The following is a 60,948-nucleotide window of genomic DNA, read 5'->3' as shown; positions in this document are numbered from 1 at the left end:
AGGAACACAGTGCTGCCAGCTTTGGCTTCATGGGTAGCAACATGACCCTTTTTTGGCCACATGAGCTCTAGAAGTCTCATCATTTCTATTCCAGGGGTGAACAGAAATCCATTTGAAGGGCGGTTCTAAGTTACAGAAAGGCCAAATTCTTTCTCTCCTCTTCCCAGGTAGGATAGGGATGGACAGGGAGATCAAGCAGAAAGAGCTGTGTATTCCCTTCTGCTTTTCCTCTTGTGTGCAACTGGTCAGTCCACTGCCTACACTGACCCTAACAATGCCTAGTGAGAGAAAAATGGAAAGACAACCTTTATAGGGAATTTCCACTCAGAGAGAGGATGGTGACAATGCCTTACAGGTCAGGGTAGATGTGGGGCTGAGAGACACGGTATTTACACGTACAGAGGGATTATTGGTCAATAGGATGAGGACAGACAGCCATGCTTTTTTGGGGGCAAATGAGTTGTATGGAACCATGGCGGGGGGGAAGATCTTTGTGCAGATAGGATATTCCTCACAGCACTGTGTATGTGTGTGGTGGGGGGGACATGGGACGGGGGCTTACCCTGGGGATATTGAGTTCCCTTCACATCAGAACTGTACAAATCTCACTAAAATCTTTATCATTCTTTCCCAATAGTGACATGCAGTGGTGGCATAAAATAAAGGAGGTTACAATACAGGCAACATCTAACAACCTGTTATAACTTGTAAGAAGTACCAAATTTAAATGTAACAAGTTTCCACAGGTTTTTGAGGTGTTTGTTTCTGGTTTGGGTTTTTTTTAATTGGGCTGCATGTGCATGTATCTCTAGAGATGCTCTCAGTGTAAGATCCACTGGCTGACCCCAAGCTCTCAGGGATGGGTGTTAAGGGATGCTATAAGCGGCTGCCATCTCCAGCAGCTCCAGGACCCAGCGATTCCTCCTGCCTGGATGCTGGGGCCCAACCCCACGTGCCCAGAGACCCAAGGTTCTCCGTCCCGGGCCAGTGGACGTGGCTATTGTTTTTCCATTTGCCGGTTGAACCAGTACCAAGGCTGAGTGGGTACCCAAGAGACACACACGCACTGACAGGGCTAGCTACAGAGTGCTGCAGCCAAGGCACTGCCTTCCGCAGTACCCGCAGGTAACACTACCAGAACTCACATAACGCACAGCTACAGGCAGATAAGTCCCCTTCCACCTCTCCGGCCGCTCAGGATTGAATTTGACTAGTGAAGACACATACACAACACTCTCCAGGTTCAGAAGCGTGCCCACACCCACTCAAGGATTCCCTGAGTACCAGCACGGACCCCCTGCCCACCTGATACCCCCTGCCCAGACCCAGGGCCTCCTACTCGCCGGCTAGTGCGGCTCAGAGCTTGCTAGGGAATTGCAGAACCACAGCCCACGCAGCCCAGGCTGGGGGAGACGCACGCATTCTCCCCCCAGCACCCGCCGCCCCGGCAGCGACCCACGGTCCCACTCCAGCTGCCGGCGCTGAGCCCCTCACCCGCCCCGGTCCCCCCAGCAGCTACCCCCGGGACGCACACCCCCCCCCCACCGGTGCCGACCCCGGGGCTGGGCTGAGCCCCTCACCCGCCCCAGCGCCCGGCACCGCCGCCCGGGGTCCGGCACCCCGCTCTGAGCCCAGAGCCGGCACCGCGTCCCCTCGCAGGGGGCCCCCGGTCGCTGGCACCTCGTCCTTACAGCGCTGGCACACGCGGGGCAGGGGGCGAGACCGCAGGGACGGGCGGCGAAGGAAGGGCTCGAGGAGAACCGGGACGGACCGCGGTGGGCAGCGGCAGGGCTGGGTCAGGCGAGCGCGTACCCGCCATCGGCAACTGCTCACACACGACCCGCACCTTGTTAGACCCTCTCCTCCCTGGTCGCCCCCCTTCCCCTAAACTTTCCTCAACAAGGTCTGCACAGTCCCACAGCCCCCCCTCGAACATCCCAACTCCTCCTGTTCCTCTTGTTGCCCCCTTCTTAGCCGTTACAAAGCCCAGGGTGTCCCTCTCCAAAGCTGCGCCTGGAGTTTCTTAACGGCCCGTCGGTCTGTGGCTGAAGACTTTTGGTCTTTGCCATTGCCTCCATTATCCCTTTTCTATCAGATTTGTGTCTCTCTGTGTTTTTCTTTCTCTCTTCCCCTTTACTATCAATCACCTTTGCATTGAAAGGGTCCTTGACTGGATTACCTTAGTGAAGCAGATGCTTTCTCCTTCCACATATATTAGGTACAAGGCACTGAGGTGGATCATTAACTGGACCACTTAGGAGAAAGTTACAGGATCCCTTACAAGGTAATGTCACTTATTTCTCTTTTCCAACGTACAGCTACATATTCTCACTTTGTTAATATTACCTCCATAATAAATAACTGACAGTGGTGGTGTTTTGTATGATGCTGCTCTCTCAAACCTCCATTGCATTATATGCATGCAAACACAAGTCTACTATAAAATTTTCTGTTGCAAACACCACCAGCCAAAAATCATTAGCGGTGCCGCTGGCAGCATGTGCAATCTGATCTTAGCCAGGACTCCTAGCAAGGGCTTTCTGTACCTGGGCTGAAATAATTTTCCTCACTATGCATTTGGAAGAACTAGGAGGGCTGTAAATATCACTTGCACACAAATGCAGACGTATCAAATGCCACAGCAGGATTTTAAAGAATTGCTTGTCATTTTGGAAATAATGTCCTTCTCTGGCATGGAAGGGGGGCTCTGTTGAAATAGTTGGGATTTGGGGAACTGAGCCAAACTTAGACAGAAGGATTAGGAGCAGAAGGGACTGGATAGAAGAGTGAACCGAAAGGGCTGGGACAGGATAGAAGATGGGAACAGGAGGATGGGACATGGGCAGGAGCCAAGGCACAGGTTGTCAGGATAAACATCTGGGACCAGCTCAGGGACTGTAGGGTAGAAATAAATTAAGGGATGGAAACTGAATGACAGAGTGCAGGAGCAAAAGGGGTTGAACGGAACCAAAAGCGGACAAAGGCCAGCTGAAGGGTGGACAGACATCTCAAAAAAATTGTGTCTGACACTGCAGAATCTGAAGTTGGACATAGTGTTTGTACCTCTCAGTAATTCTAAGCTGCCTAGCAAATAGTTGCGAAACCCTCCATCTTTTTCTGATGGTGGGTCTGCATACTGTTGTTATCTTCTGTCCCCACTCATTCATTTGCTCACACACCATAGAGTTGTGTTGTGAGCCTAAAGATTGTGACCGTCTGGGAGGCCAGCATGATTTTCATCCTGTGATAAATAGAGCCCTGGAGTCCCTGAAATACCTCTAAGGGGTCTCTGTGAAGGGCATCTAAGAAAAAAACAGGTTTACATGGAAAATACTTAAGGGATTTGGAAATAGAGGTTTAAGAGACGTTTTAAAGTCACCATCTGTAGGATAAAAGTTTGGGGAATTTATTTTCAGTTTTAGGTTTTTAAAAGCCCAAGACAAACACAGCATTAAAGACACTTCATGTTTACAGAGGTACGTACTTGAAAGCTAGGAAATGCTTGCATGAAAGTTTCTGGTACAACCTGATTTCCCTTCCCCTTCTCCCTTTATTCCAGTGTTGTGACAATTTTTATTTACACGATGGTATATTTTTGCTAGTACAAGAACGTGTCCTCATTCAATGCACAGAAAAGGTAGTGCTCCAGAAATAGTCCTGGGTGATACAGTGAATGAGACTGTCATCTTCAGCTTATCATGGAAGTGTAATTCTTCCTCCATCAGCCAACGGTGGGACAAGCATCCTATTCAAAGCATTACCTAGAGACAGCCTTTGGAGTATTTTGTAAATGTGAAAGCATTGGAAACTACACACTGCTTTGTTATGAAATTACAACTGGGATCTTAATGGTACAGGGAGGCAGTTCATTCAAGTGTGCATGTGTCAATACGTGTGTGTGTGCACACAGGTGAATTCATCGTGCTGTGGGTGATGTTATATCTCTATAATAACATCTCCACTGAGTTTGCTGGCTTTTCTTCAAATGTGTAACTAATGGGGAGAGAAGGGAACTTCATATCGAAGAATGAAAGGAGTCAGCAGCTCAGAGAACTAGGATGGATGCTTTCCTATCAGAAAATAGTCAGGGTTGCTTCTATCTTGGGAAAACTGGGAAGTCTTATCGCTGCCCATTGTGGCAACGGTGGAAACTGCAGTGTGATGGATACATGGGTATTGTTAGATGCCTAAACCCTATTTACCCTGTTGCCATCTGATGCTTTGAGATCTGCAGTTACACAAATTGAGAATTCTTCGTATATTTTCTTCCCTCTTACTGTGTAACGTGAATACGAAAGCCAATGTTTCATTTCCCGTCTTCAGTGAAGTCACTCCTCTTTCCTAGCATAGGTGTGTCTAGCATTCTGCCAGATGAAGGGAGTAGTGGTTCAGACCTGCACCTTCCCTCAGACTAGGATAAAGAGTCTGAAGGCACTAAAGAATTTGGCCATTAGCGTTTGCTGCCATATCAGTTTGCTGCTCTGATGCCTGCAAGGATGTTAATAAACAGATAGGTTTGTTCCTGGTTTCTGGTAAGAGAACAAAACAGGAGAACTCCTGTTTCTGAGTGGTATGGCTAACAGCTTCAGGGCATAAGCTAATTCTGCTTTCCTCTCCTGTTTGGCAGTCTCATTTATAGATTTATGACTCTGAGTAAGTAGGGAGGTATGAAGTTGGCTGTAATTGGTACTGTGCATAAATGTAAATGACCATTTCAAATGTGGATGCTCTGCCAGCTATTACATTACTATTTTTTTTTTTTTATTTCCCTGGCTATTGCTCTTTTTAGACCATCGGGATTTGTTTTACACGTGGAATATTTTGGCTCCTGGGAGATGAATTCTACCTCAGGGCCTCAAGCCTGTGGGAGGTTATGTTGTACTTCCTAGGCTGCATGTTAAGGTGTTGATGCAGGATTTCAGAGGTCCATAGTTCACTGAAGTTACGGCAGGTATGAAGGACTGTTTGTTTTTCTTCTGGTCTTCATTTGCTATGGGCGAGTGTTACAAGAGGTCACATGAGCGAAGCATGGCTAGCTGTTCTCCTGGTTGCCCAGTGTCCCCTTCTAGTGAGCCAGGCAGTCAGCCACCATCTTCCGTGCTTACTGGGCAGGGTACAGTCCCAACAGGATTTTTGGAAAAGGGACATGAAAAGTATACTGACTTTGATACTGGCCTGCAAGCAAGTGAAAAAACTAGTAGCGTGAGAGGGAGGAGGTGCTCCATAACTGGGAAAAGTACCTGAATGTAGGAAGCAGGAGACAGGGGTAGCACAGGGGCCACGGAGGAGATAACTGGAAAGTTCAGGAGAAGATGGGGTGACTGGGAAACCCAGAAAGGAAGAAAGTGGATAAGAAGTTCTGCACGCGCTAGACGCAGATCTAGATACCCACTTGGGGTACCTTAGTTTTGGAGTGCTTACCTTAAGGGTCTCTGAGCTTGGCTTTCCTGAGAAAATGCTACATACCCATAATTTTGCGGCAGCTGCAGTGCTGAGCACATCAAATCCAGTGAAAGGGAGCTAAAGGGAGTCCAAAGGGTGGTAGCGTTACCCAATATACTGACCCACATTCAGGGGGTGCATAAGACATCCAAGGAACTGTTTGGCTTATTGAAGCTGAACTGCTGTGCCGCAGATTGAGAGGTGCCTGTAAGGGCAATGTCCCTCCAGCTTCTGGAGCAGGATGAGAGCCCAGAATCAGAATGTCCTGCTGTGCTAGAGTCAGCAACAGTTTTTCCCATGTATCTATGAAGGGTATTTGTGCACCATGGCATTAGTGACCGATATAGCCTGGGGGAGGATGTGGTCATCCTAAAATCTTGAGCCATAGCAACACGCCATACCTGAGCTTGGAGATGTGAACACAGCCACTACCTCAAAGAGAAGCTTAGTGGCACCTTTAGGCGGCACTGGTTTTGTGGTGTTGGCTTCAGACCTAGCAGCCAAATCACTCTGCAGAGAGCGTTACGGTACTGCTGTGTGGTTTTCTGGAGTGCTGCTTCGGGGTTCGCCTCTTGCCCCTCCCCGACATCTTTGGGTCTCCCTTGCCATTCTTCTCCAGCTTTGCAGATTGTGCACCATTGCAAGATGCTGGCCCAGCAAGATCTGCACGGAGGCTGAATGGTGGCAGCTGGCATCGCCGCTTAATATAGAAGTGAGGGGTGCGGCTGCACAGGCAGTGTGGTGCAGATCAGTTTGGGAACAGGCTGTGTGCTAAAAAGAGTTTAGTTGCACATTGCAAAGGCTTATGGGTTTAATACCGAGTCTGAGGTGCAGCGTAAGTACACAGAGGGAAATACAGTGACTTCTTAAGGGCTTTCAGGAGCGAGAACCGGGAGGTATAGAGCAGCCTTGTTGCCTACTCAGAGCTGGACTGTGGTAGGAGGTGAGCAGAGCTGGTAGACGTGGCTGGATGGGACTGCAGTTAGGGTGGAGGCACCTCAGCTATCTGTAACACTGCTAGCTCAGGTAACGTGAAGACCAGAGCTGTGGCGGCATGAAATGTCTGCGTGGGCTGAAAAATCGTCCTGCAAACCGTTGTGGAGCTCCACGCTGTCTCTGCTATGCTGCTTGAAGCTTGCTCGTTTAAACCCGGCACAGGATGAGCTCAGCCACAGCAGTGATTGCAATGTAGACATGCCCTGTCTCCTCTTGCAAACCTCAGGAGCTTTTCTGTCCCTCCCAAAAGCTGTTTTTAAAGGGTTTCTCAATAGTTAACCATATGAATGAATACATCATAATTATGATTCAAATAATCCTGTGAATGAATAATTCATTGTAACAACTGAAAAAAAGAATCTCAGCAAGAAGCATTTTACTATTACAAAGGTAAACATTGATTCATTTTTTTAAAAGAAAAGGTATATTCTCCAGCAAAGTATTTTTCATCTGGTTGCCATACCCTAATTACGTATAATATGAAAGAAAAACATGCTTCCTTGAGCAACAGCCATCTTCATATAAACGAAAAAAATATGCTTCCTTTTGCAACAGCCATCTTCAATGCTAATGAGTGAGAAAGGAAAAAGGATTAAGCGATATTTAAATCACATTCACCTCCTTCCTGAGGACAGAGCCAAACAAGGCAGCCATAGTCAGCCGGTCTAAATGGCCAGAGCCTGAAGTAACTGAATATTGCCAACTAGTTAGAGAGGAATTGGGAGGAGGGGTAAAGAGGGGAATGTTTTCTTCTAGATCTGTGCTGCTAAGAGATCGCGTAGGCTAAGCATGTGGCTCGCAGCCAGCAAAGGCAGCAGATACTACGATGATAAAAGCCTGGTTAAATAATATTTAGCACTGACAAAGGGCTTTCAAGGGAAAGACAGACTTTTGTCCTGGGAAGGACGGAAGCAGCCTCACCTGTTAGCCCCAATTTCGGAGGGAGAAATTACACTGTCAGGAGTTTCTCTATGCTTTCAGATGCCAAGCGTGACATGGATGGAGCAAAGCCACAGGTTTCTAAAGCCAAAAGAGCTGGCGGTCCGACTGCCTGCCAAACGCCGTTTTGGCTCCCAGGGAGACTGAGTGCTGACTGTGCGGTGGTAAGCAGAAGAATGAGCAAGCTCACCTGTTTGGTACCTGGGAGAAGGGGCAAACTCCATCCACCCCAAACGAGAGGAGAGAAGCTGTATTCACCCGTGTCTGTCTTTCCCCAGTTGCACCGTTCCCCGTGTGACAGGTTGTCTCTACCTGGGGACGGTCCGATGCCACTGTCGCGCTCGCATCATGGCAATGACATTCATAAGAGGAGGACAGCGAGCCACGGGCACGGAGCGCCCGGCTCAAGGTCAACCGCAGCCTGCGGCGGGGACAAGGAACGCCGCCGAGCTCCCCCGGGTCCCACGGCCGAGCTCGGAGCCCGAGGTGTTCGCCAGTCCCCGTCAGGGTTTTTGACTGAAGGGCCGTGGGGCAGGGGCAGGTTTTTAGGGTGAAGGGGTGGGGGCAAAGAAGGGCGAAGGCGGTGCCACCCCTGGAACAAGCTGTTGCGAAGCGCCTGGCCGGCAGAGCTGCAGCCGGCGGCGGCTTCCCCTCGGGGGTACACCCCCCCCCCCAAAAAAAAGAAAAAGCAAAAAAAAGCCGGACTCCGCTGGGCTGGGGCTGCTGCGCCCGCCGCGGCGGAGGAAGAGGAGGAGGAGGAGGAGGGGGCGAGCACCAGCCTCCGCGCCCGTCCACGGGTGCGTGCCCGTGTCTCGCTGCGTGGGTGCGTGCATCTGCCTGGATCCGAGCGTGTCCGTGCTGCCGCTGCCTCTGCCTGCTCCGGCTTTCTGTAGCCCGGCGCGTCTCCGCTCGTGGGTGCGTGTTTCTGCGCGCGTCCCTCCGCGTAACCGGGTGCGCGTGTGCTCGTACAACCCCCCCCTTTCCCCTCCCGCCCCCCCCCCCCCCGCCGTGGGTGTGGGTGTGGGTGTGGGTGTGCGCGGCGGGGAGGGCAGAGCCGGGCGCGCCGCGCAGCAGCGCGGTGCCCAGCCCGCCGGGCAGAACACACCGGCACCGGAGGAGGAGGAGGAGGAGGAGGAGGAAGAGCTGCACCGCACCGGGAGCCCCGCGGAGCCGCCGGGCGAGCGCGGCCGCACCGAGGCGCAACAGGCGGGGCGGGAGGGAGGGAGGGAAGGGTCGGGGGGGGGTCGGGGGGCGGCGGGCCGATGGCGGGAGGCGGCGGTGCCGCCCGCTGAAGGCGAGGGGCGAGGCGGCGGCGGGGAGCGGGGCAGAGCGGGCGGGATGCGGGCGGAGGAGCCGCTGGCGCTGGCGGCCCCGCGGGCGGGAGGAGGAGGAGGAGGAGGAGGAGGAGGAGGTGGTGGTGGTGGTGGAGGAGGCGGCGAGGCGGAGGCGGAGGTGCCGGGCGAGGAGCGGAGCGGCGGGAGCTGCTGCAGCAGCGAGCGGCTGGTGATCAACATCTCGGGGTTGCGGTTCGAGACGCAGCTGCGGACCCTCTCCATCTTCCCCGACACGCTCCTGGGGGACCCCAGCCGCCGGGTGCGCTACTTCGACCCGCTCCGCAACGAGTACTTCTTCGACCGCAACCGGCCCAGCTTCGACGCCATCCTCTACTACTACCAGTCCGGGGGGCGGCTTCGCCGGCCGGTCCACGTGCCCCTCGACATCTTCCTGGAGGAGATCCGCTTCTACCAGCTGGGCCAGGAGGCCATCGAGACCTTCCGCGAGGACGAGGGCTTCATTCAAGAGGAGGAGAAGCCCCTGCCCCAGCACCACTTCCAGCGCCAGGTCTGGCTGCTCTTCGAGTACCCCGAGAGCTCCGGGCCGGCCCGGGCCATCGCCATCGTCTCCGTGCTGGTCATCCTCATCTCCATCGTCATCTTCTGCCTGGAGACCCTGCCCGAGTTTCGCCAGGAGCCCAAGGGCGTCCAGCCCGGCTTCGGGGAGGCGGCACTGCCCGGAGATGAGGCGCTGCTGCTGCCGCCGCCACCACCACCACCGAGCGGGACTCCGCCACCCCTGCGCCCGGCCGCCGGCGCCGGCCCCTTCTTCACCGACCCTTTCTTCCTCATCGAGACCCTGTGCATCATCTGGTTCTCCTTTGAGCTCCTCGTCCGCTTCTTCGCCTGCCCCAGCAAGCCCGAGTTCTCCCGCAACATCATGAACATCATCGACATCGTGGCCATCATCCCCTACTTCATCACCCTGGGCACCGAGCTGGCCCAGCAGCAGCAGCAGAAGCAGCAGCCCGGCAGCAGCAGCAACAACGGGGGCCAGCAGCAAGCCATGTCCCTGGCCATCCTCAGAGTCATCCGCCTGGTCAGGGTCTTCAGGATCTTCAAGCTCTCCAGGCACTCCAAGGGGCTGCAGATCTTGGGGAAGACTCTCCAGGCCAGCATGAGGGAGCTGGGCCTCCTCATCTTCTTCCTCTTCATCGGGGTGATCCTCTTCTCCAGTGCTGTCTACTTTGCAGAGACTGATGATCCCGACTCCCTGTTCACCAGCATCCCTGATGCTTTTTGGTGGGCGGTGGTGTCCATGACCACCGTGGGCTATGGGGACATGTATCCCATGACAATCGGTGGCAAGATTGTGGGCTCCTTGTGTGCCATCGCGGGTGTGCTCACCATCGCCCTCCCTGTCCCCGTCATCGTGTCCAACTTCAACTACTTCTACCACCGAGAGACTGATCACGAAGAGCAGTGCCAGTACACCCACGTCACCTGTGGCCAGCAGCAGTCACCCTTCTCTGAGCCCAAGAAGGGGGACAGTAATCAGTCTCTCAGCAAATCTGAATTCCTGGAGGCAGAAGACCTGGAGTCCATGAAATATTCCAACTTCATTCCTCCCAACAACCAGGGTTATAAAGAGAAGAAAATGCTGACAGAGGTGTGATCGGTTTTGTTAGCCTGGGTCCAGACACAGAGCTGCAAGCTGCTGCTGCACAGCCGTCTTCCTACTAGCAGCTGGATCTTTTCAGCATTTACATGCCAGACTGTGAACTGTGATACCGTAAACAGAATGATTGTGATAATGGGCTCTTCTGTCCTGATTTGCTGTTTCTCATTACCGTGTGCAGGCGGAAATGTTCTTGCTTTATTCTGTGGAGTGCTAGCTGTCATCCCCCACTCCCTCGTGCATTTCTTTCTCTGTTTTTGAAGACTGCTTTAATCCAATGTTTGCTCTGAAACCTAGCCTTCCTACTCCACTAGCAGAGAAGCCCTTGCCACTACTTCGGCTGAAGGATTTGGCAGGGAGTAAACAGTTAAAGGGGCTACAAACATCTGGCTCGAGCTGTGCCCTTAGTTCTTGTGCCAGCGCAGTGCCCTTGGCTGGGGGATCGGTCACGCCTGCCATGCCATTGCCTTTGAATAATGGAAACGCTGTAGCCAGCATCACAGTGAGCTCTGCAGCTGTAGGGGAAAGTCAGCAGGCAGCCGCCTGCCTTCTTTGCAACTCTTGGCATGCTAAAGACCCTCTTGGTTTGTGTTTCAAAAAAGGTGCATAGGTCTAAAAGCTCTTTGCTACTTGCGACCATATACTGTTTACCAAAAACAGGCTTATAGAAATCAACAGGCTTGGTGAAGATGCTCTGTGTTTTGAGCTTGCTTCAGCCTTATTTATGCCAGTGCCCTGATGTTAATTGGCTTTTACAGTACCAACTTAATCTTCGTAGTGGTAAGTGCCTTCTGATGCAAGGCACATTTGAGTAAAATCGTTTGTTATCTCCACAGTTTATGTCCACACAATAGCATTTAATGAGATGTACTTTATGCTTCCGATACCCAGTTCTGTATTCAGGCACGTGAGAGCAATTGACTCCGCTGCGTTTTTATTGAAGCGTTTGTATAGCTGAGGGAAGTTTGCATGTTGGTATTTTGTTGACATTGCTGAAACACCCTGACCACAGACAGCTGCACTTGTGCTGTCTGAAGATTGCACTGATTTAGCAGGTCACAGGCATAAATTGCCCCAGGGTAAGTGTGTCAACATTTGAGATTTAGACTGGCACGGATACAAACTTCCCTAAGCCATCTGCACAAACCCAACAGCATACCCCAGGCCTTTCAAATGAGGGGAGGAACAGCTAGCCTTGAAGAGGTGCTTTTGCTGTATTACTGATCTAGCCGGTGGATAGAAGGCACAGCAATGTCTTTTGCATGCACTAGGTTTTACGAGAGCGACTCATGCTAGCAATGCAAAATGCATCGCTTGGCCTGCAGTACTGGGTTTGCCAAGGGACCAGAGATTTGCATCTTAAGACGCACATTTTGCTCCCCAGATCATTTCCCTTTTTTAATCAGCTCTGCCTTACATCTAACTTTAAAGTGTTTCAAATGCTGCCAGTGGATGAGAAGGGGAAATGGATGCTTTCAGATTCTATTGGCAAATTTTCCTGCAAGGAAAAGTCTTTCTTGTTTTAAATCTGAGTGTATATTCTGCATTCACGTGTGTATGTGTATGAAAGCAAAGGCAGCCATTAATGCCTTGCGTCATACTGTATGATATGCATATTAGAATGTACTACATATTGCATGTGACACATGTAATACATAAACCAGACATAATATCAAGATGCAAAATATATAGAATACATTTTATGTATATGTATATATTATGCTTTTCAACCATAAGGCTAAGAATGCTAAAGGCATACACTTTAATATAGTCACAACTGGCTACAGAGCTGGTTGTGAGATGGGATCTGTTTGCATCGTCGTCACCCTGCTTGTTTTTCTTTGTCTTGAGATCTGGCTTCATGCCTAGAGTGCTTTTATTGTGGCCTCTCCTCATCTGGGCCCTGATCATACGGTAGAAGTTGTTTGTGTAAATCCTAACTGCTGCATTTCTCCAGAGTCCCGTTGTCTTCTCAAAGGTTTTTAATGTGCAGGGATCTCCCTCGGGGTCAGCGCATAACCATTACATTAAAACCTCTGTTCTCTCTCTCGCTGAAATCGGTAGCAAAATGCCACTTGTCTCAGTTACTGCAGGTCAGTCTGGGAGACACAAGTGTGATGCGGTGAGGGCTCTATAGCTGAGAGGAGTTTGCCTGAGTACATAGGTGCCTAATTCCTCTTTGGTTCGTCGGGACCGAGGCAAATGTCTGTGACTGTCTGGGCCTTGGGAGCCATCCTGCATCCCTTGAAGCACGTAACCAGCCGGTGGGTAAGTAAGCCTGGCGAATAAGTGGGACTGAGGAAGGATCAGCGTGGTGGCATCTCTGCTGATACTGTGTAAAAAGTTGTCTTGGTCAGTGAGTTAATTCAGTAAAAAGCTGTTGTTGTTCTTAGTTGTGTTTCAGGGTCACTGTAATGAAATCTTTTCTGTGAGTGCAAGAGAGTGACTCTTCAAATTTTGTGTTGCCCTAGCAGATACCCTAGCAACTAGCAAGAGAACCTGCTATTTAAGAGGGATGTTTCAAGGCTGCTGCTGTCTCCTAGCAGAATGCCCATGTTTGGGGTTATTTTATGGCTGACTGTATCAGCTGATAAAAGTTTCCCCAAAGTAAGATATAAAAAACTCAGGTTAAGCACAAGTTCAGGAGGAGGCATGAGGCACGCTGAGCCTACGTCAGAAAATTTCCGTGCTTGTTTCTTCCCTTGGCCCTGACCCCGTTGCTCCTGCCAGGCAGGAGCCCTCCCTGCTCAGAACAGGTTGTTCTCCCGACCAGCATGACAGACGGCTGGGCAGGGAGACTCCGGCAAAAAAAACAGATGTGAGGCAAATTACTGGTAGCATAATCCCAGCGTGTCTTTTGTAAAGAGATTTCCTGCTCTCAGGTGAAATTCAGCAGTGAGTTTCTAGCTGGAGCGTTGCCTGCACACAGACACGTGCATGCATGCACATGCATACACCAAACACCCGTGTGGAGGAACCTTGTTGAAAACAGACAGCTTTGTGCGGTTTTTGCAATCCATGGTTTTTGGTTCTGAAAAGAAGGTGCAAATGAAAATGTGGAAGGCAGGAGTGGTGTTTGCTCCCTGGGTTTTCTGTGTTAGAGCTAAGAGAAATACAAAAAGCCAACAGAAGCTTGGAAGCTGTAACCTGGAACTTATGTTTAGGCATGTAAATCCTTCTCTAAGCATCTCCTGAAAAGCAAGGCAGTGAAGTCCCAGAGTCATCAATAATACTGTGTATTATAGAACTTCTGGAATTTGGCATTTTTATTAAGGAGCCTGCAGAATTTTTTCAAGTGACTGAAGTGACGTAGTGGCACACATGCCACTTTACAGAGGACTCGTGTCGCCAAATCACAGAGATGCTTTCGAAAATCTCACCTCGGATTCTTAGCTCTTAGCACTCACTCCTGGATGTTTGAAACACAAATCTGTCTGTCTGTCTGTCTAGCTATTTCCTTCGGAAGGCAGAGCGCATCCTCATGAAGCAAAGTAGGCACCTCCAGGGACTTGTTTCCATAACAACCTCCCAGACTTTCTCTCTACCCTGTGACTTTGGCTACAAGGAAAAGCACTCGTTGAATATTTTCAGTTCACAGATATTAGTACCTTACCTTTACAGCTGTTTTCTTTACTTACTGAAGATGATCCTATCACCTTATAACATGTACAACTGTCCTGTCCAACTCCAGACAGACAGTTATCATCGTTTGAAAGCAGAGAGTGCAAACCAGGAGATGGGAAGGGATTTTATCGGCATATCCTTGTGCACAGAGAAATGGGGAGTGCGTGAAGGGCAATCTGAGGACTCGCAGTCAAGGAGCTGAGGGGCAACTGGCCTGTGAATGTAGAGCCATCCTGGTGCCCGGTGACAAGGAATACAAGCTAAAGCATCACATTAAAAAAAGCAGAAACTCCTCTTTCAACAATCTCACTAGGAAATAGTTTTGCTGTGGAAGAGACTATTGCTCCTTCCAGAACCCTTGGCTGTTCCGTGCCAGTCGGTTGCCCAGATAATTTTCCCACAGGATGTTTTGCAGCAAAGCAGGACAGGGCAGAAATCATCTTGTTGGAGGTGGGGAGGGAAGGAAAGGAAAGGAAGAATTTTACTGAGGACACCTTTTTTTAATCTGCACTCATCAACCACACAAAAGACTGTAAGCGTGAACGGCATGGAGAGCTGTTTTGCGATATTTCAAAGTCTACATTTCTGGTGGATTCCTGCAGTTACCTCCAAGATGAAACTCCTATTCTGTTCCTGTTTGGAAAATGTTGCAATTTGGGATTTCTGAGCAATCTTCTGTTTCGGCCCTGTCCCTTTTGATCCAGCTTCCATGGATAAAAATTCACTGCTACGGCAGCTGTGGGGGTGAAGGTGACTGGACTTGATGTTCTTTCCTAGGCCCTCCCATTCAGTGTACAGAGATCCCTATGGAGATAAAGAAGAATGAGTATAAAGGAAATTCAGGGCAGCAAGACACAGGGTAAGGACTGAGATGTCTTCCATACTGTGATGGAAGGAATAGCATCAACCCTAAAAGCAAAGGAACAAACAGCTCCAGCATCTGCTGCTATAGCAGAAGTAGGTAAGATTTCTTTTTCTTCTGTGAAATTAATGACTAAGAGTTTCTTGCAATTAATGAGGAAGGTTTTCCTAATTAAGATTTGCAGCCTAAAGGGAGAATCTGGTTTTAGGTGAAGAAAGAAAGATAATTATAAACTGCAAAAATATAGTATGAGCCAGATCCTCACCATCTGCTGATTCAAGTTGGCAAAACTCCATTTAGTACAACTACCTTGGTTTAGATTAGGCTCTAACTTCAATCTTCTGCATCAAGTCAAAACATATGTAGTATTTGTTAAAATGCTTATTTTTGTTTGTTCTTTTCTTGAGGTCCTGTTTATATCAGGGAAAGATCTGCAGATTACAGCAGGAGTTAACTACAGCTTTCCCAAAAGCTCTCATCTGACTTGAGTCCAAGTAAGTCTACCAAAATCAGCAAAGTTAAGCTTCTCTTTAAGTTTATATTGACAAAAATAAGACCAATAGCATTTTTTTTTTTTTTTTCAATGGTGGAAATGTGCAGACAAATTCAGAGGGATGCTTAAGACTAAATGAGATTCTCCCCACAGCTGCAGCCCTGTAAGCACAAGATAGCTCTATTGACATTGCTGTAACCGAAAGCACAGTCTTCATCTTCGCTCTTTGGAGCTTGCACTCTAGACAAATCTGAAGACATTTGTAGCTGTATTATCAGCAGGTTCACAGTTGAATCCCTGACTTGCAGTCATCTGCTTTACACATGAAATTAAGGAGGGGAGCAGGTGCTTGCAGGATGAGAAGACTTAATCCTCTGATAAAACAAACCGGTGAATGCCGAGTGTCCTTAGCTGCCACCAAAGAGAGTCGGTGATGAAATTACCCACCAATTTGCAAGAAGGAGCTCTTCTTGTGCAGGGTCAGGTCCTAAGAAAGGCAAGACCCTAGTCAAGGAGATGAACCCAGAAGAATGTTTTTGGGGGAAAGCAGACAGGGACTGCAGTAACTTTGATTTCCAGTGTAGCTTATGCTGTTAGTACTTGTTAATTCTCTATGCCTTGCCTAATTGGCTGGGTTTTCACTTGCTCAGGGAAGTCTGTCTGGGCACTGTTGGCTGGCACAAGAGCTTGAATTTTTTTTTTTTTACGTTCCTAAAGTTTTACGTTCCTAAAGCGTAAACATTCATTGATAAACATTCACTGCAGGAAATATTCGTGTTGTCTGTAGTGGAAATTAAGAGGGGCTGAAGCAATAGATTGAACTTTCCTGTGTATAACTTTTTCTTAGTGAAAGAAAGGAAAGGATTTATAGGAGGGAAAGTGCTCATCAACTTCCATGGTCACCCTAAAATACTGAAGCCCTGTTGCCTATTCATTAGAGACAAGACTCAGGGGAACCTTTGTCTTCATACAAAATATCATTGAAAGTTCAGTAAGTCCTTCTTTGGCTTCACTTTCACTAAATGAATATGAAGATACTTACTCAGTGGTGTAAAGTTTTGGACCCTATGTCAAAAAGTGCTATAAATCACAAATTTATCCATTTAATTACCAAATTTAACAATTAAATTGCCAAGTTTAATTGGTATTGTAGCCACTGTTCGTTTAAAGAAAACAGGGGTCTTGATTCAGCTGTCTGCCCGAGGTTAAATAGAAGTATCCTTATGGATATGAACAGTGTGACTCCTGATTTAAGAAATGGTGAGAGAAGAATCAGGCCCAAAGAAGAGGGCTGTAAATGCAGATGTCTATAGAGTTGATCTCGTTAGGTGTTGTAGATACACATTGGTCCATTCACCTAAAAGGTTGTATACAATTTTACACCAACAGAAGATTTAGCTTTTAGAGTACATATTGGTTTATTCTCTTACATTCTCTGGAGAGAAATTAAATGGTATTTTACAAGAAAACTGGAACATTACCGTCTCCTCTTGCTGCTCGTTGATGCATCTGTTGTTTTCAATTAGCTTGATGGCATCCATTTTCAGGAAGCAGATGCTGCCCTCTTTTACATGGGTGCAATTCTGGAATAACTCCACTGACGTCAGTGAAGTGACTCCAAATTTATCCCTGGTGAAAGCAGAATTGGACCACAGTCTTTTTGTTTGCTTATCTGCTCGGGTGCTCTCCAGAAGGTGCATCATTACCATACCGTAAGGGGAAGGCGAGCACTTGTCTGCTGTGCCGTGCTCAGCAATTTGTGTCCTTGACATCACACTCACGAGCCTGGCTGGAGCAGAAGTCAGGCTGGTGTGGGGCGTGCGTGGTCACCAGATTCCCCATGTTGAATGGAGCAGTTGCTTGTCCTAGATTCTTGACTGCTTTCCCATCCCAGTTTCCATCAGCTTCCTCTTGCTTGGATATGTTTTCCAAGGAGATAGAGTTTTTTAAGCTAAAGAAATGTCTTAAGTAATATAATATTGCAAGTCTTAAGTACTATAATAACAGAAGGGTAGCAGAGGTAGACACAGAGACAAACTCTACCCCTCCTACAGTTTTTTGCTGTTATGGCTATGTGAAAATTGTTGCAGCCCTGGTAGGTTGGCTATACATCTGCTGGCTTCAGAGTCTCCATTTTCAGGGAATGCTAAGTTTAAACAAATTGGGCTACTCCTTTCCTGCTCTAACTCTGCTGATCTCAGTCATGCCTTCCCTGAAACTGGACAAAAAGCTTCATATAAAAGCCACTAGCATGCTATATGGAAAAATACTACTTGAGATGGGGCAGATGAGGGTGAATAGAAGGAAAAGAGTCAGTAAAGAACAGAATAAATAAGCAGTGTGAGACAAGAGGGAGTTTCTTAAAGGAGTTCCTCAAGGATTAGTCCTGGGATTGTTTAAAATATTAGCAATAATGCTGAGGCTATGAAATCTAGCAATGAAGCAACCTAAGCATCATCATCAAGACTGTGGATTAGGACACAGAACTAACTGACTGACTAATTGACTTAAAGAAATGGCAAGATCCTAAATAGCACAGAAATTAAAGTTACGATAGGGATTTTGGTGGCAAGCTTATCAGTTGGGGAAGACAGACAAAAAGAAAGCTTGGGGGTGCTAAGATCAGCCAGAGTGCTGGTGTCACTTACTGAGCCACCAGAGTAACGCAGCCATAAAAACTGCAGGCGCAAGTCTCTGAAAGTCTCAGAAGGAGCACGTTCAGGCCCACCTGGGAAATGTTAATCCTGTAAGGCCTCATCTGGAATGCTGTGTGCATTCTTGGTGACCTAAATTTGGTCAGGAAGGATGCACGGAAGAATAGCAAGAATGATCAGGTGAATGGAAACTGCTTTGCAAGAGGAAGCTGGAAGAGCCTGACTTTTCTAGGCCAGCAAAAGATTGACAAGACCTATAGTTACAAAAATACTGGGGGCAGAGTAGCCAAAAGAGGTAAGAGCTATTTAAGCTAAAAGGCAGTGTTGGTGTTTGAACAATAGAGCATAAACTGGCTATGAATAAATTTACCCTGGAAAGAAGGTGGTGATTTCTAATATAACAGACAAAGAAGGAGAAACGAAAGCTCGCTCATTCTAGGCTGAAAAGGAGAAGTGAAAGCAAAAAACAAATTTTTCTTTTTTTTCAGATGGACTTAAATTTATGAAAGGGGTAATATGGAAGTAGTTACATGTGATGAAATAGCACGAGTTCAGTGGCTTTGTCTACTAGAATCCTCTCCTACACCTGGGATGTATTTGAGATGCTGAATAGGTGAGAAATTGTAAGATCTTCCCTCATGTTTTGTGTCCTCCAGCTCATTTGCCATACTGCACCCATTTAACTACAAAATGCTAAATCCTGGTGATTTTATTATTTAATACATGAGGTGTGTGGGTAGGAGGGAGAACTAGGGGAGGAGCTGTGAGTCTTGGGAGATGCTTTTTCTCTATGGGACTGGGGGAAGAGAAAGAAGTCCTAGGGGTGGGGTAGGATGGAGCAGGGGATGCCAGATCACTCTAGGAGCTAGTCTGGAGACAGAGGGGAAGTTCATGCCCTTTAACAAGCCACCGATCTCTGTTCACTGCTCTTCCCCTTAACCTGGAACCTCTGCTGACCTTGTCTGGTCCTTTCTCCCTGTCCAGAGCTCTCCAGCTCTACGCTGACCTTCTTCCTTCCTGGGGTCTCTGGTAATTCCTCACTACCGTGAGGAATCATTGGAACAGTGCATTGTACCTAATTTTGAGAAAAGCCTTGAGCCAGCTCTGCTGCAGCTCAGCCAGGTTATCTGAGTTGGATGCAGATGCATGATCTTCAACAACATTTGTTGAATGGAAGGTCAGAGCAGTTGACAACAATGGCCACTCTGGCCTGAAGACGTTAGCAGAATAATTTCAGGCACTGTTCTGACAAAGACAGAATAAAGCTTCACGTTTCCTCTCTTACCTCTTTCAGTTCATTTCATCCTGTGGAAAAGTCACAAAATATCCCTTTAAGCTCAGGAGGTAGAATATATGTTGACCAAGGTGGGAGCTTCACCCACCCATCCATCTCCATGTCACAAAAGCGCCAAGAAGAATCCGTCCTTATACTTTGTCCTTGAGCCTTCTAGCTTCTTGCTGCTCTTTGTTCACTTGTGTGAGGAAACCATCATCTTGTGATGTGTATCTATATTTTAGCTAGCTAGTTCTACTCTTTAACTTTGAAATAGCTCTGCTTTTTCTCCTTTAAGTAGAAAAAAAGAAAAAGCAAAGCAAAGGAAATTTTACGAATAACCATGCACATTATGAAAGCATGTGAATGTGGACACCACTTGAGCTTTATCAATGACATTAGCAGGATGGTGCACACAAATCCAGTTGTCCATAAGTTGTCTTAAGGGCTTGTCCCAAGTGCTTGGCATAATTTCTTGAGTTACAGCAGTCAGCCAAATTAGAAAGGAATTAAAACAAATATAAAGTGAGCCAATGAGTTTCATTTGAACCATGAACACAGTGTCACATCTGGTTTCTGAGCTCAGTTCACTTTGAAATTGATGGAAGACACCACCATCAGCATGTTTATGTGCTTCTTAATTTACTGTTGTTATATCATGTGCACTGCCGTTGTGTATGAAGCATTGGTCTTGAGGCACATAACATATTAGTGGTGAAGATCCTACTGCAGCAATCACCACACAAACCCAGAGCAAAAAGCAGGGCAAAGGGATTATACAGGTAAAATTGTCCTCTTTGGAGCTCGAAGAACCTTCCGATGGTGAGAGAGCATCATTACATTTTGATTTTATAGTAGGAACAGAATAAGGCACAGTTAGCTGTGGAGAGTGGTGGGAAAGCAAGAGTCTAAATGAGCAGAACCCATGACTCTTTTAGTGCTACAGAACAAATCTTCTTCTTCTTGGCCCTGGCAACCGTGTCTTTTAGCAAGGAGGTGTTGACTTTGACAGGGAGTAGAGTTAAAGAGCACAGGAACAAAACCTACAAGTAAGTGATGTGGATTCATGAGGATACGTAAGAAGCATGGGAGATGCATTTATTGCGAATCTTCAAGCCAGTCTGATTTATTTATGCATAAATAGTATTTACATGGGTTCTTTTTTTTGGCCTTGCATTGCAAAGCTAGCAGCTCAAGAACACTCTATCCAGTGTGTAAAACACTAACATGCTCTTAACCTGTGACCAAGTTCTGACCCTATTTATTTGCCCTTTCCATGCTTCAGTTTTAAACCTTCCTCAGTCAACACCTGCATTCTTATAATGGGTTTATATTTTTAAGGGTAGTGCTGTCATTAAACAGTAAGGAGCTCTGTGCACAAGCTCCCTTGTCAGTGATGGAGGAACAGACCTGCTTTGTGTTTGAATCCCACTTCATCATCAGTACCTAAAATGGAAAGGTACAGAGTAGATATTTACCTATTGGTCCCATTTGGTGTCAGGCGGACAAATTTAGAACATCTACTTTATCACTATTTTTTCTTTAGATAAGTACCACGAATATATTGTATATTTCTTAAGCTCTGAATTATGCTCATATTTTAATGTATCGGAAATAGTACTGTCAGGTACATTCCTTTTAGTACTGTAGACTATGGGCTTTCATGCTTACAAAATAATACCCACAAAGCAATTGATCTTTGTAGTCTGCCCTTGGAGGTGGCACAGTGACTTTCAGAAACATTTTGGGGGTTATTCACTATTGCTTATCCATTTGTCTGTTATTTGATGATCTGTTACAGTTTTCTGCGATGGATTGCAAACATTTTTGTAGGACATATTTCCATCAAAAGATGCCTCTTCCTCAAAATGGGCAATATTTGTGAGAGGAGTTTCATTTCGGCTCATTTTGGTATTCTTTAGAAAATGCAGGTTTGGAAAATTTTGTAACGCGTGTGATCATTTTCTTAATGTTCTGAATGTTTCAGCTTTTTAATTTTTTTTTTTAAGGAAATGTATGTAAACAAGGTAAAATACAAAATTTTGCATTTATGTCTTTTTTTACTTTGATCTGTAGTGAGAGATATAATGTGGATTTGTTTTGGTGGGTTTTTTTGTTTGTTTTGGTTTTTTTTTTTTTGAAGGGAGGGGATTGTCCTTGGTTTAGGAGAGTGTATTTTTAAAAAACTTTTTTCCAAGCAGTGTAGTGGTAGCCATTGGTTGTTCCTGATTACTAGCAGTGTGGCTCCAGTGTCAGCTCCAATACTTCCTTGAATTCAGTTAGGTGATATTGAGATGCTCCAAAAGAGATGAAATGACAGACCAAATGGTATGGGTACTACAGCATGTATTAGTAGTGACAGAAGGGATGTTCCAGTGCTTTGACTATTGCTGAGGCAAGCCAGTCGTTCTTGAAAACCCGCACAAGTAAAAAAGTTGTTTAATGAGTCCAGACTGCTTTTACAATACAGTTTGACTTGCTAGAAGATGTCATTATGAATTCTGAGCTCCACCTGTTTCCACTCATCAGCTAATCTTTTAGGGTCTTTTTACTCATAGATTATGTACTAAGAAAAGAAAAAAGAAAAAATAAATTATTACTAATGATTTTCTGGGTGTATTGGGAAGAATGGAAGTAGAAGGTGCTATCTGCAGTGCACTGTAGCTCACCTCCTTACTTACCTTTTTTCGTTGGCTCTTTAAAAAAACCTGCGCAGATTTGTGAACTGCCATTAAGACTAAGCTACGTGTATTTCAGAGAAGATGAGTAGTGAGCTCTTCTTTGCATAGTAACCGTTAATCAACATTTCCATAGAAGTTCTCTGAATACATATTGATCAAGCCAGCTGCAGCTGTGATATAGCTGCGATGGGTTTTGGAGACCGATGCAGCTTTCCTCTCCATCCTCCATCCCCCAGTCATGTAACCTACATAGTAGAAAAAACACCCGCTGGTACTTCTAGCCCTGGCATTTCTGCTTATTAGTAAGTTGCATCAAAAGGTTGTATCAGGTTTTTTTGTTAAGAGGCCACTTAATAAGGAAGGTCTTGTAATTAAATATTGGACTTGGAGTCAAGGGGACAGTCCCCAGTACTGTCACATGGCCTTTGGATGTCCCACGTATCTCAGTGCCTTGATAAAATGGGACAGTATTACACCGTTTAGTTGCTCCTTTCCCCTAAACCATTTAGACAGGGAGATCTTTTTGAGTATGCCCCATCTCTCACCTAAGACCTATATGTCAGGCACAGTTGGGGACCCTGCTCCCTAAGGACACTGTGTTGTATTACTGTCATAACAGTAGTAACTAACACATGGACAGTGAGGATCAAACAAACACAGAAAATCATTTGGCCCTATGCATGAAACTCACGGAATATCCGAATGCTAACAAGTCCTGCTGTTACCTAGCTCTGTTGGCTTTGGGCCAATGCTTTGGCCATGCTGATCTGATTTCTGTTTTTCAGGCTCAGACACAAAATATTCAGTGCAACCCCCTTATTCGTGACTCTCTGTTCCCTTGCAGGCTGCCTTATAATTAAAAGCGTGCAAAATATTTCTATATCTGACAAAGCCCAGAGCTGACTTACTGCAAGGTAAATTGAAAGCCCGTTGAATGCACCATGGAGATAAGAGGCTGACATCTACTTTTCACAGCTAGTCCAAAACAAGTAAATTTATGCAGGTTTTTCTTTTTTCACCCCTTGAATTGCTATCAGGGACCAAGGTATTGAAGCAGCAGAAGAAAATATGCTGGAGATGGGAGGAGTTCACCATCTCTCTCATAGATTTGTATTAGCTCTCCAAGCACGAAGGTGATTTGGATGCTAGCAGCTCACTGGTACTGAGGAGTCAAATCTGCACTTTGAATCTGGCAAGATCATTTCTGTACAGATTTTCACTGGCATTGTTAAGAACTAATCCTCATAAATGCTTTTCTAGTTTTTGTTCCTTTATGGTCCTTCAGAGGAATACGAGGATACATAGAATAGCAATTATGGTTCCTCATGGTTTATATTTAGTCATATATTGGTGATTCAGAAGCAAGCATAGGCAAAAAGGCCCAGATGAATCCTCTTGCAAACTCCTTCCTGTCCTATAGCGTATTTAGGTGCCTGAGTCACTTACTTACATTTTTGGAGAGGGCCCATTGTCATGTCTTTGTGCCCACCATGATGCATGAAGAATTTTCTTGATGGCCAAAATATTTTAACACCCCTACTGATGCAGAGAGTTGGTTTCAGGCAAGCGGAGCCAAATTCTCAGCTGGTATTCATATATCAGCACATTTTTCTTCTGATGCCAACTAGGCAGGGTGGTACAGGGTGTTTTAGAAGTCTTTAGGTTTTCAGCTGGTCAATTTTCCATAGAGTTAGGAAATGAGACCTGTTATCTTGAAAATTCAGTGTCTTGAAGCATAACTAAAATTCCCATTGGAATGGTTTTGAATTTTGGCTATCCAGTCTGCAACAGCACCGTAACAGTCTAGGGGCAGACTGAGGCTCACAGGCACAATCTGGGCCTGGATCTGGTATGGATCCGACATTTCATTTTTCCCGTGCCTCGATTTCCCCAAATGTAGAAGGGAAATAAAGTCTTTCTCTCCTCAGCATGCAGTTGGGTGTTTATCAGTGATAAGGATCAATAGGAAAAATCAACGTATTCATTGGTAAACTCACTTTTCTCCAGAGAATGCAAATGACCCTTTTTCCTACAGGGAGTCACAAGCAGGTGGTGTGAGGCCGGGCTGGGAAGTTGGACTTAGGTTTGAAGCTGGGACAGCTGGTTACTGTGGGACCTTCAGTCAGCTTCTCTGTCAGCCTGTTTCTGATTTCACATGGCTGTAACTTCCATAAGGGGCATCATTATTTTCACAGCTGGAAACAGGATAAATGGGATGTTGACCCTCTTTACTTGCTTCAGTATCATTGCCTCTGTGAGTATTTCCCTGTGCCCCTACACCTCTTTCCATGCTTTCCAGCAATAATCATAAACCTGACTACTGGATCTGCAGGTGACCAGCCAGGCACTCAGAAGATATGATAAGTCTCACTCCCAGAAGTTTGGTAGAAGATAGCATTTAAAAAAAAAAACCCTGTTAAAGCCCAACTGCACCATGGCCATTGGGAATTTTTTCTAGTGATTTTAGTGAAACAGAGTTGGACCAATAGCAAGCGCATTTGAAAATCCTGGCTCTTGCTCTAAGCTGGATTAGTACTTGACAGTGAAAGAGTGACGGGAGCAAAGGATCCTTTGAACCCAAATCACCCACTTCTTAGGGACTGGAGAGCTGTAAATGAAGTTGCTGCTTGTATTTACTTTGCTGTTTTTGATCACACTCCTTGTCTCCCGGTGATTGTTGCCCTGGTGATCCCTTGAGTGTATGACCTGTGCCATGCCATCTCCATTCACACCTCCACATGTGGAGTCCACCAAAGCAATGCCTTCCCTCACCGTGCTTTCTTTTAACTCCATGACTTCATCAAAGCAGGGCAACTTTCCTATAAATTCATGTGGTTGCTTTCAGTTTATTCATGTTTTACCGTGCCAGGCTGGTGTCAGCTGCAAAGGCAAAATTATATATTGATGCGTATGTGGGGCCAGAGTTAAGCCTTGGGGAGGAACAGAAAGAGAGAGAAAGGAGAGCTGAGCCAGAGGGGCCCTGGAGACCCTCGGAAGGAGGGGAGAGGTAAGGAGTGGAGATGACTATTACCACTGCCTCAACCATGGCAGCAGTTTCCTTGTCCCCAAGCCGCTTTCCACACTTCTCATCAGCATCTGCAAGCCTGGCTTCCCAGGGCTCGGGTATAAGCCGAGCAGACGGCAGAACCATGGCTGTTTTGGTGTCCCCAGCAGGCCGTTGTCCTTAGCAACCGTTGTCTTTGCCTCTGCTTTAGACCCAGCTCTAATATTTTGTTGTGATTTTGTGTGCTGGTTCCCTGGGTATATCCATACTGCAAAAAAGCATTTAAAACAACGATGAAGGTAAAACAGATAAGGCTTTTGCAAGGGCTAGCAGCTGAAGTCAAAGCTGGTAAGGAAGTTTGGACTCAAGTAAAACTCAAGTTACTTCATCTTCTCTGCTACTTTAAGCTGAAATAATTGACTTTGGTGATCCTTTCCAAAAATTTTAATAAGGACAAGCATATCTTGTTGAATTTTAATTTAAAGTTGTTGACTCTGCAGTTGTCCCAGAATATTTTTCTTGAAGGCATGCTTTGTGAGTATAGGAAAAATCTAAACCCTGTGTCTTAGGATCCTCAAACACTGTTGAGAAGGCTTTGAAGTCTGGTGCACAGTCCAAATTTTAATGTCTGTGGTTTGGCTTCATCTTTGACCCATAAATGGGAGGGGGTCATGAAACTGTGCGGATGCTGTATGAATTGAGCTGGAGCATATGTGTGGAGTATGTCCATGCATGTGCATGTAAAGGCTTGAGCCCCCTTCAGTCCATGTTTGATAGCTGTAGGTTACTCAGCTTTGCGCTGATCTTCAGTAGAATGCAAATGATGTGGTAATTAGCAAAACTGTTAACTGAATTTGGTTTTGTACAGTACTTTGAACATATAAAGCGTGTTGTAAGCAGTAGCTGTTATTAATTAATTTCAGGCTTACCAAATACAATTTCTCAGCAGCAAAAGGAAGCAGTTGTTCTGGAGGTTGCTGTGTAGCTACTAGGCTAACCCTTTCGGGGGTTAAGCTTACTGTTGTTTATTCAAGCAAAATGCCCACAGAAAGCAGATGGTGATCTTTCTGAGCAAAGACACAGAGGATCAGCTGGTGTGCCGGCATGGGAGAATCTGCAGAGTTATGTTGAATTCTGAAAAGCCTGAAAATTCAAAGGGAAAAAACCCCCAAACACCTGTGATGTGAAAAAGTCTGCCTTACACTGACTGTTGGTGTCAGGAGACGCCACCGAAAGCCAGTGACGAGTTTGTGGGGTGACACAGTGCCATCCTGTGGGCCGTGGAGGTATCTGCCAAGGCAACGCTTGGATGGGCGACCTGCGCTGCGAAAGGGGGTTGGCAGCTTGTGGCAGAGGTGAGCTTGGCCATGAAGGCTCCTTTTGCATGAGGAGAGGTGCCCGCCTCGGCATTTGAAGTATTTAAGCGGTTTCTTTTGCTACTGGAGAGCTATCTCGGTAGGCAGTGCTGGGGTGTGCCATGAACCCGCCGCAACGTTCGTGAAGCTCTACACCCTGGCTGTGCAGAAGCAGGACTCACAGGGCAGAAACCTCCCCTGATAACAGAGATACAGCCTTTTTTTTTTAAAGCTGAGCATAGACTGGCTCTTTCAAGATGTGAGCGAGAGGGCAGCTTCTTTTTGTGCAGGATCCACGCTGGTAGGAGGACCCCCTGGCCACCAGGCAGCAGAGGTGGCTGGTTTAAGGTGTAGCGGGATGTTGTCCTTGCTGCTGAAGCTTTGTGGGACGTAGGATTAATGATGCAGAAGAGGAAGGATGAGCATTCCTTAGAGCAAGGAATGAGACCTCCTGCTCTTTGCTCCTTCCTTCTTTCCTGGGTGAAATCTTTCCCACCAGCAACTTGGCGGATCTGCCTTGTTTTGTCATTCTGCCAGCGGAGCTTGAAATCATAACGCTTTGCAAGGACCATGTAAACAGGCAGCTCTGGGAGCACCTGATGGCCAAATTGCTAATGCCTGCAGCTTTGGAGTTCTCTTTGGAGGCAGCTGCAATAGAGGAGAGCACAGAAACAAGGTGCCTGGTATCCTGGATGAGTGCCCTCACCCCTGAGCTGTTTTATGAAAGGAAGCAACGAACCCTCTCTGGCATTTCCCCTTCTGGTGTGATGGGAGAGAAGGTAGCGGTGGTCAGGGTGTTAGGTGTGGAGTACAGCCACTTGGCATGTGCAGAGCTGTACCTCTTGCTTAAGGTTTTAAGCAATACATATAGCAAGGTATGGGCTGGTGGTATGTGCTTGGGAGGCCTGAAGCACAAGACAGCCTGAGTGGCACTGTCATTTGCCATAGGCATGTGGAGAAATTCAGTGTTTTCTATGTTCTTGTGTCTCCGGAGTTTGTTGGCAGCTCAGGACAAGCACTTAGCCTTGCTACGTTGGATTTAGGCACGTAGAAGGGAATTGATGTGGGACCTGGCCACATGACCCATTTTCTGGAGCAAGTCAATATAGTCTTTGCACAATGTCATAAAAGACATTAAATCCAACAATGTCTTTTTAACTGTTAATGTCAGAATTAAATAGAACATTTGCCTGAAAGTTGAGATTCCTCAAGGGAGTTCCAGATGGCTCCTAGGGAGAGAAGTGTGAGCTGCATATGGCCAGCACTGTGTGGTTAAACGGGATTTAATTTGAAGAAGGATGATGGAGTATTGGGAATTTCCCTGAATATTTTCATTCACTCAGGCAGGCTAAAACTACCAATTTCACATGAGGCAGTGCTGCATCTTTTCACCTGAACTGTAACATCACCTGATTTTATGTCCACTGCATCAGTTTGCCTTTGCTGTAGCAGGACACTGGAAGGAGTTTGTAGCTTTATCCTCTCATTAGAAACTCAGTTGCTTGCTTCACAATTCTGTTGCTCTTTTTGGCTTCTCTGTTTTAAGATGGGTACTGTAAATACATTGGATCTGGTCTGTTTAATCACCTCTCCCTTATCCTTGGACAGTATAATAGCCTGGCTGCCACATGTGTCTTTTTATTATAACGGAAGCAAATAAAATTTGCTTCAGTGGAGTTACATCCACTTGAGGTAACTTTCCCTACATTTTTGCTATCCCCAGGGTTTTCAACTGTGACAGAGGCACTCAAAGCCTTAAATTATTCTCAGTTAACTTGCCAGTACTTGTTCCTATGTGTAGATCTCCCTCTTACTTTACACATGTAGTTTGGATGGGATTGCATCTATCATCACTGAGAAGGATTCAAGGATCTTGTATGGTAGAAGGAGGCAGCAGGTTTTTTTTAAATACGAAGATTATTGCATCTTTTCAAATCATAAATGTAGAAGGTGTCTGAAACGGGGTTGAAAAATTGCACAGGCGAGTTTAGATCCCATTCCAAAGCATAGTCCCTTTTTTCATGTCGCTGGTTTCAGAAAGCCTCACTGAAGAGTTAGGAGCTATTTACTATGAATTTAGGCATCAGTATCGGATTCTCAAAATTAAGGGCAATAAGGGATAGAGAAATGGGTCCCCAAAATTAATCCTTTGCAACCCCCTACACATATATGAGGCCCACCTTTTCAAAAATGGCAGCAATGTAGTAGGTTTTGTTTCTGGATGCCTGTACAAGACGTGCATTCTGCTTTCTGAAATCCAGCCCCTTCAGAGTGCCAAGCTGAGCATCCAATGTCACTGGCCACTTTCGAAATTCTTGGTTTAGTTTTGTACTTTATATTAAAATAGTATTTAAAAGTAAGTAAGCAATAACTGAGTAATGAGTAAGTCGTAGGCTGGCAAGGAGTACTTCAGTATTTCATTTATCTCATGCTTCAAGTTGCCTTACTTCGTATCAGTTCCTTTTAGATACTTTATTACTTTTACATTTACAGAATTATAGGCTTACAAAAATCCTCTTCAGTCCATCTGCCATTCTTCTGGCCCAGTCAAAAATCTTTCCTAGCGCTTTCTCTGTGTGAGCGATAGTCATCATTATTTTAATGGTGCTTTCAAACACTATTATAAACTTGGATCTGGACCCTGGTTTCACGTCAGCCCTTTACTGCTGTATTATACTAGCTAATCCCTTGCTTATTTGACAGATTTAAAATGGCAGTTTTGCTGTCCTGTGGCCAAACTGGTTTTTTTGCAATATTTTCAGTTATATCAGTTATACTTTCTGAGCTGTTTTCAGACATCTGCTTAATGCTGTAGTGTTTGATCCCTGCAGTTGCTTTGTTTATACAACATTTGATGAAAGGTGGTCCAGAAAAATTTAGATTTGGGCTTCTGGATTTGCAAGTACTTCAAGAAGATTTTTCATGCTAAACTCAAAAACCTGTTTATGTCATGTGTCTCTTTATTTACTGGGACCATTTCTATTGCCATTGATTTTAAGTTTTGCATAATCCTTGCTTTGGACAGGCAGATGACATTACATACCTTAACCATGCAATACTTCCAGTGCAAGAGGAGTCTTGTTTGCTGCTAAGGAGCTTTACTAAGTGGATTTATAAACCATAAAGGAGCAGGGATTTTCTCCCTGTAGATCAGGAAACAAGCTGTAAGGAAGTATATTTTACAATTTCTAAGCATTTGTTGGATTATTAATGTACACGATGCATAAAAGGAGATGCTAGATATCCAATATTGAATATGTAGACTCATCCTCTACTCTTTTCCAGTGGAACATCTCTACTGACTTTGGGGAAGATCCACATCGAATACATCAATATAAAACTAAGAGTAGAATCAGACCAACAAACCCCACTGTGACTGTTCACCCTGCAGGAAAATCCAGTGATTTGTCATAGGTTCAATTAAGGCAGTTGTTGCAGACATCTGTCTCTGCCTGTGAATTATTTGATGGGGTCTCTCTCTTATTAAACTCCAAGCAATCACTAGTATCCAGTTATTGTTGCTCTGAATTTTTGGAAAACTGTGAGCTAGCCTTCATATCTCTATCTTGTTCACTCTCTGTGATCCCTGGATTGAAAACTTCCCTCTCCAACATATAATTCTGCAGGAAAAAGCTTACATGAAAGAAAACTCGGTGAGGGAATTTTGCTTTGAAGATCAGCACAGATTTAGCTTGCAAATCAGAGATTTCTCACAGTTTTGATGAACTCAAAGCAAGCGGGCTTTACATTTTGTTGGTAGAGCTGGCTTTTTCTTAGAAAACTTTTTGAAAAACGAATGCATTTTACAAATTCTTACTTGTAAGATTTTACAGTTCCTTATATATCAATAGTCATTGCTTAAATACGTAGCTTCTGTGTGAGTGTGAATGTGCTTATATATATTTATATTTATATAACCATGCAATATTTTATGTACCACTGCCATTTACTCCTTTCTGAATCTAGATAGAGCTCTTGACAAATCTTGTTCAGTTTGCAGGCTTCTCCCTACAGGTCTCTCATATTTTTCCCACTTCTTTCTCCTCCTGTGGGCTTTGGCAATGTTGCAACCTACCTTCTGGCTCAGGGCTTTCTTACTGGTACACTCTTTTTATAACCTGGTCCTGCTCTTCTTTTTCTGGCTACTTGAGTCATTGTCAAGCAGTAGCAGGAGTTGCGGGAGCACGAGGACTAGAAAGTGTATGGTCTTCCTGGTGGAATAAGCTGCTTTCACGCTCCTGTACAGAGTGGGAAATGGAATTGTCTTGGTAGAAAAAACTGTGTAAAAATATAAATGGTACAAATTCTTTGCAATGCAGGGCTTGAGCTACTCATAGTGTTTAGGTAGACACAGGCTTAACTTCTTTAAGCTCATGGCTAGCCCTGTCAACTACTCACACAATTAAATTAAGTCTGGACCTCAGAGTTTTGTTTAGGACTCAGGAGTCCTAATTAATTTAAAATCACATCCTAACCATGTATCTGTGGTCAGTTGACCCTGGCTGGGTGCCAGGTGCCCACCAAAGCTGCTCTATCGCTCCCCTTCTCAGCTGGACAGGGGAGATAAAATACAACGAAAGGCTTGTGGGTCAAGATAAGGGCAGGGAGACATCACTCACCAGTTACCGTCACGGGCAAACCAGACTTGACTTGGGGAAATTAGTTTATTACAAATCAAATCAGAATAGGATAATGAGAAATAAAGACTAAATCTTAAAACACCTTCCCCCCAACCCTCCCTTCTTCCTGGGCACAACTTCACTCCCCATTTTCTCTACCTCCTCCCCCCCAGCAGTGCAGGGGGATGGGGAATGGGGGTTAAGGTCAGTTCATCACACGTTGTCTCTGCTGCTCCTTCCTCCTCAGAAGGAGGACTCCTCACTCTTCCCCTGCTCCAGCGTGGGGTCCCTCTCATGGGAGACAGTCCTTCATGAACTTCTCCAACATGAGTCCTTCCCACGGGCTGCAGTTCTTCATGAACTGCTCCAGCATGGGTCCCTTCCCTGGGCTGCAGTCCTTCAGGCACAGACTGCTCCAGCGTGGGTCCCCCGCGGGTTCACAAGTCCTGCCAGAAAACCTGCTCCAGTGTGGGCTCCTCTCTCCATGGGTCCACAGGTCCTGCCAGGAGCCTGCTCCAGTGCGGGCTTCCCATGGGGTCACAGCCTCCTTCGGGCACCCACCTGCTCTGGCGTGGGGTCCTCCCTGGGCTGCAGGTGGAGATCTGCTCCACCGTGGACCTCCCTGGGCTGCAGGGGGACAGCCTGCCTCACCATGGTCTTCCCCACGGGCTGCAGGGGAATCTCTGCTCCGGCGCCTGGAGCATCTCCTCCCCTCCTTCTTCACTGACCTGAGTGTCTGCAGGGTTGCTTTTCTCACATATTCTCACTCCTCTCTCTTGGCTGCAGAATGGGTAGGGGTTTTTTCCCCCCCTTCTTAAATATGTTATCCCAGTGGCGTTACCACCGTCGTTGATTGACTCAGCCTTGGCCAGCAGCAGGTCTGTCTTGGAGCCGGCTGGCATTGGCTCTGTCAGACATGGGGGAAGCTCCTACCAGCTTCTCACAGAAGCCACCCCTGTAGCACCCTCCCGCTACCAAAACCTTGCTGTGCAAACCCAATACAGTGTCATAGGAACACATAAGCCATCCTGTGTAAAGAAAAATGCAATAGGTAACTTTTAGGGGCATGTTAGACTAGCAGAGTTGAGGCTTTGCACTGTTGACATACACGGGGAAAAGAAACATAAGTATTGCTTGAGTTATGAGGAACTGTTTTGTGACTTTTCAGATTGTAACAGACCTTGACGAATTTAGGAAGGCCCAAGTGCCACATTTATTCCTGTCACTTCTGTCTTCCCTTTCTCTTTCCTTTGTTGTGGAGGACTGCAGATGTCTTTAATAACTTATGAATAGCCCTTTAGGTTTCATGTGTCACCAGCACAGATGGACCTAGATGCAGCTAGAATGGACTGCATCAAAGTGTGACAATGGAGAATTCTCTAAATGAAGAAAGGTCCTTGCAGCTCCAACACATTTTCCATTTGTTGCCTTAATAAATCGTTTCAGATCAGATTAAAAAAAAAAAAATTAAAAAAATTCCCTCACTTGCTCTGATTGACTTTCCCGACCTTGGCATGGAGGAAGAGGCTTATAAGCCAAATTGTTAATATAGATCTGTCTTAAAAGGACTTAAAATTAGACACCAAGAAACTGGCTACAGGAATTAACAAAGTCCCAGTTACAGTAAAGGTCAGACCTTGGGTCTCTGTCCTTGGAGCAGCACAGCACTGCAATGCATCCTATCAAACTTTGCAACCTTCCAATATGTGTATTTCATCTCATGCGAGAAGCGATGCATATAATTCCCAGCAGCTGTAAGGAAAATTCCCCCATAAATCAAATCCCCCCAACACGTGTCAAGGTAAGCAATGTAGCACGTTCCATTGTAGCCAGCTGCAGTTATATTGAAAAGATATCTCAAATTCAGTCCCTTCAAACATTCTCATTAAGAAATGAACCCTTAGGCTGACATGTCTTAACTGCGATCCGTGCAAAATAATACATTTGTTTCGGGCATTTTTTTAACACGTAACAATTTTTTTTTTCTTACTAGGCTGGATTCTGGATGCTGCAAGGCTGTTACGTCAGGATGCTGCAAAGGAGGTTGTTGCATCTTCTTACTGTAGAGTTGGTGAAGTTTCCCTGTGTGCGGGGAATACAACATTTATGGACAGGAAGCTGGTTTCCTTGCTTTCTGGTTTTCTTGTTGCTGTTGTTTTTAAACGGGTTAACACTCTTAGTTCCAGGAAACTGAAACTAGATGTAAACAAGGGTTGGAGGGAGGAAGTAGGGAGAATCCCATACAAGATTCAAATGTGTCTCATTTCTGGGAAAACTAAATAAAGCAGGATTCAGTTGCCAGTAGCTAAATAGCAACAATTTATGAGCTGTTCATCAAAAACCCCAGACAAGCACCGAGTCCTGTGGGAAGCTGGAAATTGTCACAGGGCACCTCCAAAAGGCTCCGTTGTTGAAACTTATTTTAAACCTTTTTTCAAGTGGAGGATCCAGTCCTGGTAAATGTGTAAGGTCAGCCCTTAGAACAGCAAATAGCTTTCTCCAGACGATCAAACAAGTGGCCAAAGTGTCCATTTGTCTGCCTGTCTTTTGGCCTTGGATTACTGTGCTATTTAAAACTGTGTTTTAATAACTCAGATAAATGGTAGATGTTCCACATAGCTCTACAAGTAGTAATCATCCTGTTCATGCATAATATCTGATATCTAAGGGATGGGCCCAAACTAGAGGTATTTCTCATTTACCTATGAAGCGTCTTGCTTTAGCGTATGTACAGTCAATTCTTGTGAACATGTGAGTCCACTGCCTGCTCTAAAGGAGGTGGTGACTTAGTTTCAGTGGCTGTAGAGAGCTTCACTGAAATAGCACTGTTTGTAGTCCTTCATGTGTTTTAGAAGGCACAATAGCCAGACAGTTCTGAAAATGTAATATAATTGTGTGCAGTGTTCCCAGAAAAATGCTCTGAATTCTTTTCCCATTGTACCATTGTGATAAAAACCTCTGTTGCTTTTCAAGCTCCACAAGTCCACGCTGTGCCGTGCTGAAACTGATAGAAAACCCAATTAGCACTGAAAAGTGAAGGGCAGAGAGGGATGCTCTGGCCTGCAATCCCCTCCTTTTGGCAGCAGCAAAGGTCAGTCCTGCAGCCAAGTGTCCATAACCAAATGTGGAACCACTCTGTGCGCGTTGCCAGCTCTCGGCACAGGAGAGTGGGAGAGTGGGTAGAAAGAATTGGCTCTGGGAAGGGAGAGACTGAGAGGAAGAGTGGTGTAAAGGATACCCTGAGCGTGACGACTGGGATTTTCAGAGGGTACTCTGATGGATGCTGGGCATCCAGCTTCCCTAGGACTCTTTATCAGTAACACCCTCTACATTTTCATGAACGGCTTTTAGCCTGTCTGGCAGTCGTCACAGTCAATGTGTGAGGGAAAAGAGGTAGAAGGCAGCTTTCTCTGATTCGGCAGCTTTCGGCACCTGTAACAGCCTAGGACTGTAGTACTGCCTTGTAGCTGCTGGCTGAGGGTCTGATCCTCTGATGAGCTGTGACTTCCCGACTACCTGTGACTCAAACAGGCTTATAGGACCGGGCTTACAGAAACCCTGAGGTGCCAGATCCAAAGATGCTTTCGGAGCAGATCTGCTCAGTAGGCCTGAGCGTGGATGTGAGCCCACAGTTCTTAGGAGGCAACATTCACTCCGCGTTCATATTGTTTGGGCGCAAACAATACAGAGACCTACTCTACGTCTCAGTGCAGCCCAGCATGCAGTGTGGGACATCTCTGAGTCACTGGGTATCCTGATGTGTGTGGCAAGGCCGTGTGACTGACCGTGGGTAGCCAGAGCTGCCATGGACCCTTTTTGCAAGGGCGGTTGTCTTCAGAGTCAACTTAAGTGCAGGCTGTGTTTAGAAAGGTGCGAATATGCTGCAGAAGTCTATGGGTACCCTTCAGATACATGGCACGCAAGTCAGAGACTTTAGACCATGCTGTGTGCCAGCACAAACAGCAGGGATGTTAGTTACAGGATTGCTTTTCTTTTGCCAGGAAACCTTGCTCCGATGCATTATTTCAAGGAAGGCAGTTGGGATTTGCAGGCCAGATCATGTGGTGAGATAAGTAATTCCAGCTTCCTTATTGGAGCTAAGCTGATTTATACAAGTCTGGTCCAACATTTCTGAGAAATTGTAGGGGTAGGGTTTTTTTGTTTGTTAGTTGCGCTGAAAACCTGAAGCCTTTCAAATAAAGGACATGAAGTAAACAGAATTTTTAGATGGAGCATGTGCTTCAGGCTGGCTGCTGGATTCAGACTTTGAGAATACAAGTTCTTTGTAGAGAATCCCACACACAGTGGGAGAAGAGGTTATTGGGCTTGAAAGTTGACCAAATAGATGGGACTCAACTGAGCTTTGAACAGCAATCATTGTCCTTATTGGTGATGCCATAATATGCGCTTGACTCAAACCCAACGTTGCACAGGCCAGAACCTGATGAAACCATGTAACTAGATATTTGTGATTGTTCCTACCAGTGTGATCCACTGTTAAATAGGCTAGACATACGAATAAATTCAATATTTTTTAAAGTGCAGTGTGTTTTTTATGTCAAAAAGACTGGTTGCACTCTTGGACTTTATTATGTTCATGTGAAATATTTGATGTGGAATTTATACAGCTGTGCAGCTTTCTCAGGACAGTTCACAACCACTTGCAGAAGTGCACCTTTTCTTCCTCAGAGGTAATTCCTGCGGTACTGCACTGAACACCTGCCACAGGGAAAGGTGCAAAGGTAACTTGGCATGTCCTCCTCCTAGTCCTGCAGGGGTGGTCCCTCCGTTCTGTGACAGAGCAGCCAAGGCTGCTCAAGCTTACATCAAATTGAAGTGATCTCATGGCTAGAGATCAGTATAGTGCTGGTGAGGGGGGGATGTGTGTCTCATCACACCTGCTGCTGCTGCCTCTGTCCCTCCCCTTCTCACCTCATGGCCCTACAGATATCAAAGGATGCATGCGTTTTAAAGGACTTTCTCCTTCTCTATATGATGTCTGGCTCCATTCCAGCCCTAGCCCAAGAAAAGATGTTTTTGAAGGTACCTCTGAGGTGCTTCTGCATCTCCCAGATTCTGGGTCTTGTTGGAAACCTCCGCAAAATCGAGCTGACTCAGGCACTTCTCTAAGTGTTGCTACCCCCCCGGAGAGAGCTAGCTTGCTTCATCAAGCTCACCGCATCTGGGAATGCTCAATGGTAATCTCCAAATTGCTCCTCACATCTTTACTTGCTCCTTGACTTGGCAGCCACAAAGGTAAGTCCGTGTCCATGGAATTTATCCACCAGGGAGGATTCTGTCTGCCTTACAATCACACTGAAAGAGAGTGATGAGATAACGGTCAAGGAGAACGCCAGACCCTGTTTCCCTCACTAGATGCAGTGGTCTGTATCTTGCTGAATGAAGCAAGGGCAGTGGTTCACACACAGCATTTGTTTTCTTCTAGCTTGACACTGTGACAGTGCTGTTACCAGTGAGTATATGTGCTCGTCTGCTCTCTGCCACTCATCCAAAGACCTGACTGTCTCTAATCACAGCCTCACACACCATTATATAAGGTCCTTAGCTGTCTTTCTAGTTCCTTGAGCCCTGGACTCTGCTTTCAAATTTGAGTTTACACTCATCTTTTGTTTGTCTTACAGAGCCTTTATTCTCTCAGCTGCCTTATTTTAAACCACAGTCTCAGCCTGACCCCACTTGCCTACTTGCTTCATTTCTTCCCCTTCTTTCAGTCCAGATGATTCTTGGCTCCTCTTTTGGAGGAAAGAAGAAAGTTACTGTCCAAAAAAACTCTACATTAAAGTGAACAGTACAGATGCCATTGAGGAACCAAAACGTGTCTTGGTTCCCATCATTACAGATACTATCACTGCAAGCCCTGCATCAGCAGTGGTCGAAACCTGCAGCAACATGTAGAAATGAGATTGCTCACAACTGCCAAAGCATTTTACAGGTGAATGTGTTATGTCCAGGTATGTTACAGGCAATAGTATCAGATAAATCATCTTCTGTTCAGCCAAAAAAATTAATTATAATTAATCAGATTTGGGTTACAATTCAGATCTAGTCATGTCCAATGATGCAAACCCCCTTATCTACCCATCACCACCACCTCTCCCCCTTTTCTGTTTATTAATTAAAACTCAAAATGCTCCTAGAAAAAAAAAAAATGTTTTTCCTACGAAAATGCCCATTTTATCCAGCAAGCAACAAATATCTGAAGTACTGCCAAGGGAGGAGCGGTTATCTCATCTTTCTCAGGCTGCGTGTAGACGGTAAGTCATCAGAACTGCAAATGGATGATGGAGATAAAAGCATTTCTAGTCAGGCTGTAAGCTTAGCCCTGACCTCCACTCTTGTAAATACTTACAGAATAAAAAAGTCACCCCATAGAAACACATAATTTTGCACAGAACCATACTGCACTGATGTGTGGTGATGCTGTATTATCAATGATTCACAATTTCCTGCACGCTTCACATTCATGCCTATGAGACCGTTAGCCATTTCTTCCCTGCATGCCAGCACCATCCCTAATGCTACATCCTTATCTATTAGGACAAGCTGTCTTTTAACAGGACAGCATGACATGCAACCTGGCTCATGGACACAATCTGATCTTTGCTACTCTAATGAGGGAAGCAGCCAGAAATCGAGGCTAGTGGTCTAGTTGCACAAAAAGAAGGGAAGGGAAGGGTACCTTTTCATTTTCAGTGATGCAGAGGGAAAAAGACATTATTATCTGGCTTCCTTCTGAAATGTGGGATTCAGAAAGTCCTGGTGGAAGATACAGCTACTCCAGGACTGGGTCTGTGAACCCCAGAAATCTGTCTTCCTACATTTCCTCAAACATGATGGTAAGTTCTGTGACACCCTCTTAGTGTGACTTACTGCAGTGTAACTAACTGCTGTATGGTGGATGAGCCAAGGAGTTTTTTGATCCAGTCGGGTTCAGGGTAAGTTTGGGAGGTTGTTTTTGGAGGAAGGATTGAAGAAGGCATAAGCTGTGCAAGGCTAACTGATCAGTTGAGCTACATCTGCCATAAAGGCCCATAGAGCCCACGGAGTATGCGATCATAACTGCATTCATGGGTAATATAGGTATAAAAGAAACAGCAGGAAGAAGGAGGAGCAGTGAGGAGTATAAATTTATTAATTTTGAGTACAGCATTTATATTTGCTGTCATAATTGGCCTATTATAATGATTTTCCTAGAAGTGAATTAGCGATCCCGGTAGAGAATACAATTTGGAGAGTCATTGAATTAGAAGAAATGAAATCAAAGACAGACTAGCATCTCTCCTATTAAATAACTGTGGCAGAAATTGTGTTGCAGACATACAGAATGAATACTGACAAATTGCCAGAACTGAGTGGTATTCACTCATGACTTTCAAGAGAAATAGTGGAATTACTTATGGCACTGCATAATCCATTTAGACTTCCATTGGTGCCTGAAGTCTGGAGAGTAGCAAGCACGGTGCCATTCTTTAAAAGTTTCCATACGGGTATCTAAGGAACTGTGGTCTGATAAATTTGACATTTGTACTAGGCAAATTAATAGACAACATAACAAAGAATTGAATCAATGAATGTCAGATAAATACAAAAAAATTCCTTGGGAAAAGTCAACACAGTTTCTGTTAAGAAAGGTTTTGCCTTAGAAAACTAATTTCTTTGAAGGGGTAAACAAGCACAATGATAATGGTAAGTCTATTTGGTTAGGTTAGATTTCCAGAAGGCTTTAGAGGGAACTGTACAGCCATGGGATGAGGGAAGAACCTGGCATCGTTAAAAATGGGAAACAGTGGCTAGAGTCGCTGGCCGGCTGATAGAATGGAGACAAGTCACTGTTGGATGGAGTCTGTCCTGAGACTTGTGCCGTTACACACTTTCATAAATGACCTGGAAGAGGGGGTGAGCAGTGAGGTGATCAGCTTTGCTGATGGTAAGAAGCTCTTCAGGGCAGTAAGGAAAAGGACTGACTGTAAAGAGTCGCAGAAGGACCTTACAAGACTGAGTGACTGTTCAATGAAAAGGCAGGTAAAATTCTGTGTAGGTAAATGTAGGATGATGGGTATGGGGAAAAAATAATCCTAGCTTCACAGTGATAGGCACCGAGTTGGTCCTTGCCAATCAGGAATGAGACTACGTGGTTATGATAGTCGTCTCCATCAAAAATCACCACAGCACTCAGTAGCAGTCTAAATAGCAAATCAAGAGTAAGGTTCTGCTGGGAGTTTGAGTACCATCTGCAGTCCTGGTACCCCATCTTCAGACTATGACTGGAAAATGTTTGGAGAAGGCAAGGAGGATCATCAATGTAAGCAACAGCTCTGTTTGGGGAGTGAGTGAGTGGGCTGGCACTCTTCCACCTGGAAAAGGGACTATGGGTAGTGGGAAAAGTATGACAGAGGTCTAATTATGAATGGCATGAAGAGCTTGAGTAGGGATTAAGAGTTACCCCCCCCTTATTCTGGGGTAATTAGGCTTGGAGTAATCAAATGAGGCTGTTGGGATCCAGGTTCAAAACACAAAGAAGGATGTGGTACTTCATGCAAAGAGAAGCAGAACTTGGGGACCTCATTGACAAAGGATGGTGAGGAGGCAAGAAACTTACATGGAAATAAGGGGAGAGCTGATAAACTCTAGTTAAAGAGGTTGATTGCAGATTACTAAATAAAAAAAAAAAACATCAGGTTCAGTAGACCCCCCCAGAGCTAGAAACTGTTAAAAGATGGGGAAGTGTCATATATGTTTGTTCTGTTCTTAATTTTCTTTAGATGTCTGTTTGTAGTCATTCTTCAGACTTCCTAATATTCATGCAGAAGATTGGCAGAAACAGAAAACCTGTCTCTAGACCAAAATCAGATCAACTTCAATAGTAAATGATATTAAATGGGCTTATATAGCTTTTACCCTTTGAACAGATCTAGATCTGACCTTTCCCAAGCTCTGATGGAGTTAGATAACTGTTTTCTCATCTTTTTTGATTTGCAGATCTTCTAATTATTGTTGGTGGAGGTGAGAATAGCGGTACAGTAAATACCAGCTTACTGGCAACCAACTGTTTTTTTTCTTAGTGACCTTTATGAACTCCTTAAAACTTGTCCACAGACCGTTAAAGAGTCTTGAACAATAGCTTGATGGACACTAGCTGCACTTTCTAGAGTTCATCCTTACTTTTCAAATTTATTGTAGGCAACAAATGTCCACTCCTGGGAAACTAGCAAGTCAGTAGACACAATGGTGAGAGGCTGAAGTTTGTGAAGAAGGGAGATGAGAAGTGCTCTCCAGAGAAAGATGGGAGCTCCACATCTATTTGTCTTTGTGATCTGGCCAAATTTGTCTTCATTAGTTACCACCTCCAAAGAATTGAGCTGAAGTGATGATGTTCTTGGTGACACTGTCAGGTAACACAAGGTCTGTATAGCAAACTGTTGCTCCTTTAAAAGGGAAGAAATCATATTCCATCCCCCAGACCACTCTAAGCCAGTGTGACTGGTGTGTTTACCTCTGAATGGAACAGACAATCTGCCTGTGTATTGATTTTGTGAACATTAATAGCTCCTAATAGCACAGGCCATTTCCTGAGTAGCAATTTGCATACTCATAGGGCAATAATTTCCTTGGTTATTAATAGAAAAAATCACCCTTTAAAGTATGTTTTGATGTTGACCAGAAAATGACCATTTCAAGCCACTTTGTAATAGTCAAAGATGCATCATGTAACCACGATCTCTATTATGCTTGCAGTCAGTGAGCCTGGAGTGGACTGTGAGCCCAGCCTGGTGTCCTTAGGGTCAGCAAGTTCAGCCAGTCCTGTGGGAGTAGCAAATGCTCATATAAGACTTGTTTTGCTATGATCACTTAATCTTTCTCTCTTGGCATGCAGCTATGAGGTTGAAGAACAGCAGGACCTCTTCCCCAGTGGTTTATAGGAAGCAGCTTGGGAATAGTGAGAATCCAAGCCTAAGTAAGTGCTCAGTAGAGCAAAATATGACATTACATTTGCACCTGAATGTTTTTTGGGAGCTGGAGGTGTCTGTGGAGGCTCCGTGTGTATGCATCTTTGTCAAGCAAGGGCTGAAGGTAGCATAGGGACATCCCTGGGTTGGGAGAGGTTTAGTGATGATCTGAGGAAGGTGTTAAGGAGATATTGTGTTTCAGGAAGTCACCTCCTTTCCTAAACTGCTTCACTATATAGGGATGTGTAGTTGTAGCTTCTTCCAAATCAACCACATACTGGTTACCTCCTGCAGCTGCTCACTTTCTGATTACTTTGTATACCCAATATAGTCCTTCTGTTGCTGTATATGTCCCTATGGGAATCTAACCTGGGTATCACATAAGGAGGGAAGAAAGCATCTAGGACTTCTGTCCATACCATGCACTCCTGATGGTGACCAAGCTGGGAGCACTGCAGTTCCAAATTGGAAGCACCACCAAGTGGCAGAGGTGCAAATACACTGCAGGGTCTTTGGTGTGGGGCCCAACTCTCTGCTGCCCTGTGAGGACCTGCTTGGTACCCTGTAGTCCTACTATGATTCAGCCTCTGTACCTCCTTCTGAAGTTGCTTCTGATGTGGTGCCTGGTCTCCTCGCTGTGACAGTGGGGAGGAGAAGGGGTCGTGGGGTTTACCCTTCCAGCTAGCTTACAGAACTCCCTTTCTCCCAGCAGAGCGCCAGAACGTGCATCGGGAGTCACCGGCTCTCTGCATGCCCTGGCCAGGGAAACAGGGTCCCTTGAGAGCAATGTGGATCTCATAGGCTGCAGGGATAGGTGGGGTGAAGGTCTAAGTCTCAGTGACACCTTGAACTATGGGTAGAGTCTCCAGAAGTAGGGAGGACTTTCCCCTGTTTTGGGGGAACTGCTCCATCCATGAGGTGAGACTAGCAAGGAGCTGGGGATTGGTGATGGAGGAGACTGCTAATGGTTCTTGGTGGTGCTGTGATGCTGTCTGATATCAGGGTTGTGAAAGATCCAGACTGTATCAGCCATGACCATAGCTCATGCAGATGAGAGTGAGATGCACTGTGGCCCTCACATGTGAAGTCAGATGTCTCAGAGCTCCTTTCTTGGAGTATACAGGGAGAAGGGTGCATTGGATTCCAGTCACACTAAATTACTTGGTGTGGTCTAGTTTAGACACTGATGGGATGGAGTGGGGATGCTGCAGCAGGAAGAAATAAAGACATGAGAAGAAAAAGATAATATACACAGGCTGACTCTGCTTGTGCCTACACTGGTGTGTGGGGCTGGGGTAGCACTGCAGTCATGTTGGCAAGAGCAGCATGCCTGTATTTGAAAGGAAAGGGGGCAAGCTGACATCTTCGTACCTTTTCTTGGCTGCATCTGCTGTGGTCTGTCTTGGTTTAATTTTTTTTGCAGTTTTGATTCCTGTTTAGTGCCTTTTCCCTGGAAAATGTGACTGCATCAGGAAACCTTTCACTTCTCTGCAGCAGCATTAATGACTGTTCGAGGCACAACGCAGCAGAGGTTCATCTTCAGGGCTCGGTGCACCGTGTTCATCCGCTCTGCATTCCTTCGGATGGGAGAAGAGGATACACTTTAACGGTGTAATGTACAGCACTTAGAGTGACTTTAAAGGTGGATTCTGAGGCTTATTTCCACAAGATGCTTAGGTGACATCTGTGCTAATAAATTAAATTGACTAGTGCTGGATACTGGGACCAACTCACTGCAGCAGTCCCTGATGTGGATTTTACGTATGACAACTAGTACTCTCCATAATAGTTTGAGGAGCTGTTCTGGGAGTTAGATCATCCCCAAATGAACAGTTTGCATGAGGCTAGAGTGTTTTGGCAGACTTTGGGCCTCATACCTTCCCAGCATAAACCACATTATTGATTGTGATACTCCTGGATGAAATTTATGCCAACCAGCTGCAATATAATGGCTCTTGCGGCTTCATAAAACTCAGTGAGAACTTCTTGCAGTGAATTCACATCTTTTGGGCTTACTGGCTTGAATTTCATTTAATAGAAATGTCTCAAGAAGCATGATTTCCAAGGAAAATCCACCTTTTGAAAGAAAAGCTGAAGATCTGATCAGCTGCTCTTCCCTGGGTTCTCTAGAAGTGCACAACAAGAGTGGCAAGGGTTTGGTAGCGGGGGGGCTACAGGGGTGGCTTCCCCCATGTCTGATACAGCCAATTTGGACCCACTGCTGGCCAAGGCTGAGCCCATCAATGACATTGGTAACTCCACTGGGATAATATATTTAAGAAGGGGAAAAGAACCTGCGCAACAGCAACTGCAGCTGGAGAGAGGAGTGAGAATATGTGAGAGGAGCAACCCTGCAGACACTCAGGTCAGTGAAGAAGGAGGGGGAGGAGATGCTCCAGGCGCTGGAGGAGAGATTCCCCTGCAGCCCGTGGTGGCGAAGACCATGGTGAGGCAGGCTGTGCCCCTGCAGCCCATGAGGGTCCATGGTGGAGCAGATCTCCACCTGCAGCCCAGGGGGGACCCCACACCAGAGCAGGTGGATGCCCGAAGGAGGTTGTGACCCCATGGGAAGCCCGCGCTGGAGCAGGTTTGCTGACAGGACTTGTGACCCCGCAGGGGACCCACGCTGGAGCAGTCTGTGCCTGAAGGACTGCAGCCCAGGGAAGGGACCCACGCTGGAGCAGTTCATGAACTGCAGCCCGTGGGAAGGACCCACGTTGCAGAAGTTCATGAAGGACTGTCTCCCATGAGAGGGACCCCACGCTGGAGCAGGGGAAGAGTGAGGAGTCCTCCCCCTAAGGAGAAAGGAGCGGCAGAGACAACATGTGACAAACTGACCACAACCCCCATTCCCCATCCCCTTGCGCCGCTGGGGGCGAGGAGGTAGAGAAAAACAGGAGTGAAGTTGTGCCCGGGGAAGAAGGGAGGGTTAGGGGGAAGGTATTTTAAGATTTTGTTTTATTTCTCATTATCTTGCTCTGATTTGATTGAGGAACCTTCCCCAGAGGCTAGCGGTTGTGCTGGCAGCACCCTTCATTGGTACTACTGATTGGACTTGTGTTTGGAGAATAGATTGGCACAATTCTGATTGATGCCAGAGACTTCTGCTCAAGTTTTTAGTAAATCTGGAGTTCTGAACCCCCCTCCTGCTTGCCTGCTCCACTGTAGCATCGAAATTTTGGAGCCTACTCTCTTAACTCTGCTGTGGAATGAGCTAAAATAGCCCCAAACCCCTTTGTCCATCCCTTCCCCTCTAGGCACCCCGTAGGGAGCAAGATCACCCACATCAGCTGTTGCGTAGTGCTCCATTTTCCTCTCACGTATAACCCTTATATTACATTATATCCCCTGAACTTTCTCCCTTCTAAATAGCACCTGCCTTTCCCCAGCTCTGATCCTTTCCATCACACACCTCTGTTTTCCTTTCTCTGCCCTGGCTTGGCTGGGATGAAGGCAGCACTCCAGGAGAGGGCGCAGGATGCATTCAGAGGTGAGCTGCAGAAAGTCTGAATGCCTGATTTTTTATTTTATTTTATTTTATTTTATTTTATTTTATTTTATTTTATTTTATTTTAAATTTTCTTCTTTTCCTCTGCAGTGCTATTTCAGGTGTGTAAATACTTATGCCTACAGACTCTGCCCCTAGGACACTCTCTAGATTTTTCTCTCTCCCTTTTTTAGCACAGTCTAAGTAGCTGTTTGCTTTTTTTTTTTTTTTTTTTGCTGCTGTTCATGAATTAGGCAGTGTCTACTGAGCTGCCCATGCATCTGTCTTTATGGGGCACAGCTGTTTTAGAACTCCCCAAGCAGGATGAGTAAGTTGACTTGACAGGGTCACGTCTTTTAGGCTTGGGCTGTATTCACTTCTCCTTTACTAACTACAATTCAGTGGTGAAAGGCAGGTCCTTTGCGTCACTAGTGTGGGGTGCCAAGCCATCGCTGACAGAATTGTGGGGTGTCTGCCTGCTGAGGTTATCCCTTCAGGGTAACTTGTGGATTTAGAGGCCAGGAAAGGTGCAAGGGTGACAGTGGGAGAAGAGCTAGTTGCATTACAGGGCTGCTTTGCCAGTAGGTTGGGCTTCCACTGTTCCCTTCCCTTTTCTAATTACATTACATTACGTGATCATAGAAATCCTTTCTGGCTTTAAAATTGATGGCAGATGTATTCCCCAGATAATGAGTCTCATAAAAAATTATATGAAATCTCCCACTGAATTTGATAGCTGTTCCAATTTAAAGGTTATAGGATGACGCAAAAAAGCTAAAGAAAGGTTATCCTTTTCCACTCAGCCTCTGGAACTTGGGTAATTATAGAGCTGACCTTGCCAACACTAAAGCATATGCTTTTGGATGACTGAAAGGAAGCTCTCTATGGACAAGGAAATGCAGGAGTGTTCCCCCCGTGTGAAGTGGACAGAGCTGGGGCTGCACTGCAGAGGGCTGAGAACTCCGCCACCAAGATTTGTCACCAAGCTCCTTCTCATGGCAGAGTGGTGGCATTTAAAGTTTCTCTGAAAAAAAAAAAAAAAAATCCTTTTTCCTAACCAGAAATATTCTATCATATTGCACTTTAGAATTTTTACATTATTATTACTATTAATGATGGTGGAATGTATTAACATTTGTATTAACAAAATAACTACAGTACTGTAATACTCTCAACCCTTTTTCATTATTAAATACGATGTCATCTTATAGACAGATATGTAGCCTAGCGATTTTGCAGCAGGTGCTCTTCTGCTTCTTTGACACTGAAGTCTTTATTCCTCTTAGCTGTGGAGGATGGCTCCATGGACAAAAGCCCTGCTCTGACATCAGCCACTGTGGTGGATCTACATCTTCTCTCTAGGGCAGTGGCAACAGATACCTTTGTTCTGGTATTTGACAAGTCCTTGGTCCCACAGTCACACAGCTGTTTGAAGACAAACATTCTTGCTAAAAGCCACAAACACAAGTGTGGCTCAGGCTCATATTCAGCAAGAGAGAACAGAATAACCAGACCCTTCAAGTCTTAACGTATCTGGTGTCAAGAGAGACTCTTTTTCTTTTCTTGTGGCTGCCACAAATGAAGTTAGTCAGAATTTGGTCCTATGGCCCATGGCTGGGGATGCTAAGGGACCACAGCAAAGCAGATAATGACTAGTCAGGGAAGGATGTGTGCTAAGCTGGGAAAGGTGTCAGCTCTTACAGAGATCCAGGGTTTAGTGACTGAAATTCTATTTAGTGCCACTAGGGGACACCCAAACTGCTGTCAGCTTGTAAGAAACAGCTCCTGAACCTCAGCTTCCTTGGAAATCAATTGCTGGGAGAAGGAAATGTATTTGGAGGGAATAGAGGGAATAGATATTTAGGTGCATCTAAAATCTTTCCTTCAGGTTACAGTAGGAGTTCAGTGAATAGAATCCCGTGCATACAAATTGAAGCAGTGAGTGACAGCAACCTGAGCTGATGAGCTCCCTGTATCTAAAAGCTGTAGCTCTCTCAGTGTCAGAAAGTGGCTGGTTCCTGTGAGATAGGAGCGATGTCTCACTGATGGAGAGGCCACATCCTATTGTGAGAGGCTGGAAAAGCTAAGGTAATGGGAGAGAGAAGGATGTATCTAGAGAAGAGCCTCTTAGAGAAGAGGCTGGTGGGGCATCTCTAGATTTTCTGCTGGCTGGAAAGCTGGGATCTGGTGCAAGCCAGGTAAGTGGACTTTATTCCAACTAACATTGCTTGTAGAGTCAGAGAGAGTGGAACAAGCCCACAAAACTCACTGAAGACCTTACTCCTGAGGTGTGCTGGGGATGTCTAATAGCAATGGTGGCCTCATGTGGTGATCCAGGGATTGTTTTACTCCACCAGAAAAAGCAAACCATTTCAGACAGGGAAGAGTCTAATGATGTGATGAAGTTCTCAGGGAACTAACAAAAAATCGCTAGTGTTTTACTCCAAAAGTCATGCCAAGTAGGGATCAAAGCATTTTCTCTACCTTGGCCAAGTCAGTCTACACCAAATGCACCAGCAGTGCTGCTGTCGAATCTGACAGTCTCACCACAAAACCTTGTATTGGGGTAGATGCAGGAAACCAATTCCTCTCTGACCTCTAGTAACATTCCCTGCTGGGTAGTCTCTCAGTTCCACCAGGAGGACTGTGAGGAGGATGGTTATCCTGTTATTGTCTGAACTGCATCTTTCGGGAATGGTTAAGCTGACAAAGGCTGTTAATATGGCAATTAGAGCAACACAACGTTCTTTGCTACTAATCGAAGAATTTTTTAAGGGCACATGAAACATCTCCTCTTAAGACCCATGGCAGAGCTTTGCCTTGGTAAAGTTACTCTCTACTGGTCTCATCCAATACATGGAGGACTTATGCCCAGGATTAATTCTGGGGCTGTCTTTTCAGTCCATGGCTTCCCTTTACAGACTGCAGTGGCGTGAATGGGATATGTGCCAGAAAAAAAGTCTCCGAACAATTTTCTCTAGAGACTGGAGATAACTTCTTTCACAGGCGCTGGTCAGGGATGCAGCTGGAGGATTCCATGCCGACAAGCTGTACACTGGGATGGATAAGTTAATGTGACCTTCCTTCCCAACCAGGGTCAGGCAGATGCTCCTTTTCCCTTGGTCCTGCTGAGATGGATTTCCTGAGTGATTGCTTATCTGTTTCTCAGTGTCATCATACCTGCCCACCTGAATATCATCTGTATGCTGCTAGCATGAGGACTTGTTTCTGCTCTTCCAAGGGCTGTATATCAATGTTGAATAATGCAGCCAGAAGTCTCTAGAGCTCGTGTACTGCAAGTCATTAAACTGGACTGACTTTGGCTCCATGCATGGTGAACAAGCTGTTCTTTTTAAAACAGTGATTTATTGTCTTAGATTGTAGTAAATACTTCCCTATAGAACAGGACTAATTCCAGTTTGCAGTGAGACAGTTTGTTTTAAGGTGTTTGAAGACACTTTAATTGCTCTCTTGGTTAAATTATGTTCATTTCTCCTCACTGCCTTCTTGATCTCAAAGCAGGGTATAACACATCTGAACATTTTTTTCTAGCCAATTGTGGTTCTTTTTCACCCTCAGGAAGTTTCTCCAGCTGTGCCTTTGTAATCTTCAAAATTTCTTCCACCTTTTCCTCTTCTTCCCCACCTGTTTGATCTTCTCTTTTTGTCTTAAAAACTGTGCCAAACGCTTCCTTGAATTCTTCCAAATGCAGACTCCCCTTTCATTCTGCTGATTGCTTGTGGCAGAGTGAAAGATCATTCTTTTTCCTTGTCCAAGGGCCTTTGAGGTAAGCTCGCCCTCCCGGAATAGAAGGGATAACTGTAATGCCATTTGTGGCCATGGCTGTAGGGGGGAAAAAACCCTTTCTTTTGCTCACTGTTTCTAGAGTCCTTAGGGCTGTGGACTTTTGCAGAGCACCTAACATTAATACTTGGATTTTGCAGCATCAGGAAAATATTTCTGAGGACTGAGATATCTGTGGTGGGGGAGAAGCAAAGAATGGACAAGTGTCTCTTCTTACCAACCTTCTTATGGTTTGGAAATTCATCTGCAAAAAGCCATACCAGACTTCATAATTCAGCAAAACTGCATTTCTACAGGTTCTTCCATTATTTTACATTGTTTTCCCCTTGGTTGCATGCCATTTTTAAGTATAGTAAGGTTTCTGGGAAATAATTCAGCTCACATGTTTTATGTTCATTTTTTGCATCTACGCATTCAGCTTGATTTTGAAGATCCATGAGAGAAGGCCTAACACGGGCTGAAATGTTAACCTTCTCTCTGGTGTCCAAGAGTGCCAGTCCACTGCGCTTGCTGGGAATATCATCCTCGTGGCTGGAAGCTCTTCAGAATGGAGCGTTCCTTCGCTACCGACACCTATTAGTGGGCAAGGAAATGGTGGGCTGGAGATCTCTAGGGAACTGCAGGTGTCTGTGGACCTGCTGGAGAAGGATCACTCTGCTGCAAGGTGAAACAAGTGACCAGTGAAATGCTCAACTGGTTTTCAACTTTATGAGTTTGGGATATTTTTGTTGAAATGAAGTTATGTATGTTGGAGGCAATAAGTCTTAAGAAGAGAGGCAGGTAAATGGCATTCAGCATGCTCAGGAGGTGAAGTCACCCTATCCTTGCCCACAGTCTGCAGGGTTAGGTGGTACAGATAAAAAAAAGAACTGGTGTTTCCCCTGGGAGTGCTTGCTCCGGGCTTGGTGAAGCTTCCTGTTGCTCTGTAGTGTTTCTCCCAGGAGCAATGAGAGTTGGGGCAAGTTGAGGTTTATGTAGCCCTGCAGAGGAGCAGCCTGTCAGCGTGACATCCTTCAACCTGGATCTGCTGCTCAGAGTCTGCCCACCCTGCGAGGACGGCACCGACAATCACGGGAGGTCGGGAGACTGCGTGGTACTTCCCTTCCATGGCTCCAGAGGTACATCGATTTTCTTGTGGTTCTGGGCAAAAAAATCAAAACTAGGGTAATCAAAGTTCAAGGAAGGAAACTCTAGACAAGGAAACCTTCTTTCTTTTGCATTGGATGCCATCTGGCAAGGAGGGTCACAGAAATAAAATAATCCCATAAAGGAAATAATGTCACGCCTTCAGGAGCCACCATTAGGAAACCCCGCAATGCAAGGCTCAGCTTTTGCTGAGTCCAATCCCTGGTAAATCCGTGGTGTATTTGAGAAAGGACAAGTGCATTTAGGTAAGTGCTCAAGCAACCAAAACATCTACAGTGAGCAGTTGTTTGTAAAGCAGCTGCCAAAAGCACAGGTGCAACCTCATTTGGCTGAATTTTGTGGCTACCTTAAAGGAAGATAATTCCCTGGAGGCTCATAACTATTCTCTGAGGTGACAGGGTGGCTCTTCTGGGGGTGTCTGACTGCTCCTGTACCAGTAACTTGCCTTTCTATTGCACTCCTGCCAAGAAGTCAGGCTAGGTTTTCCTCCCCTGCAACTCTCTAAGTGAGAGATGGATCAGGTTATTTCTAACAAGTGACCGTGGCCATTTTAAATAGCTCCCCCTTTCCGTTGGTGCCTTCTCAACTAGTGATGAGGATGAAATCTGGCCAGGGGTAATCTGTGGGCACCTCACAGATTTGACAGATGTGCCAGGATTTTAATTTGTGGGAGTCCACAGTCTGCACATCTGTCTGCCCTGACTGCTCCTTGCCCCAGTATATCCCACCAACTTCAGCTGTTGAGCCCTTTCCATAGTGTTTGTTGGCCAGTGCCAAGGTAAAGTAGGTCAGCTAACTTGGAGACCATCTCTAGTTAGCCTCCAGCAAGGTTACCGGTGAGGTTTTGGCCACCGGAGGGCTCCAGTTTTATTTCACAAGTATGACAGAATGATACTAAAAATTACCATGGTAGTGGGCCAAAAAGGGGGTCTAAAATCCTGCAGAAGCCTCATGCCTTATCCTAATGCTTGTGCATGTAAATTGAAAATGGGATGTCCAGCTTCCTGCACCATGAACAATCAAGAATCTGGGACACTTGCTTAAAATCATTTGGGTTATTACAATGATTTTCTCAGCCTCCCGAGGTCTGTCTCTGTGCCAGCGCAGCAAGGATGTGCTCATAAAATCCTTTTTGCATGAAGGAGCATTGGCACTGGAAAACAGAGGCAGGGGTGTGTGGAGGGAGAGGACTGTGGGAGAAGCAAAGATAGCATCTGTGAGATGCTTTTATCAAGGGCTGGGGTAAAAAGGGAGGAAGTCCCCAGATTGCACCTGCTTGCATTTGTTAAAATTCTGCCTTTTTCTCTCTTCTCCCCTCATTGAGGGACCAGTGCAGCACAGGAGGGAATCAGAGAGGAAGCTTTTCATCATTGCAGAGCATTGCAATGAATTCATTGCGTGTCCTTGAAGGAACCCCACGTTTTATAGCTGACCCTAAGCTTTAGCATCAGGAAAGCTTTTTTTTTTTTTTTCTTTTTTTTTTCCCCTCCCTCAGCTCTAGTCCTATTTTTAGAGCTTGCCATTTTCTCAGGGGCTTCACAGTCTATTTTTAAAAGACTTTGCAGGCTGCCAAACCATTGTTATTTTCTCTAGGGTGGTGTCAACATGGTGCCTACAGTAAATGCATCCAGCATTTGCAATAGGTATTGTTTTAAAGCAGAAAAACATTACCGTTGAATGTGAAAAATGCTTTTGCAAATACAGCCCCACTGTGAAGTGCTTTATTTCCACAGAGCATCCTTCTGCTTGCCTCATGACTTTCCCCTTTTCTGAAACACCGTTGGTCTGACCGTCAGATTGCTCACTGCTGCATGAACCTGATCTGTACATTATTAGATCATCTAGAGTGACTGTAAATTAGGTTTGGTCCAAGTCTTGCAGTGTGTTTAATGTTTTTCTAAAGCTCTTTTTCTTGCCTTTTATATTGGGAATGAGTTAAACAGCCCAGCTCTGAAAGCAATGTAAGGAAGAGTTTGAAGGGCTTAAAATATGAACAGTAGCAACTATTAGTAATAATCATCATGATATCATCAATTTCAGTGGCATTTCTCAAACGAATCTGGAATAAGCACAGTTTCTTTTTACCTGTGGGGAGGAGAAAAAAAAAAAAAAAGGAAAAAGTCAGGAACAGTTATGTAAAGATGTGGGAGCAGATGTACTGCTGGTGTAAGTTGGCACTGCTCCACCGATGTCAGTCAAACTAGTTGATGTGGGGGAACATTTGTCTGCGAGGGAAGCTAGTCTCAGATTTACCAGTGAGCTATGGTGGCTTCATAAGCTACCACACATCAGCTTAACACAGTATTTGCCCATGTCATGCTCTGATCTCCTCACAAATGTGAGGGACAATGTCTATCTTAAATCTCTTTCATGGATGCTTAAGCCAAGGTCTCTTCCATAATGCCTGCTCCAGACAACACTGCCCAAGAGGACAATTCCTGCACTTCAACCCATGTGCAGTCATTCCTTGAGCTGTAAGAGCTCAGCTGTGCCTTTCAGCACCGAGTTTACAGGCCACGGAAATGTGCAGAGCACCTCCTCAATCAGCTTCTTGTGTGAATGCTATGGGAGGGTGGAGGGAATGTCTCCATGGGAGGTGGCAAGCCACCCTTCTCCAGAATTGCAACGGCATTTAGAAACCTAAACTTCCTTGTTTCAGTAAAATTTGAGATCATCGATACTTTTGCATGTTTGAGCCCTGGTATGCACTATGGGTGCTGGGCAAGGAAATAATGTACAGTACGCAAGAATGGCTCTGTTATTTGCACAGTCCTTGCTCTGAGGCCTTTCCCTGAACCATGAAACATCCAGGAGCTTCACAAACTGGTGGTATTCATTTCAGTTATAAACCTCCAAGGGATTTCTCTTCCATGAATTTGTCCAGCTGCCTGCTGAACCCTTGTAAACAATTACCACCCACAACATCCTGCAGCAAGGAGTTCCACAACTCAGGTCTTCCACGTGGAGAGTCACCTCCTCTTGTTTAAACCCGCCCCTTTATTTGTTGCCTCCTCACTCACAACTTGACTTCACTGATTACTTGAAGGCTCTAAATTGCCTAGCATTCAGTTTTGGTTCATGAAAGGCCCATCTCAAGTTTACCAGGAGAGCTGTGAACTTTTGTGAACCTAACCCGAGACTTGCGTTTGTAACCAAACCAGAGGAGTTTTGCTTAGGTTTGCATTTCATTGCAGATACCTTACACTCTTCTTATAATCCCACTGGGCAAAGAATGATCATTTGGAAGCCCCCAAGAAAACTGCCTGACTTCAAGTTATTTTGGCACCAGCCTTCTGCACCATATCCCAAATTCTGAGAAGCCACCGATTCTGGTTCGTGCTCTCTGCAGCTGAGCTGGTTGACTGGTTTTGAGGGTACAACTGCCATAGCAGATGGCTGTGAGGTTGGCAGGGAATTTATTCAGAGCTACGCACAAACCAGGCTGTCTTTCCTTGGAGGGAATGGCAATCGAGAGCACGCTCACGTACCCACCCACATCTGCACACTGACATCCCAGCGCTACGTGATGACCGAGGAGCGGAGGAGACAGCCTGTCTGTCACACACCGACTCTTCCGTGCTGCTTTACCCCACAGTCTCTGCCAGCTCAGCGGGGCTGTTGGCACTGCTGAACAGAGGAGGTGTTTCATGAATAGATGAACCTGCTCTGTTCACAGGGGAACAGGGCTGAAATGGTGCAGAGCCTCCGTCTTGGGCATATCCTTTTAGATGCCCTTCATGACCCGTGCCCAGTCCTAGGTCACTGTTGTACCTGCGCTGCAAACCGGGTATCAGCAGTTTGTAGCACTGCTTTTCTGAAGCGGGGATTCGTAGGGGGCTCAAAGTCTGACGGGAGTCCAAGGGTTGGGACAGGAGGGAGAGGAATAATTCACTTTTTATTTTCCTGGGAAACAATACTGCGTTAGACACTGGTGTTGCAGTGAAGATGGCTGAACAGAGAGAAAGCTGTAAACCCTCAGGGAGTTTCCTCTAAATTGTCAGTTTGTAAGAGCTAAGCATCTCCACCATGTGCTGAAGCTGATGTGAAGGACCCTTGGTCAGAGCCTGTGACGACTCAGCAAAGATACCAGCAGGTAATGTGATTTGAGCTGCCAGCTCCTTGACTTCTTTCTCTGCCCCTAGAGTAACCGCATTAATTTTTATCTTTAAATGTTCCTACTACATGAAAAAAACCCACCAATAGTACCAGCTCTGAGTCATGCCAGCGTATTTGTATGCTGGAGTCTTTAGGAGTAAAGCTGTTGGAGTTCAATAAGTATAAAGCAGCACTTGATAAGTGAAGTAGTGGTAGTAGTAGGCTATTTAGATAAGGGAAAGGGAGGTGCGGTATGCTGTCAGTAAGTACTTTGCACCTCGCAGTATTGGCCCCAAATGAGGTTGGCCCAGGCTCTTTTTAAGCGGCTGGATTTCCTGCAAGTTAAATTCCTTTCCTCAGACTTGGAGGACACATCAGTGTTATCTGCCTGATGGGAGGCAGATTTAGATAATGAAGTGTACTTTGCTGCAGATCTGTTCTTATCACTGCTGCATTTGAAGACCATATCCGCTAAGTGATATGACTCATATATCACCTCTGCTTGTCCTTTTCACCTCAGGCTGTGGTTGCACAATTCATGACTGCTGATATGGGATCAGTGCAGTATTGGATCATCCAGCAGGACCGGCTGGGTCTGAAACAAGGTATGGATGTTGATCACGTTTCTGCTGAACTATTGATAGCACACATGGTAGTTGCTTACAGTAGTTGCAGGAAGAAGGATAACACCTGCTCTGACATAAAGCTTGGTGGGACGGAGTTAATCTGGTACCCTTTGGGGTGCATTCAAATGGGCGCATAGTGACTTTATGTGCTTTTGCTACGTGGTTGTGCCATTTTTGCTTTAGCACCAGGAGTCTTAAAAAGAAATTTGCAGTGTCACTACACAGGGTATAGATTCTTCCTATGTACTATTCTTGTGCCTGTAGCATAGTGGGTGTGTATCAGAGATATATTTGAAGTGTGGGTGGCAACCTGTGAGGCATCCCTTGGTCTGTAATGCCCTGGAGTTCTACAGTCTCTTGCTAGATGGTGCAAACATGCTAGCACTGGGGCATGGATTTAGGGCCATCCTTAAGTGACAGCACTGGCATAGCTGTTGCTCCCCAGCTCCCTAGATGCTTTATTCCACAAAGAAATGCTCCCTGTGACCAGACCAGCGCTCTGCCCATTCAGTCCTGGTTTCCAGTCTCTCTTTGGCCAACATCTGCACATAACCCAGAAACTCACTTGCTCCCCTGAATTACAGGAGAGAAGCCTTTCATTCAGTTACTAACCAAGCTCTTTGTTCAGATCTGTGTGCAAACAACCTCTGCTTGTCAGACTGCAGTTTCTGGGTTACTGGTCTGCAGAGCCCTTGCTGGTGTTTCAGGGGGATTGGTGAGTTTCTAGGTAATGGGTTACCTCTTTGCTTCCAGCTGCTAGAGAGCACAGAAAGAAGCTAAAAATACATTTCAGCCAACACCTAATGTCACTTTGCCACATGAGGGGTTTTTGCAGTTGCCACGGGGATGTTAAGCAATTGCACAGGGGAGGGAACATAACCCTTATTTTTGTGAATAGAGGGGGAGGTGCCCATGAGAAAAATCCCTCTATGAAAAGGCTGTGGAGCCCGGTGCTTTGATGCCTGTGTTGAAAAAGCGTGCAGCTAAATACTCACAGATTTAGACCAACCAATCGTGTGTGAATAGTATTTTTGGAAAGCACAGCACAGAAATATGGCACATGCATCACATGTGAATTGGGAAAGCGCAGTCTATTTTTGGAGCCTGTTTGCATATATGCTGAGTCAAGGTTTGCACACAGAGCAAGCCTGTACCTAACATCTCTTAAATCTGCTTTAGCAAGGTTGTTAGCTTTCAAGCAATTTGTGGGTCCCACAAAATCCTTTCTCCCTCTGATTTTACTAACATCTCAGCATTGCAGGGAGATTAATTAGAAAAGCCAAAAAATTAATCGAGAAAGGGAACCATAAGGAAAAGGGAAACAATTTAGTGTTGAAGTGGGATGGGTTCTGCAAAAGTAATAGCTAGGTAAGTGCAGAAAGGCCAGAAAAGCATTAGAAAGTATGGAAAGGCAGGAATGGCTCTGAAAGAAGGTGGGAATTTTACACCTTATTCTATCTTTGCTAAAGCAAATCTATATATAGAGAGCAGCCCCTAGAGAAAACAGGACTCAGAGAAAGAAGCTGGAAGAACATTGCATGAATTACAGCCAACCCTGGCTTTGTGGGCATGGAAGAAAAGCCCATAGGTTACTAGGACTGTCAGGCTGCATGGCAAAGGGATGCTAGTTGAGGATAAAAGACTGGCTGGCTGGTATTGGTCTCAGTGGACGGGCTTTGTTCTGCAGAACACAATCTTTTGCAGACTGCCTTCCAGAGCAGTGCTGCTGTCCTCCCAAATGATGAAAACTAGAATAGAGGTCCCTATATGGTCTTTATCAACTATTTCCAGGAGGCAAAGACCTCAAATACTGGAGGCAGTTAGGCTGCTGCAGACTCCTGTGGTCATTACGGGGGACTTTAGGTCTTTGTCTTCTTCTGTCCTGCCACGCCATTGACACCACTGTACTCCAGTGCTCCAGTTTACCTTCTGCTGGTGGGAAGCAGCAGCACAAATCTGCAGAGGGGGTGGGAGTGGTGCTGACGGGGAGGGTCTGTCCTTTTGGGTCTGGCCCTGGAGAACCTTCTTGGTCCTGTGTGCATGGAAATGGGATTGCAGGCACGAAGAACATGGTGCTAGCACACCAGCAGGCACACCAGCCAGACAGGGTGGCTGGAACTTGGCTGGGCAGAGGCCAGGGCAGGACTATTCTTTAAGAGAAGTTAGTCATAGCCTGCAAACTGCAGGCTGCGTTATCACTGCCACTGAGACCTGGGTAAAGCGTGACATAGTGAGGCTGAGCGAACACAGCATGCTGGGGCTGTCTGCCCAGTCGTCCTGCCTTACAGCAAGGGCAGCACACAGGTGAACAGAAGGTGAGCTGGGACATGGCACAGCCTCAGCTGGACTCTTTCTCTTTACCTGCCCATTCCTACTTTCCAGCAAGTCTCCTGACATGGAGGGTAGCCATGGTATGAAACCACAAAGCAACTCTACAGAGAGCTGCTCTGCTCTGGGGAGATGAACGTGACGTACCTGCAGCTCGCTGGAGCCATTCCCACAGCTTAGGGAAAGGCAGGCTGGCTTGTTTGGAAGGACCAAGATAGATTTCTGTTCAAATAAAAACCAGAAGATGAGTGGAGCCAGGCAATATTCACAGCTTCTACTCGTACAGCTCTGGGGGAAGGGAAGGTGTTTCCATACTAAACAAGATGGGAAGGACAGCAAGGGCAATCTGAGGATTGGCTTGTTGGTGGAGGGCCAGATGAGGTCCAGAGCAGAAACATTCTGTATCCTTCACATCAAAACCAGCCCTGCAGAGTTTGTAGTGATGTTTCAAAGCCCTTGTCCTGGTGAGGTTGGCTGTAGAGATTGACCCGAGTGCCATCTAGTGATCTAAAAGCATAAATAAGTGGTATTCCAGGCAGATGACCATCCCACACTGCAGCAGATGCTCTGCACAGTACAGTCAAGAAAAGCAGAGAAGCAGCCCCTGTTGGTGAGGTAGACCTCCACTGAGTAGACCACAGTTTCCTGAAGGCCAAGTCTAGTGATGTGCAGAAGAATGGTTCGACATCAGACATGTGAACAGCTCAGCTGACTTCAGCTGAGCCCCACAAAATCTGCACTGCTGCGGAATGTGCAGAGTACTTGTGTTCCCAAAACGTGGGCAGCACGTGTAAACCCTTCTGTTGCAATCTACATGAAAGGTGACAAGCTCGATCCATCAGCAGCAGGCATTAGTTTTTATACATTCCCCCAAAAGCCTTCTGAGGTCGCAGGTGTAGAAGGATTTGACTAATATCCTATTGTGTTTCCCTCTGCCGGTACTAGATCACCCTAGAAGCTGCCTTTCAGAGGTAAGCAGTGCTTTCTGAAGCCCATCAGTTGCGGTGCTGGTTCAGCTCTTGCGTAGCTGCTTAGCACATGCACAGCATATTGTCTGTAGGACTGTGGGTAGACATTGCAGCAGCAAGGGGGAAAGACATTAGCCCTGTTTTCCTGCTCCCCTGACAGGAACAGCACCGCCACCATGCATCTTCTTACAGGCTGCTGGGAGAGCATAAGGAGCTTCAGCAGCCTAAGGTGGAAGAGCCTTGGAGCATGGGCTATAGAGGAAAAGGGAGCAGCAGTACCCTGACACAGTTAGCATCCCTCTTGCGCTGATAATACCATGTCATGCAGCAGGATACAGTGAAGAGATGGGATTCATGCTGATCTCTGTAGGGGGGCACTGTTGACTCATTTGTTTGTTCAGTTGCTAGAGTCATAGATGTCAACATAGAGACAGATGTCACCATAAGACCTGACACATAGCTACAAAGAGTAAGACACAGCATGAAGCACGCCTGGCAGACTGCCTCCCATGCGTGCACTTCTGGTGTCTTTAATCCTGACGGAGCTAGACCCACGTGGTCCTTTGTGGGCCCTTCTCTGTCTAGGTATATGTAGTTAGGAAGAGTCTGCTAAAATGACATATATTCCATTTTTCTTCTTGTAATCAGGGAAAATAAAAAGTGAAATTCACTCCATCAAAGAAAAAAAAAATTAGGTTTGAAATACACATGGGATTAGGGATCTCAAGCTCTAGTCTTGAAGGTGAGCCTGAGTTTAAAAGCAGAATGGCTTAAAACAAGAATAGAAAATGCAAATGTTGATGTCATTTCCAAATTTGGAAAGTGGATACCAGCCAAACACATGCCAACATAACAATGCCCACAAAACAAAACAAATCAGAATTCCCCTCTGGTTTTCAGTGTATGCTAACAAAGGCTTGAACACATATCCAAAATCTGTGGAAAGGCAGAAGAAAATCATGCAGGTCTCCACTTTTAAGCAGTTCTACTAGAAAACCTTTTTCATTTTGACACCATTTTGTTCTTCATATAGTCAAACAGAGAACAGAAAGCAGCACTTTTCCAGATCTTAGTTTGCACTGGTTTCTGATTAAAACCCCTTAGGTTCATAACCTTCCTTTCTGCAACCATAGATCCTCAGCCCTGGAGCCTAGGTTGACTCTAAACATAACTTGGAACTGCTGGAAATCTGAGCGGTCATTTCAATCAATACTCGGCTCATGTCCGGGAACGTTGATGAACCTAACCTGAGAATCATGCTTGTAATCAAATCTAAGCAGAGATCAGTTTTGCCTGGGTTTTAATTTCATATAAGAAGGTGTCCACCTTCCTACCTGTCTTCACCTTGACCAGGCAGTGGAATGAACATCCAGCTATCTCCTTGCATATCATCAGTAGCTTTTCAGGTTATATAGCCAGCCTCCTTGTCCTGAAACTAGTAACACACCCATTTGTGCTTCATTCTCATAAAATTTGCTTATTCTGGTTGGCGTTCCCTGCAGCTGACGTGGTCGGCTCTGTTCAAGGAATGACTCTCCGCCCAGATGGTGGCAAGCCTGACAAGAACTCTTTTCAGAGCTATGTACAAATCATGCTGTCTTCTCTTGGATGGATTAGAGTCAACAGCACCATAATTGCAAACCCACACACCCACCTCTGCAAACTAGCATTCCAGGACTGTGCAAGAAAACAGAATGCCTGCCTGACCCACACAAGTCTGCCGTGCCAACAAACCTCACCGGCTGTAGGCAGAATTAGAGATAATAGATTATTAGCTTAATTCACATAGCGTTTCTTGTTCATAGCATCAGAGTGGCCATTTTCCACTGGAGAAACTGAGGTACAGCAAATCAAAATGCTTTTTAGAAGTCAGGCACACATCCAGGAACAGAACATTGGACAGTGACTGCCCCATGTACAGAAGTGATGATCTTAGTGTTAATTCAGTGTCTTCTGTATTGCTTTGCAAAAATAATGTGAAAAGATACTTGTGTTTGCATCCTCTCTACTCTCAGATTGTCTTAACTGTCTGACCGCTTATGTCTGAAGAAGTACGCCACAATCTCAGGGGACTCTATGGTGCTCATAAATAGGTGATTATCAATAAATTGCTATTTAAAATCCTAGTTATGTTAGCTTGCATAGATCAGATAAATAAATTGCATAGTCTGTTCTGTTTCTGGGTTGCTGAGTGTCTCAGACTCTTGCTGGTCTGGAAGAAATAATCTCATCAATACATTTAAAATGGACTTCCTTTGGATATTGTGAATGACTCACTTTGAATGTACTGCTTCTTTGAACTGCCTGACCACTAGACTTTTTTTTTTTTAAGAAATTAGTTAATTCACAAGGTTTAAAACCAGAGCTTGACTAATAGCTTTTAGAAGCAGTGGGGCTCTTTGGTACAGGATTTTTGTTTTCAAAGCAATGCTATTCTTACTTGTGTTAATATGAGTGGTAAATTCTGTCACACAGGACACCTCTTTCTTGTGAGGACATAGTAAAATCCTCTGGTCATTGACACACAACATCTCTTCTAGAGCAAGAAGGTTTGAAATAAATAAGCAGCGAGCTTCCTAGGGTATCCCAGACATGCCTGGGGACTTACAGGCATGGCACATGGCACTGTCCTGAAGCAGTAGCCAAAAGTCAAAGCAGGCACATCCTCAGCCATCTCAGATGGCATCAGATGTCCATGATTAAGCAACTGAACTGAGCCATGGAGATCCTGTTCGTAGCCAATGGAGCCAAGAGAGAGCTTCTGTTTGTCCGAAGCAGGCTTTGGCTGGTTGTCAGCTGGGTCAGTGGGCTTCAGGAGCCTGCACTGGCTGGACTTGCTTCAATTGCAGACCAAGCTTAAAGAACCAGCCTGCATTATAGACACTGTCACAGGCATGGTCTTCATCTTGAGCTCAATCTCTCCCCAGCTGAGATGGCAAATGAGGTTGTGTAAATATAAGCCTGCCCCTGTTCTCATTGGTAAGAGAAGGAAGAATGAAAAGAAGGAAGAATGAGCTGCATAGACTGGTAGCAGTCTGGGGAAGATGTTTTGGAACATCACTGCTGGGCATCCCATGTAGTTTGAAAATACTAGTTGGTACTTTGGCCAGATGTGCACCTGGAATTTCACATATATAATAAAACCAGTTATAGCTACCCTTTTTCAAGACCAGGGCTAAAATATACTCTGCCTTGTGAATGTCTGTTGGCTGTGTGCAGTTTTGCACTGAGAATTATAACCTAGCAAAAAGTATATTGTTACCATATGCACAGCATAAGTCACACAGTCTACTACTAGTGATGGTAGTAAAGTAGGCCATTTTGAGCACTACACTGGTCTTGCCTATTGGGTTGTTGGCTGAATGTGTGAATAATATATGAACAACAGCTAAGCTCATTGTAACTTTTGGGAAGAGGCTCAATTCTGATGCTGCTCTTAACATTTGGAGTGGAAGTAGCTCCACTGAAGCTGAGTAAAATCCAGTGCTATCTGAACCTGGTCCACAGCACGCACCCATCTCCCTTTGGGTGACAGAACTGGCAACAACTTCCACTGTGTGGCACCTGTGTCTGCAGGTGGCCCATTAAATACCTCTGGTTAAAGGCAATAGAGCTGAGTTGTATAGACATGG

At 45.6% G+C, this 60,948-nt stretch overlaps 2 protein-coding genes and 1 long non-coding RNA gene across 3 annotated transcripts; 2 read left to right on the top strand and 1 right to left on the bottom strand.

The window, feature by feature from the left end:
- Positions 1-5,658: 5,658 nt before the first annotated feature.
- On the bottom strand, positions 5,659-8,210 carry LOC128143025 (uncharacterized). The gene is made up of 3 exons (XM_052789857.1): positions 8,157-8,210; positions 7,568-8,100; positions 5,659-7,005 (listed from the first exon to the last, which is right to left on the bottom strand). Exons 1-3 carry the CDS (start codon positions 8,208-8,210, stop codon positions 6,903-6,905), a joined length of 690 nt encoding a protein of 229 aa, XP_052645817.1. The 3' UTR covers positions 5,659-6,902.
- Positions 8,211-8,715: 505 nt separating this feature from the next.
- Positions 8,716-11,558, top strand: LOC128142918 (potassium voltage-gated channel subfamily A member 6-like). The gene has a single exon (XM_052789627.1). It carries the CDS (start codon positions 8,716-8,718, stop codon positions 10,324-10,326), a length of 1,611 nt encoding a protein of 536 aa, XP_052645587.1. The 3' UTR covers positions 10,327-11,558.
- Positions 11,559-11,567: 9 nt separating this feature from the next.
- On the top strand, positions 11,568-35,433 carry LOC128142919 (uncharacterized). The gene is made up of 3 exons (XR_008235552.1): positions 11,568-14,914; positions 15,223-15,309; positions 32,888-35,433. It is a non-coding gene; the product is annotated as an uncharacterized LOC128142919 (long non-coding RNA).
- Positions 35,434-60,948: the final 25,515 nt, after the last annotated feature.

The sequence above is a fragment of the Harpia harpyja genome, chromosome 6, assembly GCF_026419915.1.
Source record: "Harpia harpyja isolate bHarHar1 chromosome 6, bHarHar1 primary haplotype, whole genome shotgun sequence".
Taxonomy (NCBI): Eukaryota; Metazoa; Chordata; class Aves; order Accipitriformes; family Accipitridae; genus Harpia; species Harpia harpyja.
The sequence above is the reverse complement of the archived record's forward strand: the minus strand, read 5'-3'. Positions and strand labels throughout refer to the sequence as shown.

Excerpts from the sequence above, each read along its gene's own strand:
- LOC128142918 (XM_052789627.1), top strand. The coding sequence starts at position 8,716 with ATGCGGGCGGAGGAGCCGCTGGCGCTGGCGGCCCCGCGGGCGGGAGGA.
- LOC128143025 (XM_052789857.1), bottom strand. The coding sequence starts at position 8,210 with ATGCACGCACCCACGCAGCGAGACACGGGCACGCACCCGTGGACGGGC. Across the intron at positions 8,101-8,156 it reads ACCCGTGGACGGGCGCGGAG|CAGCCCCAGCCCAGCGGAGT; the intron begins GCTGGTGCTCGC and ends CGGCGGGCGCAG. Across the intron at positions 7,006-7,567 it reads TTCTCCCAGGTACCAAACAG|CATTGAAGATGGCTGTTGCA; the intron begins GTGAGCTTGCTC and ends CTCACTCATTAG.